This window comes from Alnus glutinosa, chromosome 13 (genome assembly GCF_958979055.1).
Source record: "Alnus glutinosa chromosome 13, dhAlnGlut1.1, whole genome shotgun sequence".
In the NCBI taxonomy this organism is placed as follows: Eukaryota; Viridiplantae; Streptophyta; class Magnoliopsida; order Fagales; family Betulaceae; genus Alnus; species Alnus glutinosa.
In genome coordinates, this window is record NC_084898.1 from 19187973 (window position 1) to 19259752 (window position 71780).

Below are 71780 nucleotides of genomic sequence, written 5' to 3' on the forward strand. Positions count from 1 at the left end.
TTAAATTATTAATTTTAAAAGTTAAATCAATTATAAAAGAACTCAAAAAATATATAAATCATCTTGTAGCAATGTAGCATTACTCTGGTTGGAGTCGGTCATTTGTTGAACTAAAATTTGTTCAAGTTGAATTTTGTTCTGCCCTAGCACAAATTCTAATTAAATAAAAATAATAAAATATTGAAGCCAAAAGTGTCCCAATGAACTGAGGAAAAAACATACGAGGGGGCCTTTTATTTTCTATTTGGTTTATGAAATTTTTCTTACAAAAACAATCCACAAACATTGTATACACATGCAGTTCCACCTTGATATATTAATTACACTCAATTTATAAACTTTTTGTATAAATTGTTTATATAATTTTATGGAAAAATTGTACTATTGGTCTATTTAGTTGACCTAAATTGTAAATCGCTCTCTCTGGTATTAAAATTAATTTAGAGATCAATGTAGTTGACGTAATTTACAAATCACTCATTTGAGTCAAATTTCGTTAAAAATTTTGGTAGATTCTGTTAGGCTCTACGTGAGCGACAATAAGATGACGACACGTGTCGATCATAATAAAAAAATGTATAAAAATTTAAATAAATAATACTTAAAACATATATAAGAAATTTGAAGAGAGAAAATGGGTGACTATCGGTTGAGTAGCCGGCTCTTTTTATTTTTTTTAACAGAATAATTTTTTAAGCATTATCTATTTATATTTTTAGTATATTTAAATTTTCTGTTAAGATTAATACGTATCATCATTTTATTAACAATGATGTGACGTTTAATGAAATCTGTCAAAATTTTTAATGTAATTTAATTTTAAAAAATAAATTTATAATTTAAGCTAACTTTTGAGATCAATAATGTAATTTTCTCAAATTTTACTCCTTCAGACAGGTCGGATCTTGGGGTTTCGTGACCTGAAAGGTAAGTCATGTTATTCTCCTTAGAAAAAAAAAAAAGAAAAAAAAAAAAAAGAAAAAAAAAAAAGAAAAAGAAAAAGAAAAGGTATTTTCCAATCTTTTGAGTTTTGAGGGAGGAGTAGATCTAGGCCCTTAAACAATTAAAGTTGATTGGATGGATGACAGCTTAGAAGCAACCCAAGTGGAAGTGCACCTAACAAGTCGTTGACGTGCATATATACTGACAACTTTACTGGGTCCCACACCTACTTATCACCGTCAATCACGTGGTCCAGTTCGTAGGTGTACTACCGTCACCAATCCCAGAACGGACGAGTCGCCATCTGCCACGTATTCAAGCTCGGCGGGTACCGGACACATGGGCAAAACGCTCGAAAATGTGGTAGATGCACGACCTAAAGATGTACAATATTTACACTCATACTACACAACAATGACACAACACTAAGGTACAATAAAGTGGGGTCCATGTGTAGGCTCCAAGGTACAATAAAGTGGGGTCCATGTGTAGGTCCCACTCCATTGTGCCTGAGTGTTGTTTTATTGTTGTGTAGTGTGAATGTTTTAATCATTTCTCTAAGATATATCGATGAGACCAATACATATGGATCTCGTACAGCAGTGACCCAGTAACCAATGAAAAATTGCTACTTTAATAAATTTTATTTGCATTATATCGAGTTTGAGTCGTATTGATATATAAATTTGAATATAAAATTATATAAGTAAATTTTAATTCAACTAACTTAATTGAATATGTCAGATCTAACTTTAACTCGTTAATTTTGTCGATTAAACTTTAAATTAATTCAACGACCAATTTAATTGTCGGTCCTCATGTCGAGTGTCGAGTTTTGATCAGGTTGAAACATGTGTATAAAATTATATAGATCAATTATTACTCGACTCATTTAATTAAACAGACGAGACCACTCTAACGATTTTGTACTAAATTCAATGATTATGTCGAAAATTGCTATCATAAGTGTACGAGGGAGAGGAGGAATTTCCTGACTTCCTTTGAAACATGTGCATGTGAGCTTGCTCCACTTTTCGTTCGAGTTAGCACGAAAATAAACTAATTTTCCGACAAAAGAATTATAAGAACATCTTCCAATCATAAGTTTAGCAAAAATATGTATTCATGTTTGGGTAAATTTTAATTTTTCAAATAACAAATTTTATTCAGATTTTATCTAATTTTTTATAATTTTATCTTAAGTTTTTTAAATCATTTAAACATAATTTTAAAAATAAATTTTCTTGATATTTGAAATTTTTTAAAAAATTGCACACCCAAAAAGCTAGTAATTAGATGAATGTAATTATTAATCATTAATCTTAATCATCTTAACTAGAAAATGTTATTGAATTTAATTAAGTTTTGTGTTAATTACATATTATTTAAATTATATGTATATATATATATTATATAAATATAATATTTAGTAGTGTGGAAAGAGTGAATCTACCAATTAAACCTGTACATTATTTTCTACTATTTATTTAGTCCCCCTTATTCAATAAATTTATTCATAAAGTCCCATAAATATTCATCTTAGCGTGTCAGGCTTGTCAGCAAACCTAACTGAAATTTGGATTTATTAGCATTTTTTTTCCCTCTTCACTTGACTTGTTAAAAAAGTTACCAAAATAAAAACATGGTGGGTATCTTTTTTGGAATACGATCCTCTTAATTTTATTTAGTAAAATTGGTGCATCTAACGGTTTATATGAAGTTAATATTGACACGTTTTTTCAAAAATTTAAATAATATGAAATCATGTACATCATTAAATTCAATTAATTTTAAATTCTAACCATAAAAAGGTCTTTTTTTTTTTTGGGTAACAAGGGAAGCCTCTTGCAAAACATATATATATATATATATATATATATAGTACTTGAATACTAGGCTTGTACAAACGTAGTGGTTATAATCGCTTTGCAATTGCTTATAATTGTTGACTGCTAACTGTATAACCGCATAACCGCTTTTAAAAGCGGTTATAAATAACCGTTAACCGCTTAGGCAGAGACGGTTTTAGGGGTAGACGAAGACGGTTAGTAGTTACTAACCGCCTACTTATATATATATATATATATATAAGGAATTCTCTCGAATTTGAAAGATTTCGAGTAAATAATTGTGAGAGACTACTTATGAGATCCAATCGTTTAAATAAAAATTAGGCATTTGAATCACTTATCTAGTCAAATAAATTTTATAAGTGGTCTCTCACAATCATTTGTCTAAATTTAAATAAATAATTTGAGCGGATTCACCTTAAAGTAGCTCAAAATGATTGTCACCCACATATGTGAGAACGCATAAAGCGATAAGATTCGTTGCGGGCTCTCACGTTACAAATTGGCATGCTATTTGGGTCGGGTCTAACCACAAACCCGATACAATGCCCACGTAAATTAACTGGGTGATTCGTCCGAAGCGAATGTGTGTCGGCCCTTTGGCTCTCTGCTCCAGGTCTTTCACTGTCAATAGTTTGAGCGCTTTCGCGTGTGTATATATATATATATAAAGCACTTCCTCCTTGTAGAAGTCACTACCCATTATTTCCCTTCATTGGTTTCAGTCTCTACAATCGTAGAATTGGGTTTTGCATTCTTTTAGTGAGCTCTAGTGAACTGGGTTTCCCTCACATTCTTTCAAAACAAGCTGGTTAAGATTTCCCCCCGTTTTCTACTTCAGGTACTGGTTGTGATTCTCATAATAAATACTATTTTCTTGATCGTTGGGTTCATAAATTTGGAATCTTTTTCTTTTTTTCTTTTTTTTAAAGAGTTAATATTATTCTGAAAAAAGGAAAGAAAGGTTTTTCAATATGGTATCGTGGATTTTTCTTCTTTTGGTTTTGGATGTTAAATGAAGTTGGTAATCTTCATTTTGTGATTATATATGTGTATAATGGGGAAATGATGGGCTGGCTGGCTGTTGTATTAATTTATCTTCAGATGTATGGGGATATTTATTTTGGCTATTTCCATTGAAGGAAGCAACAGTACTGGTTAAGATGCATTTGGAGTTTTTTCTTTTTGTCAGAGAAACTCATCAAGTTGCTTTAGCTTATTGAAGTGATTGATTTCTGAATTATAATCATGAAATATGATACATCACTGATTGCAAATATTAGGCAGGGACAAATTATGAGCAGTTGAATTGCATGAGTGCCAATTTAATCTATTATTTTATTAGAGATAACAATGGCTTGCGTGCTATCTTCTGCTTTCCTTTTTGTACATATAATTTGTTTATTATATATATATATATATATATATATATTTTTTTTTTTTTGTTTTCTGTCTTTTTTCATTTTTTTCTTAAAAAAATCGATTGATGTAAGTGTGGAAAAAGGTGAAAAAAAGTTCTCTGCTCATTGATCTGGGAGAGTTTCTGTCCTCCATTCCAAATTCATCCATCCCAACTTTGTAGGGTAATTTTTTTTGCAGGGTAATATTTTGTCGGCACACTATGATATAACTAGCATTTAGAAGGAAAGTTTGAATATAAAATACAAGAAACTTTATCATGAACACTGATCAATACAAAAGGCTAGATTTTATTAGTTGAGGTGAATTGTGGACCTTTTTGTTAGATTTGATGAAGGAAGTGGCACATGAAGCTGTAATGACACCTTTGTCTTTATTTCAAACAGCACACTAGAATAATGAGCGGATGAGTGTATTTATAGAAGAGTTACAAAAGATGGACAAAACGTTACAATTCTTACAAGAAACGTTAAAGAGTAAATTACGTTAAAGTAAATGCTAACGTTACTCATTGTTGTCTTTTGAGGATCCACAATAGAATCTACTTGTTTATCAATTTTCTTCAATATCTTTTGTCTTTTGATCTGTTTTTCCTCTGTTTTGTCTAAATTTTGTTCAATATTTTTTGTCTTTTGCATCACTAAAATTTTATACATGCAGAATGGCCAGTGCAAGATTAATCCAATCGTTAAATCTTCTATTATGTGCACTGCTATTGCTCAAAACAGAAGGCGTTAATGTAGGAATTACTTATGTCCAGGATGCAGTAGCAAAAGGAGCTGGTGAGAATACTTTTTCCAGAAAAAAAAAAAAATGATTGAAAATTGAGCCTTTCATCTTCTTCCTTTCAGATTTCAGTTCTTCCCATAAATAATAAACTCTTCCAAATATTCGTTTCATTGTGTTCTGAAATTTGACCTATTCTGCAGTTTGTTTGGATGGAAGTCCGCCAGCTTACCACTGGGATAAGGGATTTGGTGCAGGAATTAATAATTGGTTGGTTCATATTGAGGTTTGTCCTTTTGTCACGCCCTATTCAACAATTTCTTTACTAATTAAAGAACAAATGGCATAATGCTTGGACAGATTGCCAAAAGAAAGAAGAAAACAGGAAAAATGCTGAGATACTGAAGCAACTTTTCTAATGCCAAATTGTAAAATAATTCCAATTCTTCTGTTCTTATTATCAATAAAAGGAGTAGAGAAAGCTCAGTATTGAATTTTGATAAAATATTATGACACTTGAATGTTACAATTTTCTTTCAAATCTAGTTCTCAAAGGCTTTAATAGTTTTGGTTAGTTATAAAAAAAATGGAAAAAATGTTAATTTTCTAATATCTATCTATTATCTATATATTTCTTCTGTAATCATCTGGTCTTTTGCTGTTGGTTCATAGGGAGGTGGATGGTGCAACAATGTCACCGTTTGCCTTGCTCGCAAGAGCACTCGTTTGGGTTCATCTAAGCTAATGGCCAAGGACATTGCTTTCTCTGGCCTTTTGAGTCAATTTCAAAAGTTTAATCCTGGTATGACTTAATAGTTATTGATCTAGTTATATTTTTCCAGCTTGTATAACCCCCATGCTCCTGAGCTGTGCCTTTTAACGATATTAATAGAATCTGTTTTAATATGCAGACTTTTACAACTGGAACAGAATCAAGGTTAGGTACTGTGATGGGGCATCATTTACAGGCGATGTGGAAGCAGTCAATCCAGTAAGTTATTTGAAATTATGAGAGAATTTCAAGTTTTAGTTTTGTGGCAGAACCGGGTTCCACTGTAATTTTTGTTTATTGTTTTGGTTGGGTTTTAATTAGATTATAATTTGATCAGGCTACTAATCTTCACTTCAGAGGAGCAAGGGTTTGGCTTGCTGTCATTGAGGATCTATTATCAAAAGGAATGAGAAATGCTGAAAATGTATATCCTATAATCATTTATCAACTTTAATCATCTGCTACTCGTTCCTATAACTCGATAGGACTTTTGCCTACAGGCTGTTCTCTCTGGTTGTTCGGCTGGTGGATTGACTTCTATTTTGCATTGTGATAGCTTCCGAGCTCTCGTTCCTATTGGTACTAAGGTTAAATGCCTGGCAGATGCTGGTTACTTTATTAACGCGTAAGCTCATATACTTTACCTTCTATCTTTACTTTATATTCTAAACGGTGCGAGAAGTTACACATTCATGTAATTTGACTCTGAGACATTGCATAACAGGAGGGATGTTTCTGGAGCACAACACATTGAAGCATTCTATAGTGAAGTGGTTGCAACGCATGTATTGATGCTCTCTCTCTTTCTCTCTCCCTCTCTATAACTTCTATGTTGCAATTTTATGATTTTAGCTTTGTATACTGCTTTGAATAGGCAATTTACCTTTCAGTTCCTTCTACCATTTCCTACCGTATATATATAAAAAAAATCTTGTTACAGTCACTCACTTATTCAAGTGTTTCTCTTTTTTATGTCTAGCAAGGAAATGTTACCTATTCTTTCCTTGTCTCTCTTTCAACAAAAGGAGAGCTCCTTTTTGTTTTTCAAGCTTTTGTACAATTCAAAAGGCAATACCTGATTCTTAATGTAAATCTCTCTCTGTAGAATTCAGCAAAGAATTTGCCTCTATCTTGCACTTCAAAATTGAGACCGGGGCTGGTAAGCGCGTCTATTTTGGTTAGTTTCATATATCACCATTTCCTCTTCAATGTCACCAATACTTTTCAACTATATTGTAGTGTTTCTTTCCCCAATACGTTGCACAGCAAATCCAAACACCGATATTTTTGGTAAATGCAGCCTATGATTCATGGCAGGTAACCTCATTCTTATTGTGATAAAGATAACTACTTTTAGAAATTCTTTCCGATTTTATGTGTTGCATATGCCCTTCTTCCTCTGGTTCTAGTTTCTTGCTTTGATTTTTTTTTTTTTTTTTTTTGTAATTTTCATGAAATGGATACACATGATAGATCCTTTGCCTTGGTGATGAAATTAAGGAGTAAACTGAAAATTTGAAAATCTGCCAAATTAGCTTGTTATAGGAAGTATGAACATCTTCGACACATAGCGTCTCACTTGTTATTGAATTATGTACATTGAGACCAGTTCATTTCTGATCCCCCAATATTTAAAAGGGGGGATAATATTGGTGTGAATATCCATTTTAGAGGATGTAAACTTCTTAAGCAACATTGCTGATATAATTTAAACTTTTGAGGAAGCCAACTTCTATGCCACCTGAGCCAACCCTTGGAGCCTCTAGTAATATATCCTCTTTCCCTAGAAACGTTTATCTTTGTTGTGCATTTTGAAATTTGATCTGGTTAGACCTTTGGTGGTGGAAAGTCAACTTTGCGTTCTGTTATGGAATGCAACCCCGAGGCGTGGAGTCAAGGCAGGTAGTTCAATGTTGGCAGATCTAATTGTTTAAAATTTGGAAGAGTTTATTTCTTTTTAACATCTTAAAAACAGGATCATCTAAGCTTTGAAGATGGGTTGCCTACCTTCTGTTGCCTGATTCGATTGTGTTTTTAGCATTTTCTGTCACCTTAAATACTGATGATAAATAGTAACACATTTTATAAATGGAGTTTTTAGGTTCTTGCGTATTTATTTAGAGTAATCCACTTTTCATTCTTCTAATACCTGAACTCATTATTTTCTTCCAGATAAAAAACATTTTGGCACCAGGTGTTGCTGATCCCCATGGCCACTGGCATAGCTGCAAACTTGATATAAACAACTGCTCGCCCAGTCAAATCCAAACCATGCAAGGTGAATACCAGTAGCCTCTTTTATATCCTTAAACAATTCTTCAAGGAGGCAAGCATAGAATCCTTTTTTTCTTTTTCTTTTGGTAAGTATAAGGATTTTAGTCATCATCTGAGAATTGGGTCAAATTATCAGCAAAAAGAATTGCCTCTTTCTGGCTGGCCCTTTCTGCCATTTATACAAAAGCTTTCAGGGAGCAAACTAGAATAGAATTTTCTACATCATAAGGTCAGCATTGATGATAAGAACTGGGTTCCAAAAATTTTACTTGTAATCTTTATGTTTATTTTGCAGATTTCAGGCTGCAATTCTTAAGTGCATTGAATGGACTAGGCACCTCTTCATCTAGAGGATTATTCATAGACTCTTGCTATGCCCACTGCCAAACCGAAACACAGGAGACATGGTTAAGGACTGATTCTCCAGTGCTGGGTAGAACAGTAAGATGCACCTTTCTCTTCATCACCTGTTCTTCATTTTTTTTTTTTTTTTGGTCATTATTTATGATAACATTTTTCTTAATCTTCTTATTTTGTTTCTGTTTTTCCCTTGTTGCTCTGCAGAAACTAATCCCATTTTTATTTGAAAATATTCTGCAGACAATTGCAAAGGCAGTTGGAGACTGGTTTTATGACCGGAGTCCCTTCCAAAAGATAGATTGCCCTTACCCTTGCAACCCCACTTGCCATAACCGTGTTTTCGAGCCAAAAGAACACCCAGAATTATAGATTTATTATATATATATATATGAATGATAGTTATTGGTAAAATGAGCTTAAAGAATTAAAAAGAAAAGACGATTGTTGATTGATCAAGTCTTCGAAATAATCAAAGGCGCCACTTCACCAAACTTGTGTGCTGGGAGTCTTCCATCATTGTTTATGTATTAACTTATTACTCTCACTATAATAAATGCATTCACTGTTGCTCTTACTCTGAGCATCTATATGGTCAAAACAATGTTTGAGGGTGATCTTTTATATTTTGTGAATTCTGGTAAAAGGATTTTTTATATAAGCGCCTAGTCACCTTATCCCGATGTGGTTTTATCTTGTTGTGGAGATTTTTGTAATCGGAGTTTATTCCTCTTGGACGGCTTCTGATTGGAAATCAGTGCCTCTTCAATAACAACTTTTCGGCAGTTGTTGCAGTGTTCAAGCAGGTCAAATTCTTGGCTTGCTTCATATACCGCCTTATGCGGTCCATATTTTGGCTTTTTGCCCAAGACACAAACACAAAGGATTGGGTTGTTTATTATTCCTTTGAGATCATTATGGACCAATTTATTATTTATTGTTCTTATTTTCGACATTGTAATTTCGTATGGTATGTTGTTTGGGAGTCTATCCCCCTTGAGTTTTTTGTTCTCATGTATACATTTTTCCCATATTGATTAAAAAAAAAAAAATTGCCTTTAGCTTTAGCCTTTATAAGGTGGTGGGATTGCAGGAGCATGTAAAAGTACAGGTAATTTGTGAAATAAACTCTACATGGCATATCGGTTTTACCTATTGAGTGGCTATGTCAAAGCACTGGAATGTATCCTCATGACTCAGTGTTGTACGAGCGGTGGTAGTTAGCGGTTATTGTCTCTAATCGCTAAACGCACTGCCTTAGGTGGTTAGTAGTTTTAATTAATATTTGGTTAGCGATTATTTATGTTCAAACCACACTATGGTAACCGCATGTCAAGTATGAGCCTTTTGGATCTATTTTGGTATTTTGAGCCTATTGGGCATGTTTTAAACTGTTTTGATCATTTTTAATGTTTTGGCATGAAACTGTATGTCAAAATGACTTTGTTTTGCTATACTATATATATATATATATATATATATATAGGTGGTTAGCAGTTAACCGTCTTTGACTATTTTACGATCGCTAACCGTACTATCCTAAGTGGTTAGCGGTTATTAATGGTTAATAATAGCCCTTATGTATAGTCATACTCATGAGAAATGAGGAAACAACATTGGCGTGACTTCTGTTTTTTTAAAATGTTATCTCCAATTCAGGTTATGAGAAGAAGAAAAAATGAATATAGAGATGGATATTCATCAAGTAGTCTCTTTCAAGTTCATTTATTTTTAAGTTGGAATAAGATAAAAAATCTCGAGAGCTTCGTCTCTCTCTCTCTCTCTCTTCTACATAGGTTCATCTCTCTTTTCTCCTCTAATTTTTCATACCACATGAAAGCCTTGTGGAGTTCCCTTGTTGTTGTTTGGGGAGGGGGGAGGAACCAACTCCTCCCTTGTTTATAGGTTTTTTTTTTTTTTTTTTTTTTGCGCACTTTATTCCTCCTACTTTTGTTTTACTTATAACCGAACAATACCTTGGAATATGCTGGTTCACACGCAGTGGTAATGTAACCTAGCGTAGAGGTTCAACCATGATCTACATATTAATCCTTGGCCCTATTCCCAATACCACTTTAGGAATGAGGCCTTGAATTACGGGCAATGCCTGAGTGGCTGGCCCTAAAAGGAAGTAGCACCCATCATAACTCGAACCTAGGATCATAATGGAGAAATGCCCTATTGTCCCAGGTCCTAACCATCTGAGCCAGGGCTATTCCTCTTACTTTTTCTTTCATTTTTTATGCAACTAATGTTCAGCCCTTCTCCTCCACGCACGCTCCCCATCAACCTACTCTCTCATGTCTTCTACTCCTCCCCAGTTACGCTGCCTTTGAGTTGTTAGCCATGGGCCACCACCAATCCTACAGACATCAAGGTGGTGCATCACCCATGCAACTTAGTTCTAGCTAGTTTCAATGTGTTTTTCTGACTGTGGCTTTCAAGTTCGCTTGTTGTTGCAATTTTTGTTCCTACATGCATAAGCTTTCATGGACTGGGCATCAAACCCTTGAGTAGGGTGGCCTTTCTCTTGGCCAGTGAGCCATGATCCAAATGGACTGAGTCCTAGTCGCATTAAGAATCCTAATCGAATTAGGAGTTCCATTCATACTTGGACCTCAGAATCCTAATCCTATAATTAGGAGTCCTTATCTAACTATGATTAAGAGTCCCAATCATATTAGGATTTCTAACTATAAGTGGTTTACCAATCCTAATAGAAATCCAAGTTCATTAAATTAATTCAACTAAGTTTAGAAATCCTAATCATATTATGTTTCCAATTCTAATCACATTAGAATTCTTAGTTGTTTTAAGTTTACAAGTTTAATTGAATCAAAGTCCTACTCTCACTAAGAAACAAAAGATATCTTAACCACCTAAGAGAGGGAAAAGGGTAGTCTAGACCAATTAGGATTTATCACAAATCCTAATTCTCAAAGGATCGGTTTTCATACAATCAAAAACACCTTTTTGATTTGAAAAGGGCAACCACAAAGATCAAGGGAAAACAATTCAAACAATAACATCTTATACACTCAAACATTGTATGTGATTTAATAAAAAATTAAAGAACAAAACTTTGTTCAAGCAACCATGTTTGAATCAACAAAACCATATCATAAACATGCTTTAAACTGAATACATCATGCTGGAAACAAACTAAACATCATCCAAAAATTGTTAATCAATAAAAAAACAAAATTTCAATTATTTAATATCAACTAAAATAATTAAAGATGAAGAAACTTGTTGGAAAAAATTTCAAAAAGTTGTTCAGGCATGCAAAGATTGCATGGTGTGTTGTATGAATCGGTTTAATTTCCAGCAACTTCGAATTATCAAAACAACATCCTAACATGTCTCTAAACAAAAATCAAAGCCAAACAACATGCTAGGATTGCACATTTGCACACACACTTCTTAGAAAAAAAACAAAAATCAGCAAGCACAAACAAGAGCAAACCAATTTTTCATGTTGATCCTCATTGAAAAATCATGTAATACATCAAACTATGAAGCCCTACCCTAATACAAATTGTTAGAACACGATATCCAACTCATGCACATCACATGCAGCAAAAGAAATTATGAACAATTTCTAGTTAAACTGTAAAGTATTTTCTACTTTCTGAACTACTAAACTGTAAAAAAGACTAAGAAGATGGAATAGAATGAAATGGAAGAAGTAAATTGCAAGCTGGATCTTCGAGGGAATCCAGAACCTCTTGGCTTTATTAGAGAAAGCTTAAACTCCAAGTAACATTTTACAAAATCAAGAATCAAATGCTGAACACTCGTGGGCACTGGGTAATATACCAGCTACCCGTAACAACCCAACTACCCAGCCCACTCGCTTCAGCCTAACTATCACAACAGAACAATTGATTCTGGCCCAACGACTATGCATACAATTACACAAAACGACTACACTTTAAGAGTACAATTACATTTCATAAAACGACTACACTTTGAAGTAAAAGACTATTATCTCTTCTGCCGACACTTTTACCACACAGACTACTACTTGTCTTGTCCAACTCAACCTCGAGCCTCACACACTGACAAGCGACATCACAATTGCTCTGAACCCTTCTAGGATCTTCTAACTTCAACCCAGTCTTTCTTCTTTCTCCTTATCCTCTGGAAGACCCATGACAATCTCCCCCTCTTCACAGCACCTTGCCCACAAGGTGGGGATACAACTCACAAAGCTTCCAGTAATTCTCCCACGTATTCTCCTCCGAAGGCGCCCCTTTCCATTTAATCAAAACTTCAGTAAGTGATCTCTTGTTTCTCCTGATAATTCTGCGCTCAATAATCTGTTCTGGCTCTAGTTTTATCTCACCATTTACATCAACTGGTGGGAGTGTTGATAGAGGAGTTATTTGCTGACCCAATTTCTTCTTTAAGCAGGATACATGAAATACAGGATGGATCCGGGCTTCTGGAGGTAGATCCAACCGATAGGCGACAGAACCAATTTGCTGAAGAACTTTAAATGGCCCAAAGAACCTCAAAGACAACTTCAAATTCTTTCTCATGGCTATCGTTTTCTGGCAATAGGGCTGTAGCCGTAGGTAAACCCAGTCATTAACTAGGAACTCCCGCTCTGTTTTCAACTTATCAGCTTGATGTTTCATACAATTTTGAGCTAGATGCAAATGATCCCTTAACATATTTATTAATTGATTTCTGTCTTGTAAATGCACATCAACTGCAGAATTAGTAGCCATACCCGGCACATAGGAAATCAGATTAGGAGGAGTGACCCCATATAAGGCCTCAAAAGGTGTCATCCCAGTAGAAGAATGATGGTTGGTGTTGTACCACCATTCTGCTAGGGGAAGCCAAAAACTCCACTCCTTTGGTTTGCCTCCAGTATAGCATCTAAGATAGCCCTCGAGGCACTTATTTAAGGCTTTAGTTTGCCCATCGGATTGAGGATGATAGGCAGAACTGTAAGCTAGAGTAATGCCTTGCAACTTAAAAAGTTCTTGCCAGAACGAACTGGTAAAAATGGGGTCTCTATCTGATACAATGGATTTAGGTAATCCATGTAACTTTAAAACATTAGCAAAGAATAGATGAGCTACAGTAGAAGCAGTATAAGGGTGTGATAAGGCAATAAAATGGCTATATTTGGTTAGTCTGTCAACAACTACCATAATCACAGTGAAACCCTTAGAAGTTGGCAACCCCTCAATAAAATTCATTGATATATCAGTCCATACCTGCAATGGAACTGGCAATGGCTGCAGTAAACCGAGAGGGTGGATCAGCTCATTTTTATTTTCCTGGCACACTGAGCGTTCCCTGACCAACTTCTTGATATCCCTTCTCATTCCCTTCCAAAAGAAATCAGCTTTGGCCCTATGGACAGTTTTATGATAGCCCGAATGCCCTGCACTAGGATTAGAATGAATGTATTGTAAGACTTGAGATTTAAAATCTGAGTCTTTGACAGTGTACAATCATCCATTATACATGATTAATCCTTGCCGAAGGGAGTAGCCTTTTGGAACCCCACTGTTCTGTTGAAGTAAAGATAATAGATTCTGAGTATGAACATCACTCCCATAGCTGGCCTTTAACTCATCCACCCAAGTGGGAGTGGGAAATGAAATTAGGGAAATACTGAGATTAGGCTCCTCATGTAAATCCTCAAACCTCCTTGAAAGTGCATCAACCACTTTATTGTCCTTTCCTTTCTTATATTCAATGCTGAAATCATAACCCAGCAGCTTTGTAATCCACCTCTGTTGAGAAACCGTGCCAACTTTCTACTCTAACAGAAATTTTAAAGACTGATGATCAGTCCTTACTTTAAAAGCTTGCCCTAACAAATAAGGCCTCCACCTCTGCACTGCAGTTACCAAGGATAAGAGTTCCTTTTCATATGTGGAATAAAAAATAGCCCTCCCCTTCAAAGCCTCGCTGAAAAATGCTATTAGCTGACCCTCCTGCATCAAAACTGCCCCCAATCCTGTACCACTAGCATCACATTCTATGATAAATGGGATATTAAAATTTGGCAACCGCAACACTGGTGGATTGGTCACAGCCTGCTTAAGCTTAGTAAAAGCCTCAATTGCTTGATCAGTCCACTGAAAAGAGTTCTTATTTAATAAATCTGTTAAAGGAGCTGCAATCATTCCATACCGTCGAATGAACTTTCGATTATACCCCGTTAAGCCAAGAAACCCCCTCAGTGACTTAATGGTTGAAGGTATTGACCATTTGAGAATTGATTCAATCTTCTTAGGATCAGCCTTAACCCCATCCTGCGAGATTAAATGACCAAGATAATCAATTTTAGCAACTCCAAACCTGCACTTGGATTGCTTAGCATACAACTGATGGAATTTTAGAGTCTCCAAAACCTCCCTCAAATGCCCTAAATGCTCAGCCATATCCCGGCTATAGACTAAAATATCATCAAAGAAGACTAGGACAAATCTTCTTAAAAATGATTTAAAAACTGAATTCATCAAACCCTGAAAATTTGATGGAGCGTTGGTAAGGCCAAATGGCATCACAAGGAACTCATAATGACCCTCGTGAGTCCTAAATGTTGTTTTAGGAATATCTTCTGTTCTGACCCGAATCTGATGGTAATCGAACCTTAAGTCCAGTTTGGAAAACACCTTAGCACCATATAACTCGTCTAGAAGCTCATCAATGACTGGTATTGGAAACTTGTCTTTGATGGTTTCTTGGTTTAGGGACCTATAGTCCATACACATACGCCAACTCCTGTCGAATTTTTTGACTAGTAATACTAGTGAAGAAAAAGGACTCTAGTTGTGCTTAATAACCCCAGACTGCAACAAATCCTTTACTATTTTTTCAATCTCAGTCTTTTGATAATACTGGTAGCGATATGGTCTTACACAAATATGCTTAGTACCTTCTTTGAGCAAAATTTGATGATCATGAGATAGCTGAGGTGGTAGTCCTTTAGGCTCTGCAAAGACCACTGCAAATTCATCAAGAAGGGCTTGCAAATCCTCATTGAGAGGAGTAGTAGACAGATTCTGTTCCTGAGGCAATAACTGCAACAATAACCCTTTTTTACTGCCGTGAGAAGCCTTAAAAAAATTAGACCCCTCCTCCATAGTTGAATCAGTAGAATTAAAACCTTTCAAAATAATGGTTTTGCCCAAGAAACTAAATTGCATAGTTAATTGCAGGAAATCCCAAATAATTGGACCCAAAGTCCTCAACCATTGCACTCCCAACACCATATCACAGCCGCCTAACGTTAGAATGTAAAATTCTGTAGTTAGAATTACCCCTTGCACTTTCAATGATACCCCACTGCACTGTACTTCACTCTGGATAGAGTCTCCATTTGCAACTCGAACTTGGATGCGATTATAGGACAAAATTGGCAGCTGAGTCTTCTTGACCACTGAAGGATACATGAAATTGTGAGTGCTGCCCGAATCAATGAGAATCACCACCTAGAAATGGCATGTAAAGAGATTTCTGGTAAATGCTCCAATAATTCATGTTCTATTTTTTCCTCCTGTACACAATGCTCCTCTTCCATATTCTGCTCATCCGGTTTCCACTCCATACCATGGATCAAGTAAATCTTAGGAGAGTGACATTTATGGCCTTGACGATACTTCTCATCACAATATTAACATAGCCCTTTGTCTCTCCGTTCTTTCATCTGAGCCTGTGTCATGCGCTGAGTAGGTAGAGTTCGGCTTTGACCAGAATTGTTGTTGTTATTCTGAGTCTCTGACCCTCTACCACTGTACCACCCCCAGATGAATTCTCCAAACTTGACGGTTTGCTATACCCAAAAGAATTCCCTACATTCTTATAAGGTCTCCTAATGGAGTTCATAAACTCCTCCTGAATCTTAGCTAGAGCAAAAGCTGTATTAAGACCATCAGGATTTAGCATTCTTACTGGCAACCATATTTCATCCTTTAACCCACTTAAGAAACAACTGAGTTTATTTCTTGCAGAAACTCCTCCTCTCAACCGATTTGATAAAGACTCAAATTGAGTCTTATAAACTACTACAGTTGAGGTTTGTTTAAGTCTCATCATAGACTCCATTGGGTCATCATAGGTTGATGGCCCAAATCGAATTTGTAATTCTTTGCAAACGCATCCCAACAAGGAAACATTCCACAATCCTCCCCATCTTGGAACCATATTAACGCATCCCCCTTCGTTTGAAAAGAGTCTAAACGAACCCTCTGATTTTCAGAAATTTGATAATAGTCAAAGAATTGGTTTGCTTTATAAATCCAGTTCGAAGGATTTTCACCATCAAAACTGTGCAAATCCAATCTCATTTGACGAGGTTGGGGATTTCTACCACCCCCACCTGAAGATTCAGGTACCCAAGACTCCACATTATCCCTACTAAAATCATTATCAAGAATAGGGCTTTTAAATTTTACCAGTTTCTTCATATCTTCTGCAAAATCTTTGAACTGTAATTGCATATCCTCTATTGCCCGTGACTGGGAATCTTGCAAATGTTTCTGCATTTCCAAATTAGATTTTTGAGCTTCTTGAAATTGCATGTGATTAGCCTTCATGGACTCTTGCGTCACTCTCATTGGCTCATGCGTCGCCTTAATGGACTCTTGGACAAATTTCTGGAACTCTTTATGATTTTCTTGCACTGCTTTCACTGTTTCCGCCAATTGAGAAACTCTAGTGTCGTCCGACATTATCCCCAAGCTCGGTGACTTCTGATACCACTTGTAAAGTATTTTCTACTTTCTGAACTACTAAACTGTAAAAAAGACTAAGAAGATGGAATAGAATGAAATGGAAGAAGTAAATTGCAAGCTGGATCTTCGAGGGAATCCAGAACCTCCTGGCTTTATTAGAGAAAGCTTAAACTCCAAGTAACATTTTACAAAATCAAGAATCAGATGCTGAACACTCGTGGGCACTGGGTAATATACCAGCTACCCGTAACAACCCAACTACCCAGCCCACTCGCTTCAGCCTAACTATCACAACAGAACAATTGATTCTGGCCCAACGACTATGCATACAATTACACAAAACGACTACACTTTAAGAGTACAATAAAATTTCATAAAAAGACTACACTTTGAAGTAAAAGACTATTATCTCTTCTGCCGACACTTTTACCACACAGACCACTACTTGTCTTGTCCAACTCAACCTCGAGCCTCACACACCGACAAGCGACATCACAATTGCTCTGAACCCTTCTAGGATCTTCTAACTTAAACCCAGTCTTTCTTCTTCCTCCTCATCCTTTGGAAGACCCATGACATAAACATAAATTACAATTTTAAAAAATAATAAAGATAACTTGAAGAATAAGTAATAAATCACTTACCTTTTTGTTGGCAAATTCAAAAATTGATTTTGTTGCTATTGAAACACCACAAGGCTTATTCTTAATGACTATCATTTAGCCAATAGTGTAGGGTCTCAATCTCATCACACTAACCTCTCTATAAATAGATGTGCTTAACCCCTACTATAGTCTAAAACTCAGATAACAAGTCTTAGAGTCCATGTGTTAAGAGATACAATCGTAGTGCAATTAGGATCCCAATAGGTAAATAATAGTTGTAGTTGCACTCTAGTGTTTATTTAATTATACAAGAGCTCCATTGATTTCTTATAATTGAATTTGATCTATCCATAAAATATTTATAGTGAAATAAAGTTATATTAAATTTACTATCACTTTATTTTTGGTGTCTCTTTATTCTTTGAGTTATTGATTTAATCTCTTGATTATTCTTACTCTTATAATCGAATTCTTTAATATATTTATTTTAATAAATCTTTACTAAAATGCTCAATTCTCACTAAATATATCTCAAGGGGATATTTTATCTCAGGAAAATATTATGGATTCCATCTTGAAAAGTAGTGTTTCCACAATGTTATATGTGATCATTCAACACAATGAGGTATTGTCTATGCAAGATCTCACTTCTATATATATTAAAGCAACCTACGATTTACATTTGAGCTCACTTTCCTCTAATGATTTATGCTAAATGATAAAAGCAGTCGTGAGTTTAACTTATTCAGTTGACATTAGTTTATAGAAGAACAACTCATTGTTGTCTAATTCAATGTATTCCAAATAAACCAACATATCAATCAAAAGTATTTACTTCCATGACCAAGATGATCATCATGATTGATATTTTATAGTCTTGTCAGATAAAATGTCCAATTTCATCACCAACTAAGAATTAGGGTTTATAAGTCGCAAGGAATCATGATTTACAGCTTTTATGTATCAATATCATTTACATGCATAAACCACATACAATATGTGTGTTGGGGATAAATCTCACTCAACCCGATCCAAAGAGGAGATTCGAAAGTCAAATAAGGTCCAAACAGATAAGAATAATGATCATATCAGAAGTCTAAGAAGATATCAGATCAGAAGTCTAAGAATATATCAGATTAGAAGTCTAATAAAGGATCAGAGTCCAATTAGAACTTTGATATCAATTCTAGATCTCGATTAGAACTCTGATAGCAGTTCTATATCGACAAGGAGCAGGAGTTCTAATCCAGCTTTGACTCCACCTCTTTGCCTATAAATAGGCCCATACCCCAGGTACAAACTAAGACTCAGTTTTTATGCACAGAGTATTATTTTCTTGTAGAAGCTAATTTAGGCATCGGAGAGGACCCCCAGAAGGGTCCCTTAGTTTTTGTTGTTTTGCAAAATTATTGAGGAGCGTGAGGAACATCAAAGGAACGTGCAGATTCACATCATACCGAAAACTGTATCAACAGTTTGGCGCCGTCTGTGGGAACGATTATTCGTTCCTCATAAAAGAAAAATAAGATCCAACATGGTGATGAACACACGTTCCGGAAGCCAGACCAACCGAGAGCCCATAGCCCGAATAGAGCCAGTTATTCAGAATAATTTGCAACCTCCACCGAACCCTCCCCCGGGGGGAGATCAAGATCGCATAGCAGCATTCGAAGCCCAGATTGAATCCTTAACACAGCGGAATGCCGAGTTGCTGCGAAGGAGGCCGGAACAGCCCAATCCCGAGATGAACAGGGATGAGCGTGAGGAAGAAGATCACAACAGCAACATTAATCCTCGGAGGGAGGATGACCGCCAAGGAGATCTGAGCAGAGTTATTGCCGAGCTGGAGAGAAGGTGCACGTACATGGAGATGGAAAGAAAGGACAAAAACAGTCCGTAATGGTGGACAAGCTCCTAATGGGTATAGACTCACCCTTCACCAGACGAGTGGCAGACTATCAGCTTCCCGATAAGTTTAAGGTACCCCAAATTCTAAGTTATGCAGGAGACAGAGATCCCTTGGATCACCTAGAGAATTTCAAAGCTCATCTAGACCTTCACGGGACACCCGATGAAGTAGCATGTCGGGCCTTCCCTCTTACTCTTTCGGGGAATGCCCGAGACTGGTTCAGAAAGTTGCCCCCGAATTCTGTTGATCAGTTCAAGGAATTGTCCAAGATATTCCTAACGGGGTTCTTGGCTTTCCGGACAAGGAAGAAGCCTTCGGGATATTTGCTATCATTGCACCAGCAGGGCAATGAGAGTCTTAAGGAGTTTATGGCTCGGTTCAACCGAGAGAAGGCTACGGTCGAAGATCTGACCGAGGATATGATCTTTGCTGCCATTTATCAGGGAATTTCATCCGAAGAGCCTTTGATGAAGAAGTTGATCCGGAAGCAACCGAGTACCTTGCAGGGCCTCATGGATAAGGTAGAAGAATTCATTAATCAGGAAGAGACGCTGAAGTCTATAGCCAGTTCTAGACTACCCCGAGAGACAGCCCCAGAAAAGAAAAGGAAAGAATTCAAGAAAGCTGATGGGGAAGAGCAGAGGCAGGTAAAGTAGTTCAAAGATTACAACTTTACACCTCTCAATGCCGAGATATCAGAAGTCCTCATGGAGATCAAGAGAGATCCGGCGTTTCAAGAACCGCAAAAGATACCAGGTAATCCTCCTTATAGGAATGCAGGGAAGTATTGTGATTTCCATAAACAAGCAGGTCATTACACCGATGGGTGTGTAACCCTAAGGTTGTTAATAGAAGAATTCATAAAGAATGGCAAGCTAGTTCGGTTCTTGGGAGAGCGACGGAACCATCCAGGAAATAACAGGCCTCAGAATCATCAGGACTATCAGCCCTGAGATCAACAGCCACGGGATTACTATCCCCGAGACCATCCTCAGCTATACGAGAGGCATCAAGAGAATGCTCCCCGAGATGACATAGAAAGAAGAGAGGACCAAAGAAGCAGAAGTCCACAACATAGAGAGCCGAGGCAACAACAGTATCTGCCCGTGATCCCATAAAAAGGACTCTCGGGAATTTCAGGCTTGCTTTTATTTTTTAGCATTTATATTTGCAAAGAACTAGACTTTTATTTTTAATTCAGACTAGACAGAAAATTTCCCAGATTTTGGGAATAAGTATTTTCAGAATAAATGAATAAAGCTGACTTAAGCATCGGAGTGTTCCCGGTCTAGGGACCGGGAACCCGTTGATGCCGCTTATTTTGTAGGTAAAATCTCTCGGATCAGTCCTAGCCGAGAGTCTCGGATCAGTCCTAGCCGAGTATAAGAAAAAACTTCTCGGATCAGTCCTAGCCTAGAAGGAGCCTCTCAGATCAGTCCTAGCCGAGAAGGAGCCTCTCGGATCAATCCTAGCCGAAAGCAAGAAGAAAAAATCTCGGATCAGTCCTAGCCAAGAGTCTTGGATCAGTCCTTGCCGAGAGCAACAAGAAAGCATTCTCGGATCAATCATTGCCGAGAGAGAGAAATAAAGAGAGCCAGGGGGGTCGGATTTAACCTCGGGTTTTGCAGGTTTTTCAAGAGACAGGGAGAAAACCCTAAGGAAAAACAAGAAGGTAATGGGGAGTAAGATTTAACCCTCAGGTTTTGCAGGTTACCAGGTTTTCAGAAGGAGACAAAGCTCGGGTTTCCTTAGACATGGAATTCCCATTATTCAAGCAAGCTTCGGATAAGGGAATTGGGGGGTAACTGTTGGGGATAAATCCCACTCTACCCGATCCAAAGAGGAGATTCGAAAGTCAAATAAGGTCCAAACAGATAAGAATAATGATCATATCAGAAGTCTAAGAATATATCAGATCAGAAGTCTAAGAATATATCAGATTAGAAGTCTAATAAAGGATCAGAGTCCAATTAGAACTTTGATATCAATTCTAGATCTCGATTAGAACTCTGACAGCAGTTCTAGATCGACAAGGAGCAGGAGTTCTAATCCAGCTTTGACTCCACCTCTTTGCCTATAAATAGGCCCATACTCCAGGTACAAACTAAGACTCGGTTTTTATGCACAGAGCATTATTTTCTTATAGAAGCTAATTTAGGTATCGGAGAGGACCCCCGGAAGGGTCCCTTAGTTTTTGTTGTTTTGAAGAATTATTGAGGAGCGTGAGGAACATCAAAGGAACGTGCAGATTCACATCATACCGGAAACTGTACCAACAATGTGCATGACTTATGAGGCTGCATTCATCAATTGAATGTGCAATGCCCAATGTTCTTATTCATCTCATAAAATAGACAGACAACTTTATTAATAACTAGAACATCATACAAAACAAATTGGATTTTTAGGGCATTACTCCCTAACACCTATTGCCGACAAAAGAAAACTTGTTGATCAAGCGAAGGATAGTTCATGAATCTTCTTGTCCTATTTTTAGGTCAGATGTGGAGATTACTTCTCATATTTTATGGAGGTACCCATCAGCAGGGGATTTTTTTTGGAGTGTTTGATAAAAAAAAAAAAAAATCAAAAAATTTAAAGGGGGAGATTGAATTTAGCCTCTCAAGCTACCACAATTTATCTGGATGACCCCCCAAATTACTAAGGTTTACACTCTGGTCATCCAAACTACCAAAACCTTTGAAAAAGATTATTTTTGGCGAAATATTCCCATAATACCGCTGACGCGTGTCATTTTTCAATTAAAAAAAAAAAATCTTCAAGAGTGGATGAGTAGCCCCTCAGGTGTTTACAAATCAGGTATGGAAAGTCCCTCCTCCATTAGTGTAGCAAAGGTGCATTTGAATGAAGTAGTTGATATTAAGAAAAAAGAAGACGGGCATTGGAGAGATAGTAAGAGATCCGTTGGGTGGTTCTTCAAATTAATGTGGGGAAATATTGTGCATCAATGCATAAGTAATTTATGATTATCAGTTGCTTCATTTTGGAGGTTGTTGCAGTGTTCAAGTAGGTCAAATTCTTGGCTTGCTTCAGATACCGCCTTATGCGGTTCATTTTTTTTGCTTTTTGCTCAAGACACAATGGATTGGGTCGTATATGGTTTCTTTTGGATCGTTATGGACCCATTTATTATTTATTGTTCTTATTTTTGGCATCGTAATTTCGTATGGGTATGTTGTTTGGGAGCCCACCCCCTTTGAGGTTTTTGTTCCTATCCATTTTTCCCATATTGATTAGAAAAAAAAAAAGAAAAAGAAAAAAAATGCCTCTTACTTTATCCTTTATAAGGTAGTGGGTTTGAAGGAGCATGTAAAAGTACAGTTAATTTGTGAAATAAACTCTACATGGCATATCGGTTTTACCTATTGAGTGGATATGTCAAAGCACTAGTGTATCCTCATGAGTAGTGTTGTACAAGCGGTGGTGGTTTGTGGTTATTGTCTCTAATCGCTAACCACACTGTCTTAGGTGGTTAGTTGGTAGCCAACTCAACTACGTGGATTTTAAATTTATAAGTTTTACCACTTCGTAATAGTACAAATCAATTGTACTATAGTAAGAGTTATCGAACCACAGAGATTGGGGGATTGTTTTGCGTAACGGGATATTCAAAGAGCGTATTCAATCTAACTTTGGAAATAAACACAAAGCAAAGTTGTGGAATTGAAGCTACAACGAGTAAAGTGAAGAAAAGTGGAAAATGAAATCAAACATAAGAGAAACTTAGGGTAATTATCTCATCCAATCCTCAACCAATGAAATGCTTTAATTCTCTACAGATCTTCCTAATATGCATGATATGAGCGCGTAATGGGCGTCAACCATTACGATGACCTCGACATGAAAACACTTTCGTTAAGATGTAATAATAAAGCACCTAGTTTCACATTAAACAACTCCACGTAAAGATTAATCTATAATTGAAAAACGTTTACACTACCAAAGGTGTGAAGTGATTAATGCTCACTAGCTTACTACTTTATAAAACATCATAATAAGCATACATAATACGTGAAAACCTTAATTAGGCCACAATGATAAAGTATCTAGTTTCACACCGATCCATTTCACGTAAAAGTTACACTACAATTGAAAAATATTTTAGACTATCAAAGGTGTGAAACGACCGGTGCTCCCTAGCATACCCTATAAGGTGACTCTAATAAGTAAACATTCATCATGTCAAATAGCATCATTGCAAAAGACATCATTCTCTTTCAAGAACGTTGATTTTACTCAATAAATCTAAGAAAACTCATAGACAAGTTTAATTATTTTTCATGAATAAATGGATTGGAATCTTGAAGACAAAACCTTTTAGTATGGGTTTTGCAATCCTTTAGCCCTTCACAATCATCAAACACATCTAGAAAACCCTAAGAACATCAAGAACATCCCATGGTTTTGGAGAAGATTTTGATAAAACCCTAAGAAAGAGTTTAGCTATGCATAATTGAATATAATCTAAACATGAAAATTAATAAAAACAATAAAGAATAAGCTAGAAAATTGAAGAACAACAACTATATTGAACTTCTAAAATTCGGATTATAATAAGAGAAAGGAGAAGAAAAACAAACTAAGCTAAGAACATGAAATTTAAAGAAGAAATACAAAGGAATTAAACTCTTTGGATTTTGGCCCAGAGAGTTGCATCAAAGTAAACTAAAACACAAGAAAATTAAGTGATACACTTGAGAAAATCCGAAACCCCTAAAGATGCATAAACTAAACCTAAATCCTAATTCCATATATATAGGAAATTGGATATACAAAAAGACTACAAGAGTTAATTCTAGTCAAGTATTCAGAGCTGGTCGCCGTTCATTTCTGTCTATAGAACTCAACTTTTGATTTGGATCGCACAAAGATTTGGAAATATCTGGAACTTCTAGAAGATGCGAAGTTGATCGATCGAATGGTCAACTGAAAGTCGATTGATCGAATTATTGACTGTACAAATAATCAATCGATCGAAATGCCTTGGACGATTTTCATCTTTTCATGATCAACCTTGAACTCTGGAAATGATCAAATTGCCCTTGATGTATTTTCAGGTCTAATTCAAGTGTTTTGAACTAGATTTCAACTAAGACCTAAAAACAAGACATAACACAAAACAACAACAAAACGTTATATATACAACACAAACTAGGTTTAACAAATGTAAATTAAGGGGTCTTGAATCGAATAATTCAAGACTTATCATTAGTAGTTTTAATTAATATTCGGTTAGCGATTATTTATGTCCAAACCACATTGTGGTAACCACATGTCAATTATGAGCTTTTTGGATCTATTTTGGTGTTTTGAGGCTGTAGTGCATGTTTTAGACTGTTTTGGTCATTTTAGTGTTTTGGCATGAAACCCTATATTAAAACAACCTCGTTTTGCTATACTATATATATATATGTAGGTGGTTAGCGATTACTAATCGTCTGTTTTTTTTTTTTTTTTTTTAAATGCATTTAGCCATGTGGCTAAAAGTCACGTCTCTAAATAACCATGTATATAAAAATGCCACGTCTCTAAGTGGCATTTAGTGACATCCTGATTAGCCGCAGTTAGCCACGTGGATGTGGTACATCCACGTGGTTAACTGTAGGTGGCTAAAAGCCATGTTTTTTGTATCTAGGGCGTGAGAAATAACCCTTCACATCTGACTAACATTCACCCTATAGATCGTCCATGAGGGTAAATCTAAAGAAACACACAAGCAAAACCATTGAAATTAGGCTTAAGATACATCCATGAAAACTGAAGAGTATCAAGTGGATCGAGCCCCCAACACTGCCACTCGATCACTACAGAAACAGAAGGCGATCAAGCACCATAATATGTAGATAGCGATCGAGCGCCCAAAGCTGTGGATTGATCGCCCTCGTTCTGGAGACAACAAATGACGAAAAGTTGATAAATTAATCAAAGATTGCGGCTTAGTAGGCGATTGTAGGCCCCGACTTATCACTTCAGAGATATCCCAGTCAACTTGACTAAAGATCTTCCATTTCCTTATCTTGTAATAATAATCCACACTCCTTTTTCCTATAAAAGAGAACATCCGAGAGAGCGAGGGAGAGTTTTTTTAGTTAATTCTACAACTTTGTTTTCATATCTTAGTGTTCTGGCAGAAGGAGGAGCACGACCCATAGCTCAATTAAACTTTGGGAAATGGTTTTATCTTATTCAATAGAGATTCCCAAATCCTTCATGAGTAACTAAACCTTTTATAGAGTTTTGATGTAATTATTTCCAAGTGTCATGGTTGGATTGTGTTTCTCTTAGGATTTTCTGCATATGTATAATGATTGTATAGCCTAGAGGATTGTAATTGCAAAACATTTGTAAATCGTTCTTAAAGCTTATATTCATTCATGAAGAAACGTTTATCTTGTCTATAATAAATCTTTTTGTCTTTAATGAATTCAAACGTTTCAATTTTTTGTGATTATGAGAACGATGGCTATGCAATGATTCTTTTTGACATAAATTCATGTGAGCTTGATGAGCCATGCTAGGGAACACGAATCAATCCACATCTTAGTGTAGTATAGTATAGGTCGAAGATTAGTTCGAAACTAAGATGACTTATGTTTTTTTCTTGAAATATGTGTGCTTATTAAGAGATTTTATAGGCCGTGCTAGGGAACATGAATCGTTTCACAATTAGATGTTAGGTGGACGATTAGTACGAAACTAAGATGAGTTTTCATTATCTTTTAACAAAAGTATTTGCGTATTGAGGTCATCGTATGGTTGACAACCATTACGTGCTCATATTATGCATATAATGAGAATCCATGTTAGACACAATCCGCCATTAGCATGAGGTTTGGGTGAAATCAATTCCATATACTTTTCCTTCTACCTTTATCTTCATTTTATTTGTCATTAGTTTATACTTACTTTAGTTTTAAATTCAAAACAAAACAATACAATATCTTTTATGAGTTGAGTTAGACGAAGTTTTAAATATTTCACAAGCAAGCAATCACTATAGTTCTTGAACTTCGACACCCTCTTTATAGTTTTATTCTGTAAATATTCGTCCTATTGCAAGTGGTTATAAATTTATCATTAAAATCCCACATATCAATATTTTCGCTATACATTACATTATTCAATCTTTCACTAATTGGATAGCTCGTAAAGTTAACTAAAGTGCAAATTTTTGTGCCAATTATGTAACAATTTGGGTTCCACCCAGAATGTTTTCTGGTTACATTCTCATAATTTTTCGTTTATCTAATTCTTTTCCTTTCTGTACTGAAAAAAATTCTCCATCTTTCTTTCATGTTCCTTAGCTTTTGTTTTTTCACTGTACTTATAATTTATTTTTATTTTTTATTTAAAAAAAAAAAGAAAGAAAGAAGAAGAAAAGGCGGAATTAAATTCACATTGGATGAGAGGTTAACACAAAAAAATGGAAAGATGCGAGCTGTGATGGCAACCTCGAGCAGTGATATCCGTGGGGTGGGGGATAGGTGTGAGACCAGCGTCCGCACCAGTCCTACGTGGCACCTTTATTCTTTTATTTTTTATTTTTAAAAAAAACAAAAATTAAAACAGATGAAAATTGAAAAAGAGAAAGAAAAGAGAGCTTGTAAGTCGATGGCTTCTCGAGGAGAGAGAAGCTCCCGATTTTTTTTCCAGTTTAGAGAGGGGCTTTCTTTGAGGTTGTTTTTGCTGGGAGAGGGAGGCTTCACGTCTCCCTCTCCAGGTGGTGGTGGCTCCTAGCTTAGGCCTTTGGAGCGTTTTTGTTCCCCCCGTTTTTTTTTGTTTCGGTGGGGGTTGATGTTTCACCTTGCTTTGTGGGCTATGGTGAGTTTCTTTTTCTTTGGCTCAGGCAGAAGGTTCTACTCTCGTCTGGTCAGGTTGGGGGAGTGGCTGGTTTTTGTGTCGTCGGAGGAGTGTTGTTTGGCCGGTTTTTTATTTTATTTTTTATTTTTTTTATTTTTTTTAGATGTTTGAAGCCAAATCTACGCTCGTTCGCTGATTTCTGCTAGACACGCGCCCTTTGGCCGAGTTCTCTGTCGCCGTCCGCTTCTGCTGCCGGTCGTACAGGTCACGCCGGTCGCAGGAGTTCGAAGCGTGGCCTGCACGCGCCAGAGGGGTTTTTGCTCTTTGGCGCGCATGACGGTCACGTTCCGCCATTTTCTAGTCTTGCACGGTGGGGAGGGGGCTTACGACGGTTATTCTTCGGCTGGGTGGTACTGGGGTCGGCATGTGTTTCCCACGCGCCGCCGGTATTGGCGAAATCCGCCTGTCTCTTCTGCCGGCTCTGGGTTGTAGTCTTTGTTTGTGTCTTCTGTTTCAGTCTACCTTTGTAATTTTTAGACATTTTGGGATTGTTTGATGGCTTTCATGCTAGATCTGTCTCTCTTTTATGTGCGAAGTTGTGCTTTATTGTTCAAATGGGCTTAAAGTCTGTTCTTTGTAATGTTTATTTATTATTTGGGTAGCTGTTGTTTTTGTATATTATGGATCTTTTCATAGTCTACATTTGGTAGCTGCTTTAAGTCGGGTTTTTCTTGACTTAGTGGGTGAAGTTTCTTTATCTCTGGTCACAAATGGCCTACGGGCAGTAGTGTTTGCCTTCGGGCATGTATGAACTTCTCTTGTATTTGTATTGGCCTTTTGGTCAAGTGTAATCCCCTCTTGAGCTTATATTCAGTAATGAAGTTCTCTGTTTAAAAAAAAAAAAAATTGAAAAAGAGAAAACATTCTCCTATTGGGCAGAGAACACATCTTCTCCCGCGAAGTTTCAAAACCCCAAACCTCATCCCTCCATCTCCATCTCCACCGTCCCCCTCCCTCACCTACCGCGCTGCCGCCCATGAGCACCGTCGATCGCCACTACTGCCGACCAAGAGCACCAACGCCGACCACCGCCGCTCTCTCTGCAAGACTGCTATTGCTCTCTCTCTCTCTATGGTCAGTCTCTCTCTCTGATTTATTCATGGTTTTTTTTTTTTTTTTTTTGGGGTATGGGTAGGTAAGAAATGGGTTTGTCTAAGGTTATTGATGCTTGGGATTTGGTTTTTTTCTTGAAAGTTTGATTTTTTTACCACCTTTTCTCTAAAATTCGTGCTTTTTTTTTTGCCCATTTAGTCACTGTTCAGAATGGGTGTTTGAGAGGAGTGATTTTGTTCAATTTATTGTTTGGGATTTTTTTATTTTTTTAAAAAAGAAATCTATTTCATACATTATATATATTGCACACAGTGTTCTATTTGGTTGGTTTACAGGGTTGTTTGAGTAAAATATGAGTAAAGTTTGATTTTTTTCTCAGTTGGTTTACGAGGTTTATTTTTTAGAACATACGGAAATTGGTTGGGTTGGTGATTGGGGACGAAGACAAACGATTAGCCGAGGCTGGCTGGACCGTTAGGTGGCGCTGTCCACCGACTCCTGTGCATATATAGAATATGGGTTACTTGCTTCAGTACCACTCCCACTCCACTCGATCTCTATCTCTTGCTCTTAGGTACTAGAAGTTTCTTGAAGTGTCTCTCTGATTCGTTCTCTTTTTTGGTTTTGGATTTTACAGTGCTATCAATGACTAATCCGAACAAATCCTTTGAGGTACAGATTGTGATTTGTGGCTTTTGTTTTAATTTTTTCTGCTTTTTCTTTGATTCTCGAGCTTAATTGCATGATTAAAATCCAGATTATGTGGCTGAATGTTATGCCTTTGCTATTGTATCTGAATCTCATCCCTAGTCTCTATATTTCTACGATTCTCGAACTTAAATTCAGTTGTAACTGAAGATATTAACTGATCCTTTTGATGCTTGTTCTCCACTACAAATTGGTGTTCAATACAATGGCAAATTTGGTTTACTGTGAGTCCCAATGATTATTTAGACTTGCTGTTATTGTAGTCTCAATGTAGAAGGGAAAAATATAATTTGTATTGATCCATGCCATTCGCTTTGATTGATTCCCTTTGCTTTGACTTCTCTTTTTCCTCTTCCTTAATTTAACCCAGTTCATTGGCAAATGTATAAGAGTTCTTTCTTGAGGGATATTTGACTACAGATCGTGAACCAGATATTCTGTTGATTGATTTTAAGTGAGTAGTCTAGTGTTTTGTTGAAGTGTAATGTTTCTTTCAGGTTTAAGAAGTCTGTATGCTAATATATGTAGAATGGTTCCAAGTTCCACAGTTTATAATTTCTGGCGGAATCGAAATGGGATTAAGCATGATAATCACCCCAAAACATCGGAGCAGATTTTGCAGAAGATCTTTTGGAAGGTGAAGACAATTTAAAAAGACTCTTGAGAATATAGTAATCTGTCATAATTGGAGTATAAAAGCATAGGTGTTGGTTTAAGCTTCTAGTTGGTGATGCAGTTTAGTTGGTTTATGCAGAATTGCACAGTAAATTGCGAAAATTGTCTGTTTGTGTTGTTATTTTGTAATTTTGTTTGGGTGGTGTTTGAGGTTTAGTGGAGATTGTGTATAGAATAAATAACATATTCTTGTTATTTGCTTTCACAACATTCAAAGGTTGGGTTATGAAACTTTGGTTTGATGTGGTTTTTGTAATTGGCTTTTTACAGAGAATTGGATGATGAGTTGAAAGAGTCACTTTATGAATTCTTGCCTTCTTGGAAGCAAAAGCTGCAAAGGGATGAGTTGCAAGAGTCACAACATTCAAAAAAATATAATTTTGTTGTTCAAAGGCAATCTTGTTGCCCGTAAAACATTACAAGCAATAACCATTTTGAACATAGCCAGACATCAAAGCATAGCAACATCAATACTACCTGTTTTTGCATACCCATATCTCGTATTTGCCCAACCAACCGCATCCTGTTTTGGCATCTGATTAAACAAATGATAGGCATCTCAAGAGAAGTCTCCAGCAGGCATTCTCTCAAATAAATCACATTCAACATTAAGCCCATCTTTGATTGCCCACTCCCACTTTGGCATTCTATCAAACACTTGCCTAGTAAATTGAACAAACCGACACCTCAAATACACGCCAATCACAGAATTCTGCAAAAACCCATATCTACGATGGTAGAGTATTACAGGCCCTGCAAGCAGAAAACGTGAAAAACATAAGACTTCACCGACTATCCAAGGGTATCATAACGTGGGTGGGAATATTGGGGCAAAGGCTTCACCTCAAATTAAAAAGAGTTTCAAAGAATAGAACAATCAAAAAGAACAAAAAACAAAGTCTTCATGAAACAAAAACCAGAAAAAAAAAAATGATGCAAAAACCCAATAGGATATCAAAAACCAGAAAGAAAAAAAAAATGATGCAACAATCAAAATGAGGAGACAGGAACCTGTAGAGGCCTGGCCTTGTGCTACATATGATCGTTAGCAACGCAGTTTTAAGGTACATGAATGAATGTCATCACCACATAATGCAGAATTTATGTTAAACAATTGAACTTTCAGCAACTATTCCCTTTCTATTGTAAATCCATCAAAGAACTGAAAAATTTTCAATCGCCATACTGAGGAATGTAAATTTGAAGTGAAAATTGCAGTCTTGAAATATACTCACAAGCTATATCAAAGTTTAGGTCCAAACAAAAGCAACACTCAAAACGACATATTTTTATTCAAATTGCTCCACAAATTGCTACATAAGAGGTCCAAACGTTTGTTGTATAGAATATCAAAATTACTTATAAGCGGTAAGTCATAGCTAAAATCACAATTCAGCTTAGCAAATCTTAAAGCATCTTTCCATGAATATCCCTAAAATTAAGAAAACAAACAAGCTCATATCCACATTATCCTTGGCCATTTATCATTCACACCAAGATCTTCAAGAAACAATATTTATAGAGAGTACAACTAAGACAGGTGAAACCAAGAGTTGTACAAACCAATTTCCGTATGTTCTAAAAAAAAAAAACCTCGAAACCAACCTCGAAAAAAATTTCAAAAAAAAAAAATCCCAAACACCAAATTAAACAAAATCACTCCTCTCAAACACCCATTCTGAACAGTGACTAAATGGGCAAAAAAAAAAGAAGCACGAATTTTAGAGAAAAGGGGATAAAAAAAATCAAACAAGAAAAAAACCAAATCCCAAGCATCAATAACCTTAAACAAACCCATTTCTTACCTACCCATACCGAAAAAAAAAAAAAAAAAATCCATGAATAAATCAGAGAGAGAGACTGACCGTAGAGAGAGAGAGAGAGAGAGAGAGAGAGAGCAATAGCAGTCTTGTAGAGAGAGCGGCGGTGGTCGGCGTTGGTGCTCTTGGTCGGCAGTGGTGGCGATCGGCGGTGCTCGTGGGCGGCAGCGCGGTAGGTGGGGGACGGGGGCGGTGGAGTCGTGGAGATGGAGATGGAGGGATGAGGAGAATGTTTTCTCTTTTTCAATTTTCATCTGTTTTAATTTTTGTGGGACAGTCCTCACCTCCTCTTTTTTTTAAAAAAAATAAAAAATAAAAAAATAAATATTTTTTAATTAAAAAGTGTCCTTTAATATGATAAATATATTTTTTATTAAAAAATATTGATTTAATAAAAAGAATGGGCGGGAGACAGTTTCTTGTTCTCTGTGTATCAGGGCTCGCTTTTGTCAGTTCCTTCCCATCGTCAAGCGACAAGTACACAACTCCAAGACACATTAGGGTAAAGCACATTAGGGTGAAGTACACACATGTGGATCTCCCAATGTACCTTAGAGTTATACACTTATAATGCACTTGTTGTAAATTTGTAATTCTAACATTTCTTTCTTTTCTTTAGACAAGTTATGGGCATCTGCATTTCCTCCACATTTACTCATCAACATAATTTATCCAATTCAATTCTGGATTGTTTTTGGCACTTTACAATGAATTTGGCTTCTTGCCTTGTCGGTTGGAGGATTAAAATATTATTTTAAATAATATTCATTTTTTTTTTTAGTCTTTTTAAAATTATTATTAAATTAGTGATAAATTATTTTTAAATTTTAATCAAATATTAATTTTAAAATTTAAATCAATTTTAAAATGACTTAAAAGAATAAGGATCATCTTATAGCATTACTCTGGTTGGAGAAACTCTTTTTGGCCTTTGGATATTCTGGCTATACAAATCTATGCAATGGTGCAATGGTGCAATATTATTCTGCATCTGGAGAAAATAGGGATCCTTTATCTGATATTCATTTATTCCAACTTTTTGCCACTGAAGCTTGTGATCAAATTTGGATGGCTAGGAATAAAGCTCTTCATGAAGATATTGTTCCAAATGCTCTGGTAATCTCTTCTACTATAAATCGAATTGTTAAGCTTTATCATTCGTCGTGGTCCAATAAGCTTGCTCCAGAGCTTACAGAATGGGAGAAGCCTTATAGCTCTTGTTTCAAAATTAATTATGATGTTGCAATCAGTCCAGATTTTTCAGCACATACAGCAGTTTGTAGGGATTCTTTTGGAACTATTATTGGTTGCTCTACTATTATCAATCCACCATGTGCCTCTGTCTACGGTAAAGCTAAATCAGCCTTTCTTCCCTGTCAGTTGGCCTTATCTTCAAGTCTATCACAATTCATTTTTGAAAGTGACTCTCTTATTATGGCGTTATCTCTTCAGAAGCCTTCTCTAACGCAAGACTGGAAAATCTCTTCTACTATCTTCCAGATTCTATTAGTCATTCCATCAACTACTAGCTGGTCGGCTAATCATTTTAACCGAAGTGCAAACTTTTGTGCCGATCATGTGGCAAATTAGGCCGTAACTAGGTTTTATCTAGCTGCATTCCCAATTTAACCTTTTGCTTTGGATCCTTTCCTCCCTGTTTTGGAAGGAAATTAATTTCTTCTTCTTTTTGTGCACTAGGTCTTTTTTGGCATTTCCTCTGTTGTAATTGTTTAATTTGAATTTTGTTCTGCCCTAGGCCCCTAGCACAAATACTAATTAAATAAAATAATAACATAGTTGAAGCCAAAAGTGTCCCAATGAGCTGAGGAAAAAACATGTGAGGGGGCTTTTCATATTCTATTTGGTTTAAGAAATTTTAAAGTTAAATAGCAGAGGTAGTTGTGGTTAGGCCCTAAATTAAATCGCCATCTTAGTTTCAAAAGCATCACAGGTGGTACTTATCAAAGAATTTAATAATATAGTAGTGAAAGTTAGTCATTAAATTTGCATTTGTAAAAAAAATTAAGTAAATGCGAATTTTTACTGCCACGTCGTCAAGTTATATGACAGTTTATAATAGTTTAATAAATAACATTACTCATTTGGTTTAATCTTCGTAAATAAAAAATAAACAATAAAGAAAGAAATAAATAAATGTTACATGCACTCTCAACTAGGGGCGTACATGTGAATGCGGCTATTTGTAATATCCGCACCCGCATCCACAAAATGCAAATATCACTTTTAGATCACCACATCTCTATCGTATTTTTATTATCCGCATCTGCATTAAATGTAATTATTATCCGCTATCCGCAAATAAGTAGTGTGCTTATTAAGTTATTGTAATGGCACTTTAGAGCATTTCCAACAATAATAGTCAAAGTAATTATTTAAAAAGTACAACTCTCTATTTTAGCTACCTTTTTTTTTTTATTTTATTTTTTTTTTTATTTTTTATATTCTCTCCAGCAAATTATGTTTTTTACTCTTTATTTTCTTTAAATATTATTTTGTGTAGAAGAGAGTGTGAAAGAAGAGAGAGAGAGAGAGAGAGAGAGAGAGAATGACAGGAAGTGAGAGAAAACAATAAAAAATAGTTTGTAATGTGAATAGTGAGGATCAGGATCCCCTCAAATTCTTTGCCCGAATTTGATACAATTCGGGCAGGTTGTTGTGAGTAAGCATTTATGAGATTCACCTGACCGGATAAGCAGTTGGGCAGCCCAACTTTTATTTGGTCAGGTGGGTTTCATAAATGCTCACTCACAACTACCTGCCTGAATTCTATCAAATTCGGGCAAAAAATTTGAGGGGATCTTAATTCGAATAGTGAATAGGCTCTTCTGCTGGCCTATTTAAAGCATCTCCAGCAGAATAAGCAAATTGCTCATAATAGTTAAATTTGACTATTATGAACCATTTTTCATCTCCTGCAGAATAGACAGAACAAATTTTTTTTATCCTAATGTAAATAGTAAATAGGCAGAAGAACCTATTTAGTTTAAGGTTTAGAAGTAGTCAAGAATATATAGAATTTCATAGGAATCGTGAATGGATACTTTGAGGTTTGATAATTAATTAGATTTTCAGAAATAGGTATGCATGGTTCCTTTGTGGGCTTCTGATTGGTTTAGTGGTGTTCCCTCGCAAAAAAAAAACTCTGATATCAAGAATCAAGATTGGTTTTAATTCTTGTAATTTTAAGTAAATTACACTTTTATCATTTAGATTATTGTAATTGCATAACATATCATATATATGAATACATTATTATGATTGGAAATTTATTTTATGTTTTATTTTTCTGTTTAATATTGTTTTTAGGACATGTTAACAATGAAAAAAAAAAATTCAAAAGACTTTTTATTTACTTTTGAAAAGACGTTTTTTTTTTTTACTAAATGAAAATATAATTTTTTCTCAAATCTTTTATACGACATAAAAAAGTGTAAGAAAAAAACATACCGCATAAAATAGCACCGGTTGCAACACCAAGCAAAGTTGAGAACCACGCCAAAGAGGGGTACTAGCAGTGTGGCTGGACTTGAGCCGTTGAATAGGAGCACCACCGCGATGTCCAGTGTTAGAGGTACCCGACGATGTAGGCTTAATGGCCACTGCGCGCATATCAATTGCAATCAAATATGGGGTTTTTCATAGTTAAAAAAGTAGATACCAGATACCAGATACCACCTATGGAGATCAAAGAATGGAGGATAGAGGAAGTCGTGGATATACCACATGAACAAGAAAGGAGGAGTGGTGGGGCGTGAGTTACACGTGTTGGAGCGGAGGGTACTGATGGATGGATGCAATGGAGGCTTGTGACGATGGTGGGGTGGGCCAGGCCCATGGAGAAAGGGAGGCACGGTACGTCTGGCGTTTGCATTGTAGACAAAAGAGGAGGAAGAAAAAAGAAAAAATAAATGAGAAAATGACAAATGGTGGAGGGGTCCTCCCGGGTCGGCAGTCACTAGAGAAGGTTGACTCAAGGCAATCATAGAGATGGAATAATTTGTTATTCATTATCAAATCCATAAACTTATGACCCAAGAGAAAAAATTAAAAAAAAAAAAAAAATCCATAATCCTATGTATTTTGTATAATTTTTAAATATAAAAAACTAAAACCTCAAATATTCAAATCATCTTCATATTTGGCCGGCCACCCTTATATATTTTTTTCAGTTTTTTTTTTTTTAGTTTTTGTAATTTAATTATTTTTTTATTGAAAAATGACACGTGATAGGGTAATTATAGGCATATTTCGACAAAATGGGTCTTTTTGAAACTTTTTGGTAGTTTGGAGGGTCAGAGTCCAAGGGTTGGTAGTTTGAAATACTACTTCCAAAACGGCTGGTAGTTTAAATGACTTAAATATAATTTTTTTAAAATATAAAAATATACAAAACTACTTTCATCTTTATGTTGCATGAAAATATTTTTTCAAACAAAAACACCTAAAAAGCATTAACAAACTGAGCTATTTTTCAAATTTCTCTTTGTTGAATAATATTAATATGACATGGTCTTAACAATGCTCAATGTTAGTTGTTAATATTTCTTTTTCTTTTTTTTTTTTACTTGCTAAAAGAACCTCAAATTCCATTATTGCACCTCCGGGCCCCCAATTTTAACTCTAACACGTTAAAGAAAGAAAGAAAGAAATAATAATAATAATAATAATAAAACTAATTATCTATGAGATGGTTAAGAACTTGTTTTGTATAAGAAAAAAATCATGCAAAATTCTCTTACAAAAACAATCCATAAACATTGTCTACACATGCAGTTCCACCTCCATACATTATTAATTACACTCAATTTATAAACTTTTCCTATAAATTGACAAAATTGTTCATATAATTTTATGGAAAAATTGTACTATTAGTCTCTTTGTTAACCTAAATTATAAATCACTCCATCTTGGTATTAAAATTAATTCAGACATCAATATGGTTGGCTTAATTTACAAATCGCTCACTGAAATCAAAATACCGTTAAAAATTTTAACAGCTTTTGTTAAGTGCCATGTGAGCGTCAATGAGATGACGACACGTGTCGATCATAATAAAAAATATATAAAAATTTAAATAAATAATACTTAAAAAATTATTATTTTTATTTTTAATAAAAAAGATTTTTGAAGAGAGAAAAGGGGTGGCTGCCAGTTGGGCAGCCGACCCTTTTTTATTTATTTATTTTTTTTAACAAAATAATTTTTTTAAGTATTATTTATTTATATTTTTAATTTTTTTAATTTTTTTTATTAAGATTGACACATGTCGCCATTTTATTGGCGATGACGTGACGCTTAACAGAATCTGTCAAAATTTTTAACGAAATTTGATTCTAAAAAGCGATTTGTAATTTAGGCTAACTTCTGAGTCCAGTAATGTAATTTTTTCTAATTTTATTCATTCAGACGGGTCGGATCTACCTGAAAGGTAACTCATGTTATTCTCCATCTCACTTTGGACGAGTCGCCATCTGCCACGTATTCAAGCTCAGGCAGGCACCGGACAAATCATGGGCAAAACACTCCCCATGCAGCAGTGACGCAGTGACCAATGGAGAAATGCTATCATAGTAAATTTCATTTGCATGTAGGTCGAGTTTGAATGTATTAATTAATATATAGATATGAATATATAATTATATAAGTCAATTTTAATTCAATCAATTTAATTAAATATGTCAGATCCAACTTTAACTCGTTAATTTTGTCGGTCAAATTTTAACTTAATTCGACCAATTTAATTGCCGGTAGCGTGTCGAGTTCTGATTGGATCGAGACATGAGTATAAAATTATATAGGCCAATTATAACTCTCTTCATTTAATTAAACAGATCAAACCCTTCCATTAGTTTTGTATTAAATTTAAATTCCTATCATAACATTACGAGGGAGAGGAGGGATTTCCTAACTTCCTTTGAAACGTGTGCATGTGAGTTGGCTCCACTTTTAGCTCGAGTTCGCACGAAAATAAACTAATTTTCCGACAAAAGAATTATAAGAACATCTTAAAACAATCATAAGTTTAGCAAAAATATGTTATTGGCATGTTTGGATAAATTGTAATTTTTTAAAAACTGTTTTTTAAATATCAAATTTTATTCAGATTTTATCTAACTTTTTCTAATTTTGTTTTAAGTTTTCTAAACCATTTAAACAGAATTTTAAAAACAAATTCTCTCAATATTTATAATATTTTAAAAAATCGCACACCCAAACAAGCAAGTAGTTTAGTGAATGTAAATTCGTCAATGAAGATTGGAAGCTAGTTTTTCTTTCCCAACGTTTTAGCTGAATTTGATCATTAATCTTAATCATCTTAACTAGAAAATATTATTGAATTTAATTAAGTTTTGTGTTAATTATATATTATTTAAATTATATGTATATATTATATAAATATAATATTTAGTAATGTGGAAAGAGTGAATCTACCAATTAAACCTGTACATTATTTTCTACTATTTGTTTAGTCCCCTTATTCAAGAAATTTATTCATAAAGTTTCACAAATATTCATCTTAGCACGCCAGCAAACCAAGCTGAAATTTGGATTTATTACCATTTTTTCCCTCCTCACTTCACTTGTTAAAAAATTTGCCAAAATAAAAACATGGTGGGTATCTTTTTTTGAAATAGGATCATCTTCATTTCATTTAGTGAAATTGGTGCATCTAACGGTCTATATGAAATCAATGTTGACACGTCTTTTAAAAATTTAAATAATGTGAAATCATGTACAACATTAGATGCATCAACTTTAAATCCTTACTATAAAATAATCTTATTTCACAATTTTTTTTTTTTGGGGTAACGGGGGAAGCCTCATGCAAAACCTATCAATTGAATTGCTTTTGACCTAATTGTTTAGGCAAAATATTTAATTAAAATAAGAGGTAAACGACATAAACAAAATTTTTTAACTTGCATGTAATATTTGTTTTAATACTATGTTAGATTATTAATTATCCCAAAATTTTAAGTTAACAGAAATTTAATATTTTAATCATTTAACTAATATTCTAAAATTTTGAACAATAATTTGAAGAGCATACCCATTTAACAAGTCTCAATTTTGGATTAGGATCTTCTTAAATTATTTGTCCGAATTTGAGAGAATTCAGGCATGTGATTGTGAAAGACTACTTATAAAACTCAATCGACCAAATAAAAATGAGTAATGCTAGAGCTCATTCTAGTGTCCTTCTATGATGACATGACACCCTATTTTTTTATTAAAAACATGAGAGAGAAATCAAGTTGTAGTTTTTTTTTTTTTTTATATATATATATTAAAAACAGGGTGCCATGTCAGTATAGAATGACTCTAGAAAGACACTAGAAGGAGTTCTAACATTTTTCAATAAAAATTAGACTTTTTAATTATTTATCTGGTCATATAAATCTTATAAGTGGTAGCTTACAATTATCTGTCTGAATTCCCTTAAATTTAAAAGAATAATTTGAGCAGATTCATCCTAAAGTAGCTCAAAATACTTGTCACTTGTTTATGTGAGAACGCGTAAAGCGAAAAAGATTCGTTGTGGGCTCTCACGTTACAATCGCATGCAATGTGGGTCGGGTCTAACCACAAACCCGATACAATGGCCACGTAAATAAACTGATTTTTTTTGGGTGATTCGTGCGAAGCCAATTTGTGTAGGCCCTTTGTCTCTCTGCTCCAGCTCTTTCACTGTAAATAGTTTGAGCGCTTTCGAGTGTGTGTATATATATATATATAGATAAAGCACTTCCTCCTTGTAGAAGCCACTACCCATTATTTCCCTTCATTGGTTTCAGTCTCTACAATCGTTAGAATTGGGTTTTGCATTCTTTTGGGAGCTCTAGTGAGCAATGCACTGAACTGGGTTTCTCTCACATTCTTTCAAAACAAGCTGGTTAAGATTTCCCCCCGTTTTCTATTTCGGGTACTGGTTGTGATTCTCATAATAAATACTATGTTTTTGTTCGTTTTGGTTCATAAATTTGGAATCTTTTTCTGTTGTTAAGATGCATTTGGAGTTTTTTCTTTTTGTAAGAGAAACTCATCAAGTTGCTTTAGCTAATTGAAGTGATTGATTTCTGAATTATAATCATGAAATATGATACATCACTGATTGCAAATATTAGGCAGGGACAAATTATGAGCAGTTGAATTGCATGAGTGCCAATTTAATCTATTATTTCATTAGAGATAACAATGGCTTGCATTCTATCTTCTGCTTTCCTTTTTGTACATAAAACTTGTTTATTAGATTTTTTTTTCTTGGAAAAATCGATTGATATAAGTGGAAAAAGGTGAAAAAAATATTCTCTGCTCATTGATCTGGGAGAGTTTCTGTCCTTCATCCCAAATTCATCTATCCCAACTTTGCAGGGTAATATTTTGACGGCACACTATGATATAACTAGCATTTAGAAGGAAAATTTGAATTTAAAATACAAGAAACTACTATAGAAGCTAACATTTACACCTTTGTGGTAAATGCTAACGTTACACATTGATGTCTTTTGAGGATCCACAATAGAAGCTACTTGTTTATCAATTTTCTTCAATATCTTTTGTCTTTTGATCTGTTTTTCCTCTGTTTTATCTAAATTTTGTTCATTATTTTTTGTCTTTTGTTTCACTAAAATTTTATACGTGCAGAATGGCCAGTGCAAGATTAATCCAATCGATAAATCTTCTATTATGTGCACTGCTATTGCTCAATTTGCTCAAAACAGAAGGCGTTAGCATAGGAATTACTTATGTCCAGAATGCAGTAGCAAAAGGAGCTGGTGAGAATACTTTTTCCAGAAAAAAAAAATGATTAAAAATTGAGCCTTTCATCTTCTTCCTTTCAGATTTCAGTTCTTCCCATAAAGAATAAACTCTTTCAAATATTCGTTTGATTGTGTTCTGATATTTGACCTATTCTGCAGTTTGTTTGGATGGAAGTCCGCCAGCTTACCACTGGGATAAGGGATTTGGTGCAGGAATTAATAATTGGTTGGTTCATATTGAGGTTTGTCCTTTTGTCACACCCTATTTAACAATTTCTTTACTAATTAATGAACAAATGGCATAATGCTTGGACAGATTGCCAAAAGAAAGAAGAACACAGGAAAATTGCTGATACTGAAGCAACTTTTCTAATGCCAAATTGTAAAATAATTCCAATTCTTCTGTTCTTATTATAAATAAAAGGAGTAGAGAAAGCTCAGTATTGAATTTTGATAAAATATTATGACACTTGAATGTTACAATTTTCTTTCAAATCTAGTTCTCAAAGGCTTTAATAGTTTTGGTTAGTTATAAAAAAATGGAAACATTTTTAATTATCTAGTATCTGTCTATTATCTGTATATTTCTTCTGTAATCATCCGGTCTTTTGCTCTGGTTCATAGGGAGGTGCATGGTGCAACAATGTCACCACTTGCCTTGCTCGCAAGAAAACTCGTTTGGGTTCATCTAAGCTAATGGCCAAGGACATTGCTTTCTCTGGCCTTTTGAGTCCATATCAAAAGTTTAATCCTGGTATGACTTAATAGTTATTGATCGAGTTATATTTTTCCAGCTTGTATCACCCCCATGCTCCTGAGCTGTGCCTTTCAACGATATTAATAGAATCTGTTTTAATATCCAGACTTTTACAACTGGAACAGAATCAAGGTTAGGTACTGTGATGGGGCATCATTTACAGGCGATGTGGAAGCAGTCAATCCAGTAAGTTATTTGAAATTCTGAGAGAATTTGAAGTTTTAGTTTTGCAGCAGAACCGGGTTCCACTGTAAGTTTTGTTTATTGTTTTGATCAGGCTACTAATCTTCACTTCAGAGGAGCAAGGGTTTGGCTTGCTGTCATTAAGGATCTATTATCAAAAGGAATGAGAAATGCTGAAAATGTATATCCTATAATCATTTGTCAACTTTAATCCTCTGCTACTCGTTCCTATAACTTGTTAGGACTTTTGCCTACAGGCTGTTCTCTCTGGTTGTTCAGCAGGTGGATTGACTTCTATTTTGCACTGTGATAGCTTCCGAGCTCTCGTTCCTACTTGTACTAAGGTTAAATGCCTGGCAGATGCTGGTTACTTTATTAACACGTAAGCCCATATTCTTTACCTTCTATCTTTACACATTCATGTAATTTGACTCTGAAACATTGCATAACAGGAGGGATATTTCTGGAGCACAACACATTGAAGCATTCTATAGTGAAGTGGTTGCAACACATGTATTGATGCTCTTTCTCTCCCTCTCTATATCTTCTATGTTGCAATTTTATGATTTTAGCTTTGTATACTGCTTTGAATAGGCAATTTACCTTACAGTTCTTTCTACTATTTCCTACAGTATAAAAAAAAAAAAAAAAATCGTGTTACAGTTGCTCACTTATTCAAGTGTTTCTCTTTTTTATATGTCTATCAAGAAAATGTTACCTATTCTTTCCTTGTGTCTCTCTTTCAACAAAAGGAGAGCTCCTTTTTGTTTTTCAAGCTTTTGTCCAATTCAAAAGGCAATACCTGATTCTTAATGTAAATCTCTCTCTGTAGAATTCAGCAAAGAATTTGCCTCTATCTTGCACTTCAAAATTGAGACCGGGGCTGGTAAGTGCGTCTATTTTGGTATTAGTTTCATATATCACCATTTCCTCTTCAATGTCACCAATACTTTTCAACTATATTGTAGTGTTTCTTTCCCCAATACGTTGCACAGCAAATCCAAACACCGATTTTTTTCGTAAATTCAGCCTATGATTCATGGCAGGTAACCTCATTCTAATCTTTCTGATTTCATGTGTTGCATATGCCCTTCTTCCTCTGGTACTAATTGATACACATGATATTAAGGAGTGAACTGAGAATTAGAAAACCTGCCAGATTAGCTTGTTATAGGAAGTATGAACATCTTCTACACTTAGCGTCTCACTTGTTATTGAATTATGTACATTGAGACCAGTTCATTTCTCATCCCCCAATATTTAAAAACAGGATTATCTAAGCTTTGAAGATGGGTTGCCTACCTTCAGTTGTCTGATTTGATTGTGTTCTTAGCATTATCTGTCACCTTAAATACTGATGATAAATAGTAACACATTTTATAAATGAAGTTTTTAGTTTTTTTAGTATTTATTTAGAGTAATTCACTTTTCATTGTTCTAATACCTGAATTCATTATTTTCTTCCAGATAGCAAATATTTTGGCACCAGGTGTTGCTGATCCCCATGGCCACTGGCATAGCTGCAAAATTGATATAAACAACTGCTCGCCCAGTCAAATCCAAACCGTGCAAGGTGAATACCAGTAGCCTCTTTTATATCCTTAAACAATTCTTCAAGGAGGCAAGCATACAGTCCTTCAGGAATACTATATCTTTCTTTTTCTTTTTTCTTTTTAGTGTAAAGAATTTAGTCATCATCTGAGAATCTGGTCAAATTAAATGCAAGAAAAATGGCCGAATTGGGTTTAAGCTTATAGGAATAACATTTCTACATGGTAAGGTACAGCATTGACAAAACAAACCAGCTTCCGGAAACTTTTACTTATTCTCTTGATGTTCATTTTCAGATTTCAGGCTGCATTTCTCGAGTCCATTGAATACCAGATTTTCTTTTTCTTTTTTAAAAATATCCTTAAACAATTCTTCAAAGAGGCAAGACAGAATCCTTTAAGAACAGTATCTCGTCTTAATCACATTTTATAGTTTATAGGGTCTTGTGAAACACTCTCTAAACCCTTCAGGAATTTAGTTTTTAATTAAATTTTATTTTTTTCCTTTTGGTAAGTATAAAGATTTTAGTCATCATCTGAGAATTGGATCAAATTATCAGCAAAAAGAATTGCCTCTTTCTAGCTGGCCCTTTCTGCCATTTATACAAAAGCTTTCAGGGAGCAAACTATAATAGAATTTCTACATCATAAGGTGCAGCATTGATGATAAGAACTGGGTTCCAAAAATTTTACTTGTTATTTTTATGTTTATTTTCAGATTTCAGGCTGCAATTCTTAAGTGCATTGAATGGTCTAGGCACCTCTTCATCTAGAGGATTATTCATAGACTCTTGCTATGCCCACTGCCAAACCGAAACACAGGAGAAATGGTTAGGGACTGATTCTCCATTGCTGGGTAGAACAGTAAGATGCACCTTTCTCTTCTCCATCCGTTCTTTTTTTTTTTTGGTCATTATTTATGTTAACATTTTTCTTAATCTTCTTACTTTGTTTCTCTGTTTTTCCCTTGTCGCTCTGCAGAAACTAATCCCATTTTTACATGAAAATATTCTGCAGACAATTGCAAAGGCAGTTGGAGATTGGTTTTATGACCGGAGGCCCTTCCAAAAGATAGATTGCCCTTACCCTTGCAACCCCACTTGCCATAAGGCCCATAACAGTGTTTTCGATCCACAAGAACACCCAGAATTATAGATTTATTATGTCAAGATATATATATTTTTATGAATGATAGTTATTGGTAAAATGAGCTTAAATAAGTAGAAATACAAGAAGATTGTTGATTGATCAAGTCTTCGAAATAAGCAAAGGCGCCACTTCACCAAACTTGTGTGCTGGGAGTCTTCCATCATTGTTTATGTATTAACTTATTACTCATTATAATAAATGTTTGAGGATGATCTTTTATATTCTGTGAATTAACTGGTAAAAGGATATTTTATATAAGTGCCTAGTCTCCTTGTCCCGATGTGGTTTTATCTTGTTGTGGAGATTTTTGTAATCGGAGTTCATTCCTCTTCGATGGCCCCTGATCGGAAATCAATGCCTCTTCGTTAATAGCTTCCTTCCGGCGATTGTTGCATTGTTCAAGCAGGTCAAATTCTTGGCTTGCTTCAGATACTGTGTCACAGTCATGACATGGCTGCATTGGTGGCAGCAAGTGGGATGCCTTGCACCCTTGCTGACCACCAAGCCCCAAGCATGAGGAAGGCAAGCTGTGGGTGAAAACTAAAGCTTGGCATGGTTGGATGATGATGGCCCAAGCACTGCCAAGGTGCTGGGTCCGGTTTGCTGGTGCTGAATGGGCCGTGGTGCAGCCCAGTCCCTAGTTCCTCTACTGATTGTTGTCCCTCCTGAGTTGCTGGAAGTAGGAGCCACGTTGTGGCACTGCCTTATCCCTTGGCTGAGCATATGATAAGCTGCAGTGGGCGAGTTCAAACAAAGCATGGCTTTTGAGAGTAGTCAGAAGCTGTCTGGATGAGCTAAGACAGGCTCTGACAGTGGCTCAGTGGCTGGTGGGCGAATTTGAATTGTACTGGTAACAGAGAGTGCAGGGCAGAAAGCTGGATACTGCACGTGTGCAAGTGATTTGAGGCTGCATCAGAGTGTGTGGGAGACTACCAGGTGTCTGCCCACACTGCCAGAGCTGAAGACTAGTTGCTGGGCTATTTAAGGGAGCTGCTGTTGCTCCTGGAAGTATGCTGGATGCTGTCTAAGTCTTGTGTGGAGCTGCTAGAGATAAAACATTGAGTACTGTGAGTGTATTCTATGTGTTTCATTGTAAAGCCTTGTTGGCTGAGTGAGACTTAAGTGCCATTGTGTTGTAAGGGCCCTTGTCATTCCTTTGTATATTTGGGGAGTTGAATTGTAAAGGTTGGGAGGTGTTGCTCCCGTAAAAAGTGGGTGTTGTGTGCTGTGATTGCTGCTGACTAACCTCTGAGAGGTGCTGCTGAGCTGCTTAGGCACTGTTGTGGGCTGTGTCTAAGGCTATCACGTGGCTGGAACTGGCTTGTTGCCTAGCAAAAAATTTAGCCGGTGACAACTGGTATCAGAGCAGAGTTGAGATCATGGCTGGTGGCGGTTCAACGCAAGACTTGAGAGAAAGGGTGGCGAAGTTGGAGGCGTTGCTGGGCGTTCCTGTCGAGGGATCGTCTGCCTCCCCTGTGTTCGAGCAGATAGCCACCATGCAGGATGCCATCGCATCCCTGCAAGCAACCCTCGATCAGCACACTGCTGAGTGCATGCAGCGGTTGGATGATAGAACCGAAGATCATGCTGCTTTTGCTGAAAGAATGGAAGGTATCTGTGAAGAGACGGAGGCCCAGCGTGAGGATGTCGAGGCCTTTTCAGAACGCATGGATGCCGAGCTGATGGTACTGAAAAGGGCCATTGGAGGAATGCCTATGAGTGGGGAGGTACCCAGCAAGGTAAAGGTTCCTAAGCCAAAACCCTTCACAGGTACTAGAAGTGCCAAGGAGCTGGAGAACTTCTTGTGGGACATGGAGCAGTATTTTAGAGCTGCTCGTATCCCTGATGATGAACGTGTTATGATTACCACCATGTATCTCACTGGTGATGCGAAGCTCTGGTGGCGGACTCGTGATGAGGAAGATTCAGCAAGGCCTAAGGTGCTGACTTGGGAAAGCATGCGAAAGGAGTTGAAGGATTAATTCCTCCCCTGCAACACTGCTTGGGTTGCTAGGGATTCTTTAAAGAAACTGAAGCACACTACTTCAGTTGTGAGTATGTGAAGCAATTCAGTTCCTTGATGCTGGATATCAAGGATATGTCAGAGGCCGACAAGTTATACAACTTTCTGTCTGGGTTGCAAGGTTGGGCTCAGTTGGAACTCAGAAGGCAGGGAGTTCGTGACCTCCCCACTGCAATGGCTGCTGCAGATGCGTTGGTGGACTTCCGCCAAAATAGAGACGATGGGGAAGAACGAAAGCCTAAGTCTAAGGACAAAGGCAAGAAGAAGGTATGGGAAGGGAAGAAGTCCTAACCCAAAGGCAAACTGAACAACAGCAAGGATAAGAACAATGGGGCAGAGAAGCAGCCCAATAGAAACAACAGTGGCTGTTTCATATTCAATGGACCTCATAGGGCAAAGGATTGCCCTAAGAAGGAGAAGCTGAGTGCCATGACCACTGCTGGGGTGGAACAGAAGGATGAAGATGCTGACACCCAGGTGAGGATGAATCCTCTCCAAGTTCGGTTGAATGCCATTAAGAGTGAAGCGACAAGTGAGTTGTTGTTTGTCCCCATACAAGCCAATTCACAGCATGCTTCAGCCATGCTAGACACTGGGGCCACTCACAATTTTGTGGCTACCCATATGGTGGAGGTGTTGGGGCTAAAGGTGAGCAGCTGCCCCAATCAATTGAAGGCAGTAAACTCGGAGGCACAACCTGTAGTCGGCGTAGCATATGCTGTCTCCCTAAAGGTTGGAGACTGGTCTGGAAAGGTAACCTTCCTAGTTGTTCCTCTTGATGATTTCGATATCATACTTGGAAATGCCTTTTTTGTGTTGGCTAAGGCAGTGCCTATGCCTTTTCTCGGTGGCTTGCTCATCATGGATGAGGAACAACCGTGCTTTGTGAAAGCAAGCAAGAAAGTAGTTGGCGAATGTAGCAAGAAGAGGGGTGTTATATCGGCTATGCAGCTGAAAGATGGCCTGAGAAGAGGGGAAGTGACCTACTTAGCGGCCTTGAGGGAAATTAAGGAGCAGGGTGCTACTGAAGTCCCTGGGGAAGTGGCTGAGCTGCTGGCAGAATTCGAAGATGTTATTCCTGCTGAATTGCCTAGGACCCTTTCGCCTAGACGAGCTGTGGATCACAAGATTGAGCTACTGCCTGGCTCCATTCCCCCTGCCCAAGCTCCATACCGGATGTCGCCAAAAGAGTTGGTGGAACTGCAGAAACAACTCACGGAGTTGCTGGATGCTGGCTTTATTTAGCCTTCCAAGGCACCTTATGGGGCCCCTGTGTTGTTCCAAAAGAAGAAAGATGGAGCCCTGCGTATGTGTGTGGACTACAGGGCCTTGAACAAGGTCACAGTGAAGAATAAGTATCCTGTGCCTCTAATCCAAGACTTGTTTGATCGACTCTGCAAGGCTGCCTATTTCTCCAAACTGGACTTGTGGTCGGGCTACTGGCAGGTGCGGATTGTAGAAGGAGATGAGCCCAAAACCACTTGTGTGACCCGGTATGGCTCCTTTGAATTTATGGTGATGCCTTTTGGGCTCACCAATGCTCTTGATACTTTTTGCAACTTGATGAATGATGTCTTCCATGATTATATTGATAAGTTTGTAGTAGTATATTTGGATGACATTATTGTGTATAGTGAGTCTTTTGAGGACCACTTGTGCCACTTGAAGTTGGTACTGTCTCGGTTGAACAACTCCCTATTTGTGAAAAGGGAGAAATGCGACTTTGCTCGCAATGAGATTATGTTTCTGGGCCACAGGATCAGTTTGAGAAAGATTTTGATGGATGATAGCAAGGTGAAAGCCATCCATGATTGGCCTGCACCAAAGACTGTGTCGGAGCTACGGTCTTTTATTGGCTTGGCCAATTACTATAGGAAGTTCATTGCTGCTTATGCTAAAAAGGCTGCCCCACTCACTGACCTGCTGAAGAAAGAAACGAAGTGGTGCTGGAGTGACCAGTGCCAGGCATCATTTGAGAAGCTTAAGCTGGCAGTTGCAAGTGAGCCAGTCCTACATTTGCCTAACTTCGAGCTGCCATTCGAGGTGCACACTGATGCCTCAGACAGGGCCATTGGCGGAGTACTAGTGCAGGAAGGCCACCCGGTGGCTTATGAAAGCAGGAAATTGAAGGAAGCCGAGCAAAGGTACTCTACCCATGAGAAGGAGATGCTGGCTGTAATACATTGCCTGCTGGTATGGAGAGTGTACCTGCTGGGGGCAAGGTTTGTGGTCCGCACCGACAATGCTTCCAACACCTCCTTCCATTCTCAGAAGAAATTGTCTCCAAAACAGGCTCGATGGCAAGAGTTCCTACAGGAGTACGATTTTGTGTGGGAGCACAAACCAGGGAAGCATAATCAGGTGGCCGATGCGCTGAGCCGCAAGCATGTAGATGTGTGGTAGCCGCACTGTCAAGGGTGGAGACTGATTTTCTTGACAGAATTTGTGAGCTGGCTAAGCATGACACTGCCTATGTGAAGATGGCAGATCTGGTGCAGCAGGGTGTGGTGCATTGTTATTGGTTGGAGGACGGCCTACTGTATGTGAAAGGTCGTCGGTTGTATATTCCTGCTGGTGCTGTGCGGCGGGAATTGCTGAGAGAGTCGCATGACTCACAATGGGCTGGGCACCCTGGTGGGGAGAGAATGCTAGCCCTCATGTCTCGATCATACTACTGGCCCCGTTTAAGAGAGGACGTTGAGCTATATGTGAAGACGTGTTTGATTTGCCAACAGGACAAAGGGAGCCAAAGGAAGGAAGCAGGCTTGTTGCAGCCCTTTCCAGTGCCGGATAAGCCATGGGCCTCGGTATCTATGGACTTTCTTGGGGGTTTCCCTAAGGTGGATGGGATGAAGTGATGGTGGTGGTTGATAGGCTTTCAAAGTATGCTGTGTTCATGGCAGTACCAAGCACTTACTCAGCTGAACTTGCTGCCAGGATGTTTTTGCCAATGTGGTGAAGATCTTTGGCTTGCCAGAGGATATTGTGTGTGATCGAGACCCCAAATTTACTGGTCGGTTCTGGATAGCCTTGTTCAATACCATGGGGTCAGAATTGAAATTTTCTACTGCTTATCACCCCCAAACAGATGGGCAGACCGAGAGGGTGAATGCGCTACTGGAGGATTACTTGAGACATTATGTCTCAGCTAGCCAGAAGAATTGGCTGGAGTTATTGGATGTTGCATAGTTTGCTTACAACATGCATAGATCCTCTGCCACGGGTATGAGTCCCTCAGAATTGGTGTTTGGCCAGCAACCTATTGCCCCTCATGAGATTGCTGCCCAAAAGTCTGGAGGAAAGTGCCCTGCTGCCTATCGATTCATCAGGGAGAGGCAGGAGTTGCTGCAACAGGCCAATGACAGTTTGGCTAAGGCTCAGCGACGAATGAAGAAATTTGTTGATACACGGAGGCGTCCGTTGGAATTTTTTGTAGGGGACAAAGTGATGCTGAAGCTACCTACCAAAGTCCTCAGGAAATTTCGTAGATGAGTCATCCACAAGGGGCTGATCCTGAAATATGATGGCCCATTTGAAGTGGTGAAACGAGTGGGCAAGGTAGCCTATAGATTGAAGCTGCTTGAAAGACTGAAGGTGCATCCCACCTTCCATGTGAGCCTCCTCAAGCCTCATCATGAAGATGCTGGGGAGCCTACTAGAAACAAACCACACAGAGCTCCACCTAACATTCAGAAGGAGTTTGAACTAAAGGTGGAAAATATATTGGACCACAAAAGGGAAGGCCATCACAAGAAGAATTGGATGAACTTTTTCCTAGTTCAATGGAAGGGCCTCCCCATTTCAGAAGCTACATGGGAAAGGGACACTACCCTATAGCAGTTTGAAGACGAGGTCCAAGAATACTTAGCTACCCACTCGACGAGGTCGTCGATTTCAAGAGGTGGGGGTGGTTTGTCATAGCCGTGACATGGCTGCATTGGTGGCAGCAAGTGGGATGCCTTGCACCCTTGCTGACCACCAAGCCCCAAGCATGAGGAAGGCATGCTGTGGGTGAAAACTAAAGCTTGGCATGGTTGGATGATGATGGCCCAAGCACTGCCAAGGTGCTGGGTCCGGTTTGCTGGTGCTGAATGGGCCGTGGTGCAGCCCAGTCCCTGGTTCCTCTACTGATTGCTGTCCCTCCTGAGTTGCTAGAAGTAGGAGCCACGTTGTGGCACTGCCTTATCCCTTGGCTGAGCATATGATAAGCTGCAGTGGGCGAGTTCAAACAAAGCATGGCTTTTGAGAGTAGTCAAAAGCTGTCTGGATGAGCTAAGACAGGCTCTGACAGTGACTCAGTGGATGGTGGGCGAATTTGAATTGTACTGGTAACAGAGAGTACAGGGCAGAAAGCTGGATATTGCAACATGACTGCAGAGGCAGGCATGTGGCAGTGTAGCTGCTGGTTCAAATTCAAAATGTGTCTGCTGCTGCAGGCGCATGTCAGAAGATGTTGGGGCTGATTGCTTGTGGGCATGTGCAAGTGATTTGAGGCTGCATCAGAGTGTGTGGGAGACTGCCAGGTGTCTGCCTACACTGCCAGAGCTGAAGACTAGTTGCTGGGCTATTTAAAGGAGCTGTTGTTGCTCCTGGAAGTATGCTGGATGCTGTCTAAGTCTTGTGTGGAGCTGCTAGAGAGAAAACACTGAGTGTTGTGAGTGTATTCTGTGTGTTTCATTGTAAAGCCTTGTTGGCTGAGTGAGACTTGGGTGCCATTGTGTTGTAAGGGCCCTTGTCATTCCTTTGTATATTCGGGGAGTTGAATTGTAAAGGTTGGGAGGTGTTGCTCCCGTAAAAAGTGGGTGTTGTGTGCTGTGATTGCTGCTGACTAACCTCTGAGAGGTGCTGCTGAGCTGCTTAGGCGCTGTTGTGGGCTGTGTCTAAGGCTATCACGTGGCTGGAATTGGGCTTGTTGCCTAGCCAAAAATTTAGCCGGTGACATACTGCCTCATGCGGTTTATTTTTTGGCTTTTTGCCTAAGACACGAAGGATTGTGTCGTATATGGTTCCTTTGAGATCATTATGGACCCAGTTATTATTTTTTGTTCTCATTTTCAGCATTATAATGTCGTATGTTATATTGTTTGAGAGTCGTCCTCTATGAGTTTTTTGTTCTCATGTATACATTTTTCCCATATTGATTAAAAAAAAAAAAAAAGGAAGGAAGAAGAAGAAAGCGCCTTTAGCTTATAAGGTAGTGGGTTTGCAGGAGCATGTAAAAGTGCAGGTAATTTGTGAAATAAACTCTAAATGGCATATCGGTTTGAGTAATGATTCATTGCCACCTTTTTATATAACTCTTCACCTCCTTACCTATGTGGCAAGGTGGTCTCTACTACTTTTTGAATTTTAAAAATAAAATCAAGTGGGGGATCACCTTGCCACATAGGCAAAGTGGTGAAAAGTTGTATAAAAAGGTGGCAATGAATCATTACTCTATCGGTTTTACCTATTGAGTGGCTATGTCAAAGCACCGGAGTGTATCCTCATGACTCAGTGTTGTAAAAGCGGTGATGGTTACTGGTTATTGTTTCTAACCACTAACCGCACTGCCTTAAGTGATTAGTAGTTTTAATTAATATTTAGTTAGCGATTATTTATGTCCAAACCACATCGTGGTAGCCGCATGTCAAGTATAAGCCTTTTGGATCTATTTTGGTGTTTTGAGCCTGTTGGACATGTTTTAGACAGTTTTGGTCATTTTTAGTGTTTTGGCATAAAACCCTATATCAAAATGACTTTGTTTTGCTATACTATATATATATATAAGTAGGTGGTTAGTGATTATTAACCATCTTATATATATATAGGTGGTTAGTGATTATTAACCATCTTTGACTATCCTACGATCGCTAACCGCACTGTCCTAGGCGGTTAGCGGCTATTAATGGTTAATGACCGCCCGTATGTGCAGTCATACTCATGATAAATGAGGAAACAACATGGTGTGACTTTTGTTTTTTAAAATTGTTATCTTCAATTCAGGTTATAAGAAAAAAAAAATGAATAGAGATTGATATTCATCAAGTAGTCTCTTTCAAGTTCTTTTATATTTAAGTTGGAATAAGATAAAAAAATCCCAAGAGCTTCGTCTCTCTCTCTCTCTCTTCTAGAGAGTTCCATCTCTCTTCTCTCCTCTAATTTTCCATACCACATGAAAGCCTTGCGGAAATTCCCTTCTTGTTTTTTTTTTTTTTTTTTTTTGGGGGGGGGGGGGGGGGGGGGGGGCTTTGTCTCTCTCTCTCTCTCTTCTAGAGAGTTCCATCTCTCTTTTCTCCTCTAATTTTCCATACCACATGAAAGCCTTGCGGAAATCCCCTTCTTGTTGTTTTGGGGGGGAGGGGGAACCAACTCCTCCCTTGTTTCTAGGGTTTTTTTTTTTTTTTTTTTTTTGCACTTTATTCCTCTTACTTTCTTTCTTTTTTACAAGGTATTCTGTTTCACCTATAATAGAACAGTACCTCAAAATATGCTGGTCCACACACAGTGTTAGCGTAGTCAAGCTTAGAGGCCCAACTAGGATCCACAGACTAATCCTTGGCCTTATCTTTAACACCATTTTAGGAATAATGCCTTGAATCACGGGCTATGCTCGGGTGGTTGGTCCCAAAAGGAGGTAGCACCTATCAGGTCTCGAACCTGGGATCAGAAGGGGAAAAATGCCCTACCGTCCCAGGTCCTGACCATCTGAGCCAGGGCTATTCCTCTTACTTTTTCTTTCATTTTGTCTACAACTAATGTACGACTCTTCTCCTCCACGTACGCTCCCTATCAACCTACTCTCTCATGTCTTCTACTCTCCCCACTTATTCCGCCTTTGCGTGTGTCAGCCACGCGCCACCACCAATCCTACAGTTTTGAGGTGCACGTGCATGGTCTTTGGCATCTTGGTTCTTCCCAAGTTGGATCTCCATAATTGAGTTGTTGTTTTTGGCTATGGTGATATCTAAAAATGGTTGCAGAATGTTTTGAGGTATCCTACAGATAGTCTATTTTTTTCATACAATCAAAAATACCTTTTTGATTTGAAAAAGGCAACCACAAAGATCAAGGGAAAACAATTCAAACAACAACATCTTATACAATCAAACATTGTGTGTGATTTAATAAAAAAATTAAAGAACAAAACTTTGTTCAAGCAACCATGTTTGAATCAACAAAACCATATCATAAACATGCTTTAAACTGAATACATCATGCTGGAAACAAACTAAACATCATCCAAAAACTGTTAATCAATAAAAAAACAAAATTTCAATTATTTAATATCAACTAAAATAATTAAAGATGAAGAAACTTGTTGGAAAAAATTTCAAAAAGTTGTTCATGCATGCAAGGATTGCATGGTGTGTTGTATGAATCGGTTTAATTTCCATCAACTTCGAATTATCAAAACAACATCCTAACATGTTTCTGAACAAGAATCAAAGCCAAACAACATGCTAGGATTGCACATTTCCACACACTTCTTAGAAGAAAAAAAAAAACAAAAATCAGCAATTTTTCATGTTGATGCTCAATGAAAAAAATCATGTAATACCAATTGTTAGAACACGATATGCAACTCATGCACATTACATGCAGCAAAAGAAATTAGGAACGAATTTCTAGTTAAACATGAATTACAATTTTTAAAAATAATAAAGATAGCTTGAAGAATAAGTAATAAATCGCTTACCTTTTTGTTGGCAAATTCAAAAAATGATTTTGTTGCTATTGAAATACCACAAGTCTTATTCTTAATGACTATCGTTTAGCCAAGAGTGTAGGGTCTCAATCTCATCACTAACCTCTCTATAAATAGATGTGCTTAAGCCCTATTATAGTCTAAAACTTAGATAACAAGTCTTGGAGTCCATGTGTTAAGAGATACAATCATAGTGCAATTAGGATCCCAATAGGTAAATAATAGTTGTAGTTGCACTCTAGTGTTTATTTAATTATATAAGGGCTACGTTGATTTCTTATAATTGAATTTGATCGTTCCATAAAATATCTATAGTGAAATAAAGTTATATTAAATTTACCATCACTTTATTTTCGATGTCTCTTTATTCTTTGAGTTATTGATTTAATCTCTTGATTATTCTTACTCTTATAATCGAATTCTTTAATATATTTATCTTAATAAATCCTTACTAAAATGCTCAATTCTCACTAAATATATCTCAAGGGGATGTATATTTTATCTCAAGAAAAAATTATGGATTCCATCTTGAAAAGTAGTGTTTCTGAAATGCTATATGTGATCACCTAACACAATTAGGTATTGTCTATGCAAGATCTCACTTCTATATATATTAAAGCAACCTACGATTTACACTTGAGCTCACTTTCTTCTAATGATTTATGCTAAATGATAAAAGCAGTCGTGAGTTTAAGTTATTTAGTTGACATTAGTTTATAGAAGAACAACTAACTCACTGTTGTCTAATTCAGTGTATTCCAAATAAACCAACATATCAATCAGAAGTCTTTACTTCCATGACTAAGATGATCATCATGATTGATATTTTATAGTCTTATTAGATAAAATGTCTAATTTCATCACCGACTACGAATTATGGTTTATAAGTCACTAAGGAATCGAGATTTACAGCTTTTATGTATCAATATCATTTACATACATAAACCACATACAATACGTGCATGACTTATTAGGCTACATTCATTAATTGAATGTCTCATAAAATAGATAGACAACTTTATTAATAACTAAAATTTCGTACAAAACAAATTGGATTTTTAGGGCACCAATCCTTAACACTTATTGCTAACAAAAGAAAACTTGCTGATCAAGCGAAGGATAGTTCAGGAACCTTTTTGTCCTATTTGCAGGTCAGATGTGGAGATTACTTCTCATATTTTATGGAGGTGCCCGTCAGCAGGGGATTTTTGAGGAAATTACACTTTTAGTCTCTGAAACCGTGATGGTGTGTTTGGCAATAGGGTTGAATCAAGATTCTTCTCTATTATTCTCTACTTTTTTCGAAAACAAATTATATTTTATTCAATTTTTTAAAATTTTATCTCACAAAATTAAATTTTGAAATTCGCACAATGAATTAAAATTAAATTCGAATTTCAGAAAATTCATTTTCCAAACCGACGGTAAAGCACTCTAAGTATTGTTTGAAATAAAAAATAATAATATTTAAATGACAGTCAGAAAGAGTAGAAAATCGAACGAAGTATTTGAACATTATTAGCTAAAAAAATTAATTAATTAATTAATTAGCTCTTTTATATCGAAAGGCGGAAAGGATAAAATACTGTTTTGACTCTTTTAAGTCGCTAAACCCCAACGCTGAAACCCCTCTCTGTCTCTCTCCGGCCGGCCGTCCCTCTCCGGCGTGTTCGTAACCATTTCCTCTCCTTGCGCTGGCTGTCACTCCGTCAAACAAATCTCACCGGTGTACACACTTTCCGGCGGTTTCTCTATCTCCGGCGGCGGAATCCATCTCCGGCGAGGTCTGTTTGTATTCTCGGTTAAGCATATTTATGGGTATCAAGATGTTGTATATTAAGTTCTCTTTGTACACACACACTCCCAAGCACACTGTGATTTGTTGTGGTTGTAAATCAGCGTTGCCTGAAGAGATAAACTACTCAAATATCTATTTTGGGCATGTCTAAAATTAAATTTTAAAACTAAAATAAAACCTGACATGAATCTCAAACTTAAGCCCTAACTCTTGCTTCGCCATTCTCTCTCTTGCATCGATTGGCGATCTGAGTTTGGTTCGTATTGAATCCTTCTCTCTGTGACTGTGTCTGTCTGTCTGTCTCAGTATTTGCTTCCTCCTCGAATGCGTCTGTCTCAGCAATCTCAGAATTTCTTTAGCTGTTTGATTTAGTCATCATTTCCAACATGCTATGATTGCACTGAGGTTCGTGTTTTCTGCTTTTGTCCCTCGTGCGGATTTCTGGGGTTTCCTTTGTATGTTAACTTAAGTTATTTTCTCTGGGCTCGCCAATGAATCGCCAAATAATTAATCTATGGAAGCTTTCATGTAATTATAAGCATTATTGATGTAATAGTTGTTGTTAGCTCTTTCTAATGTTGTTGTTGTTGTTTTTTTTTTTTTTTTTTTTTTCTCATTCTGATAAGAATTGGGTTTTTCATTTTTACTGTGACAAATAGGATAAAGACCATCAAATATTGTTGATTTTCTTTCCCTTCTGTTTATTTTGCATCCAAATAGAGCTACATGTGTGTGTGTGTGTGTGTGTATGTTACATTTCTTTCATGAAAAAATAGCATTAGGGTTTGACCCAAGAAGTTGAAATGAAATGTTTCGTGCCTTTGCAGTTGCTGATTAGGTGTAATGGATTGGGCTTTTGTACATAAAGTTTGGGATAAGTGGGCTTCTAACAATGTTGGGTCTTCGGGTGAGTACTGTCAAACTATCTTAAAGTCACATGCACACACAAATGCAAATATACATTTACTCGCTCTGTGTAAGGAAATTCGTGCTAAAGATTTGATAAATGATGTTTGCAGGTGAGCCATTGAAAGCTGCTTTGCTAATTAACTATGACCCAACTGGACCATCTCGCTTGCTGTCTATCATGTAAGAGAGGCTAAAACTTCTTATCCAGTTGGAATAAGTTTTGATTATCTGAAACTTTAATTGTATGCATTTGTAGACAACACTTTGTGCCTGTTTATTTTTAATAACTCTTTTGAAGAAAGCAGTTGTAGGGTTCAAATATCTATTCGAGGATTTTGCATGAATGTAAGCCATACAGTAGAGGTTTCATCCCATTAAATCCACTAATCAAATAATACTTTGGTGCTTATCTAGAATGTTTAAGTTTTGTAATAATTCATTCCCTAGCATTGTGCATTTAGCTTGGTCGTTGTTATGTGAAAAGACACAGATTGTGCTTGCTTTTATTGGCTGCTATAAGAATTTCAGTCTGATGTTTGAGAGTTCTCTCTAGTGTGAAATACGTGACATATCTTGCTTTATATAGGGATGGAAAGATATGAGATTCACTCATTCAGATAAGCAAGAGGGAAGGTGATGCGCTAACTGAAATGCGTATTTTGCAATTGAGCACCCCTAACTTCTCTTTCCCTAGAGATTAGGCGTAGGAAGGATGGACACTTCAAAAGGCCCTTTGCATTAGTGTATGATATGCATTGGACATGGCTAGTTACTTTTCACTGAATTGGAAAAATATTTTTAAAAGCATATACATTTGGGACATGGATGGAACAAATTTAGTTGGTATCAAAGCCCTAGGTTTGACTCGATCATGAGTTATGCGATCAAGATGGTACAACCATACAAGGACGAGGACAGGGGCAAAGGAAACCTAGAACTGAAGTTCAACTAGACCCACACGATGAGAAGATAGAAGCTTTACGCGAACAAGTAGAAGAGTTGACTCGACGGCTAGAACGTCAAGAAACCCTTGAGAATCCTGAGGGTAGTGATTCTCAGGATGAGGGAGGAGGGAGGGAGAGGTCTCTTGCCCATGAAAACCGATAGAAAACAGGCAAAAAGAAAAAAGAAAAAAAGAAGCTGACACGGGGGCAAAAGATTAGTGAGGTAGATGCATGCACAGCTGAGGGGCTGGATTTTGTAGTGTGATAGATGTTGTGTGGTGCGATAAAGATCAGCAGATGGAAATTTTGTAGTGCGATAGATGTGTGCATAGTTTTTGAAATTTTGTTCATCTTTTTCGCCCTAATAGGTGGTCTCTCTTGCTTACTTCTTGTGTACTAGGATTGTGCTCCTATGCACTTCTAATGACATTGATTTACTTATAAAAAAATGATCAGTAGATGGAGAAGGAAATCTTGCTTTGTGTGGTGTGACATGTGCTGTAGCGTGGGTCTTGATTTATAGGCTTTAATTATATATATATATATATAAAGTTTGATGTATTTACCATTTTATTCCATTCTTTTTTATATCCATTTTTAAAACCATATATTGATAATATATTTTTTTGTGTGTATATATATATACCAATTAATTAACTAAATGCATCCCCACAATATCTTCTCCTGATTTTTAAAAAATTGCCATATTTCCGTTATACTAATCTATCGTATTTGTGTTCTGTGTAATTATCGGTGCTTCCTAGGTTTAGGCTGTTTTGAGAATAGGTTGGACAAGATATTGGTAGATGTTCACTGGTGAGGTTTAGATAGCGGATAACTTGGTCTTTAGGAATTAGCAATTCCCAACTAATGTAATTTTGCAGGTTTATCAGCAGGAGGTTGACCATTGCTCTACATTGCCACTTATTTTCTTTCATATCCTTGCATATTTTTGGTATGCATGGTATGCAATGAGTGATGCCCAGCATTTTATGAGATGAGCCTTTTGATGTTTTGCATGTATTTCTGCATAAATGACTTATAGATTAAGAATTACATCCATTTTATTGTCAGAACTTGGAATTATTTTTTGCACTTCTAAATCTATTATGAATGTTTTTTTTTTTTGCATTGAACCTTTGTTTTCATTTGATTAACACATGGCATTTCTTTTTTATGTTTTTACCTGCGTGGTAACTAGATGGAAAAATCAAGTTTTCTTTTCATATTGCCTTGTGAATGCTTTATATAAGTCTCAGAAGTATGTTGACTAGGTGTTTGCAGTGCAGAACAAGAAGGGATACAAGCCAACCCCATTGAATTGAGCCAGTTTGTGGATTTCATCAAGCGTAACAAATTCCAAACAGAGACCTTCATTATTGGGGCAAATCAGTGTAAGCGATCCTTTGGTTGCAACCTTGAATCATTTTGTTTAAGAAAAACAAGTTCTTTTCAATACTTTTTGCTTACAGGTAATGGTTTATCAAAAAATTTCGTTACTAAATGTTAACGTTATAGTTAGAAGTGCATTATGTTCTGGAGTGGTTAGGAAGCTGCAAATTGCTAGTGTTGTACTGCACTAGCATTTTATGGTAAACCTTGTGGACCTACCTGGCAAATGGATCATATGTCAATTCATGTCTAATATTTCTATACATTTTACCTTTTGTGTATCATAAAGTTTTTTACATCTTAATTGTGATAATTGGTTTATTGTTTTAAAGTTTGTTGGATGGGATTTTGATGACAGACGTGGTCACGTCGATTCATGAGAATTGGTTCTGTGCAAGGTGCATGAACACGTCAAAACCTGCTGGTGAAGGTGCTATTGTGATGCAAACAACAGCATTCCTTTTGGTTGCATTGTAAGTATGTACAGATTTAATTTAGCATGTTCATTTATGCTTTCAGCATCTCTAGGTATTAGGATGGAAATGCAAACAACATAGATATAGGTTGGTGAACTGAAGGATATAACTTCTTCAGAAGTATTGTTACTTATTTTTCCTACTTTTTCACCCCTGTTTGGAAGGTATGATGGTTCCATCGGCTCTGCGTCTCGTGCTATGGCGGGTGTCGATCAGTTTGCTTGGCAATTAGGTCGAAGAAATCTTTAACCCTGGTTCCAACAAAAGTTGTTAGATTTGAAGAGGTCCATTTTGGCATTTGGCAGAGACAGAAGAGAATAGAAAAGGAGAGCAGAGACAATTAAACTCTACCTGTCTCACGTTTCTGGATATGTATTTGTAAGGGGTTGCAACAAAAAAGACGTAAATACCCTTATTGTGTAATAGTAAACCCTAACAACTCTCCTTCAAGTTGGTAAAAACATTGTCTCTCATTAGATTTTCGAATTGGAAGTCTTAACAGTAGCAGAGGGTACAAAATGAGAATTATGATCAATACTATCAGATGTAGAAGTGTTGGTATTCCGAGTGAGGGTAAATGCAAAAACTAGACAATTAAAGACTTTACGATGAGAATAGGTACAAGGAGAAGAGAACAAAAGCTCACAAGGAGATTTGTATGTAGTAAATATTGGTGTTTTCTTTCCAAGATGGAATTTTTTTGAGGAGTTTCGATACAACTAAGTTGATGTTATGTGAACACTGCAAAAATCATTCGCCACTTGTTTTTCCAAAATAAGTACTCTTTGGACAATAATTTTTAACTTGTTTTATTATAATGTATTAATATATGAACAAATCCCGACCAAATTAAAGTTTTCATCCCAATTGGGTTGAGTATAGTAATAAGTCGCCGCACTTGCCAGTCGATAAAGGTTGTTACATATGACGACTTTAATGTCACTGCTGATAATGTTTGAGATCGTTGCAGATACCTTAATAACCTAATCCGACAAGTTGTCACTGACGATAACATATCAGTGATGAAATAGGATATCATTGCATATAATTATATGTTATCAACAACAACAAAGAGACATCATCGTTATAGTATCAGCAACAATTTCCTATATATGCGTCATCGCTAGTAGTTAGTTAGTTATCAATGCCAAGCATTGCCTCAGTTGTACGTGTTGGGCTTAGCTGCCATGAACATTAAGTACTCCACAACAACAAGAAGAATCACCATTATGTCTATATATCCAAAGTTTTGAAATAATTAAACCAAATATATGTAATTTATTAATAGCCACCACTCACTGTATATGGCGGATAATTAAACACAAATATTACATATATTGTTTTTGAAAATAGGAAAACTTAAAAAAAAAATTAATAATTAGTTTATTTGTAAATGTGGACGAGCAGTTGTTGAGTTTCTAGAACATCAAGCACTCCACAAGAACAAGAAGTATCAATAACCGGAGCCGATTGGCAATTTTCTATAATCGGCTACGTACCCCGGATTCGATTACCGGTTTAGCCAATTACCGGGAATCGGCTCTTGGTTTTCACCTCTACAGTACGAGGCTTGTTCCAGGGGTAGCATAAATCAAACTTGTTGGTGTGGAAGTTTAATTGACATCCACCGTCAGCATTTATCTTCCAAAGACATTTACTGCAATGCTTATGGTCTCTACCAAAATTGTAGATGTCAAACCAGTGGACTTCATTTTTCAACCAAAATTTGCAGAAGTAGAGCGTTGTCCCCCAGAAGTTTGGTCGGAACTGGAAGGAGAAGGTTTTGTTAAAATGGATTAAACGGGCACCAACATCGATGTCCCGTGATTTACAATGAACATAAAGATCCATGCCATGACCTAAATCGTTACGAATTTCTACCTGCGCTTCTGTACGTTCCCCGAAACCCTGTTTTGCAAGTCCTGCAACAATATTAAACCCATATATAGACAATATTAGGAGCAACATTACATTCCTGCAGCTGAATGAGATCATGTTGTTTGTTTGCATACTCTATATATATATATATGAGAGAAATCTGAGTGACTTTCAAATGCTTTCATTGCACTGTATATATAGTGGTAAAAATTACTTAACAACCTAGTGAATATTGGTTAATTTACTTAACAAAAATTAGGTTTACACTTGCTAATTTTATACATGTCACAATATATAACAAATACACACTTATTAGCGTTAATAATTTTGTTGTAATTTGTTTCTTTTGGACCTTGGGTTAAACGTGCTCTTGATTCTTACATTTTTACCCATTTGAATTAATTTAAATGGATACGTGCTTTTTCTTTTCTTTTCTTTTTTTTCTTTTTTTTTTCTTTTTTTTTTTTTTGTCCTGAGGAGTGTTCCATTGGGCCTATTTAAGAAATCACATGTACTGGCCCATGATTATTTAATTTGCTAGTTTTGTTTAGCTGGATCAATTAGTATTAGTTATCCCTACTACTTGGAGGCCCAGTATATTGTTTATTTATGTGATTGAAAATAAGTCCACAACTATTAATGTTTACCACTTGCAAGCCCATAAGAAATCCTAAAGCCCACAAGGTTTTCGACTTACCACGCCGGTGGGTGGTACTTAGGGCATGTTTGGTTAACATTTTATTTTTTATTATTCTTCTAAAAAATAATAAAATATGATAAAAACAAATGTGTTATCCAAGCATACACTTATGGTCTATTTGGGTATTGAAATTTTGGAATCAGAATTGAATTCTTATTCTCTTTACGAATTTTTAGGCAAATAGAGTTTAGAGTTTTTTTTGAAATCGTGTTTAAGCGTTGAATTTTTGAGATTGAAAAGTATTGTTTTTTAATGGTAGGAAATAATTATAAATGATTGGAGGTATGAAAAGTTGTGTATAATGATTGGTGTTATGAAAAGTAGTGTGGAATTATGATTGAAATAAATGTAATAATTAAAAAATGACTATTAAAAGGAAAATTTCATACTTAATTAAAATTAATTATAAAATTTAAAAAATAATAAAATTGCCGTTGATTCCCTGTCCATTTCTTGGTTTCCCATTTTGCCCCTAATCATTTTGTATTTCCTGTTGGTCTAGGAGATCGATGCTCTATGGATTTATGCCCAAATAAAACTATTTTTGGTTTTAATTTTAAGTACATTGCTTTTTTTCAATCTAAAACTAATACCGCACTTTTCGTTTAAAAGAAATTCATTTACTTTTTAAAATCCAATAAACATACCTCTTTCTCTTCTATTTTTACTATAAATTAATTTTATTAAAATATCATTTAGAAACCAAAGTTAATGTCATTTAACTTAAATTAATTTGGGTAAGATAAATCTAAGACAAATGTACACATATAATAATGTAAAATAAAGACAGAAAAAAAACATACATAAATCTATGGACCAAAAAAAAAAACCATGCAGGTCAATTCCGAACAAAGCTTGGCAGCCAGTCAAATGCATAGCTCCATTACAGTTCACAAACGGTACTGAAAATAAAGCAGTTCAAGTAGCAATATCTATAAATATCCGACATATATTATACAATAAACTGAGTCCGATAGAAGCAACAGAGATGCATAATAAACAGTGGTTTCACATACCACCCGCAATACAAACAAAACCACTTCAGGCAAACATGACAACAACAAAAAAAAAAACAGTATCCCTAAGAAACACAAGACGCAAATCCCTGTAATACCACAACATCGCATAATGCCCCAGACGGTCCACAGCATGCCCGACGCACTACCAGGAGCACGTAAACCCACAGCGTCGTTATCATGTACCGCTTTTGGCAAATTTTGCATCAACTCATCTTCCCAATAAAAACCTCAAGGATGATTCTACAATAACACATTAAAATAGAATGAGACTGCCATTGTTAAATACAACAAATGTGTCAAGAATCAAAAGACATAAAAATGAGGCTTCAATTTGAGACCTGTGATTGCTTATGAGTTCATACCTTGCCTAAGGGACACTTGTAAAAACGTCTCATATAGTTTCTTTCTGTTCTTGAAATGAGGAGTGTCATGGGTCCAGCACCACATGTGCAATTCACCTTGACGTTCATATCTACTTGGTAATGCAGCATAAAACAACAAACTTCTCATGTATGGGTAGACAATTTGACATAACAAAATATGTAATTCAAATGACCCACACAAACAACATACATATCAGTCAATTTCACATATTTGTCTTACATTGAAAAGTCTTATCAACCATAAAACAAACTCAACCATAACAAAATGCACGGGCATTATAAAAAATATTACTTCAACATTAAAATTGCCATTTTTTTTAATTATCTCCATCTTCGTTTCCATGTGCATTATCCCACATTGTTTGTACAATGCCTTTTCTAAAATTGTTCATTTCAACGCCAGCTGCAGATGAGAAGTCATACTGTCCTGAATGTGAGGGGCCTGCCTCATCATTGTTGCCATATGCATAAGGCTGCTCACTCATCTCTGGTTCTGCTGCATCAGTGCCGTTGAATATTTGATCATTTGGATTACGTGTCCCGATGAAGTTGTGCAGTGTACAGCATGCCATCATAATGCCAGGTTGATGTGGCAATAAGTACTTAGGCATATCGTATAAAATACGCCATCTCCTCTTCAATCTGGAGAAGCAGTTCTCAATAGTCATTCGTAGTGAGGAGTGTCTAAAATTAAACAGTTCCTTGTACCCACGAGGCAGAGGCCTATTACGAAAATGGGAGAGATGATACCTATCCCTTTTATACGGAGGCAAGAAACCTCGCGTGCATGGGTATGCAGAATCAGCCACATAATAGTGCCCTTCATAAATAAAATACCCAAAGTTTATTCAAGAGCATGAAAATTTATGATAGATAGAAAATTACGCAATTGTATGCAACGTACTAACCATCTGTAGGCCACTCAAAGCCTTTGTCAGTTGTAACAGCATCCTTAAAAATGCGGCCATCGTTCGCGGTTCCCTCCCAGCCAACCTACACGAACGTGAATAACATATCAAAATCGCATATTGTCGTAATGTTATGTGTGCACTCATTTTTGCGGCCACGAAAGAGGCGTTGGTGCTCTGCCAGGATTTGTGCCTTTATGTGTGTGCCGTCGACTGCACCAATACAATCTTGTAATAATTTTCAAACAAAAATAAACTTAAAAATGTACATTATTTTACAAGTTTTGAATAGTAGCATTGATAGGGCCGATGTGTTATAAATGAACAACACTCACCTTGAACCAAGGATAATATTTAGGATTACCATGTACATGTGGGTGCACCCCAGTCCTGTGTCTCACTTTGATGTAGACCTTGGCTAGATGGCCCACTGCTCTCAACACCTTATTATAATGCCAGTTTATTGTCTCCATGGAATGTTGAAAGCGATCTGCAGCGATCCGATGCCCTTGGCAGTGCCCAGTAAGCAAAAGAAATATAGCAACACTTTCCTCAACATCAAGGTTCCTTATACTCTTTATGAACTTGCGCTCCCTCAACTCAAAACACAAAGCTATAAAATCCGGTGGCTCCATACGAAACATTTGAAAACACGGCACTGGGTGACCGTTCAACATGTATGTTATGTACATGGCCCCTCGTAATGGCAAGTTGCGTTGCGGCATTTTGGTGTTTTCATCGTCGTCTGATGAGTCAATTGCACTCAGTAAAAAGAAAATCTCGTCATCAAGTTCCTCATCTCTATCTTCATATGTGGGCATGAAAGGGAGGTTAGATCCGTCCATTCTACTAACAGAGACTTAGTTCAATACAGTTTAAAATAATTGGTGAATAATACCATCTAACACACATTCAACACTTAATTATTGTCACATATGCACGTAGTAAAACACATTGCACCAATTAAACTTGTCTCATAGCTAATAGCTAAAATACATTAAATTAACATAAAATAACTTGTCTCATAGCTAATAGTTAAAATACATTAAACTAACATAAAATAACACATTCCACCAATTAACTTAGATTGTCAATCCAGGGGCTTGACCTTTGATAGCCAAAGCAATCTGTGTTCTTTGTTCCAAAGGAGAAACAAGTTTTGAAATTTTTCATCTAGTAAGGCAATTGATGCAGCCACGTAAGTATTGAGTGTAATTTTAGCCTGCAACTCATTAAGCACGGTGATTGCCTAGTTTATTGGAGGTGCGAATTTGCCAGTGCTTAACTGTTGCTTCGAACTCAAGTCCTGCTGAGTTTGCTGCTGTATGGATTCTCTTCTTGCCTTCGCCAGCTCCCTCATCTCATCGTACATAGCCTGCTTCGAAAGATTTACCGTGGCTTTTGTTCCCTGGAGGATTTTTTACCTGAGGATCCATTCCCTGAAGATCCCATGCTAACGCCCAATCCGATACCACGTGCCGGGGCATTTCCCCTACCCCTTGTATCCTCCACCATTGGTTGTTTCCCACTACGGCGACCTCTAACAAACGAAGGTCCACCAATGTCCTCATCATGTTGACTGCCAAGGTCAACAAATGTGGGTGACGGATAACCTTCGGGTTGACCTCTACGACCTATCCCACCATCGTACACGTGTATGCCTTCTGTCTGCATACGGTGCATAAGATGTGCTTCCTCATCGGTGTCAGGCGGGGACTGTGTGGAGGACCGGCGGAAAATGCCAGTTGTTGTGGACCGATCGAATATGAGCCCGAGTTCCTCGTAGTTACGGCACCCTTTTGCTTTGAAGCGTGAAATTTTTGGATCCACCTACGAAAACCTGAAAAAATTATTATTCCCCAAATAATATATAAGAGTAATCATACCAAGCTAGTTTGGAATAGAGCATACCATCTTCACACGCTCCCATTGCGTTGGGGTCCCACAAACTGTGTTTAATATTGGATCCCAGCCAAAGCCAGTTTCATGATGTAACAGACCAGAAAAGTCATTGTGGTCTTTACTCGCCCTCGGATTCAAAGCATTGGCTAGCTGCACCCATAATGCTTTGTTCACGGTCCCTCGAATGATGGAACTGTTGTGCACAGATTCGACTAAAAGTTGGACGAAAAGGTCCTCATCCTCTGGTGGCCACTTCTCTGATTTTTCGCTTGACATTAAGTCTCGTTTTCTCTAGTATGGTAAGGAAAGTAGGGCTATTATAGAAGTATAGTAATGGCTTACGGAGAAAACTTCCACCGAAACCAACAAAAAAGTTCACATATTTTTACATAACCCCATCGACCTAACACCTCGTTTTCTATGTCTTTCAAACTATCAATTGTGTCAATCTCTTCATTAAACTACCAAAAAATGTCCCCACTAACGACAAAGTTATCCTTACTTTTATATATTTTAAAAACATATAAACTAACATGAACGTATTAAAACAATAATAAAAGTAATAAAAAAGAAAAGGAAAAAAGTAAAAAGAAATCCTAATAAAAGAAATCATATTAAAGGCACATCTCTTTAACATATAGCATAACATGAACGTATTAAAACAATAATAAAAGTAATAGAAAAGAAAAGGAAAAAAAGTGAAAAGGAATCCTAATAAAAGAAATCATATTAAAGGTACATGTCTTTAACATATAACCGAAATTTGTATTTTAATTAAAATAGGGAAGAAAAAAAACAATATTTTATATAAAATAGAAATTTGCACTTCATCCTTAAGTTTAGCTACTTATTACTGAAAATGTATATGTGGAAAATACTTTCTTTTTTTCATTTTTTATTAATAACTTGGAATTCTCCCTTACTCTATTAATTAAAAATATGAGTTTTTTTTTATTAATAACTTTGTATTTTAATAACTTGGAATACTTTTTTTTTTTTTTTTTTTTCATTTTTTAATAGAAAAGCATATGAGCTTTTTACTTTGAACAATTCCCAAATACTTATAAGTGAACAAGCATTTATATAAATCAGATAAAGAAAAAGGTTGTACGTAATACCTTTCGAATATGATAAGAACTAGTCGCTCCTAATAAATTGTGCTTCCCGTTTCTCGTTAGATAAGGCTGTGCACCATGTAAATTCAATTAGTCCAGCATTGTGACACATGAGTTCAATATTAAAATAATTTTTATTTAAAAAAAAAAAAACATCCCTAGGAAATTGCATTTGACTAAAGCCATTGATTTGAAAACGTACGAAACCGCATTTTAAAATTGGAGGTATGAAATGCTTATTTGAAAGCGCAAAATTGGATGAATAATATACCAGTACATAAATCTGTTTGAATTGGGCAAATTATAGTATATATATTCCATTTGTTTGATCAGTTTTGACCAATAAATATAACTAGTGTCAAAAAAACTATTCTGGCAAGCTAATAAAATTAATGAAAATTAATCTTCATCCTGGTAAAGCTTATTTTCATAATATAATAAAATTGAAAAAAAGTATATTTATAAAAGCATGTCTCTAATGTGATCAAAAATAAATATATTGCTTCTATTTTAAATTATAATAACTATGCCAGTTTATTATCTGCTACATACTAATGACACGTGGTATTCTACTCTCCACGAAGATGAGAATACACGGGATTGACTTCTGATTTTTTTTTTTTTTTTTTTTTCATTCAAAAACTAGTTTCATATTCTACATTTAATAGTATAATACATTATATATTTTTCAGATTTAATAAAAAAAACCAGTATTGTTTTTCAATAAAATTACAAAATTTTGTAAAACAATTTTGGGCAGATTGTTGTTGCATTTTCAAAACCTAAAAAAAGAGCAAATTTTTTCCTTTTCCCGTTCCCGTTTTTCATCTTCATGTGAAATATTTGTTATTAATAAATCGATCCAATTCTTTCTTCCATTAAAAATTGATAAGTAAAAATTATTTTGCAAAACCAACAGATTTATTATTAGCTGACAAAAAAAAAAAAAAAAAAAAACAAAAACATACTTAAAGAAAAAAGACAATACCACAGAAAGATCTGCGGGAACAACTCGATGAAAATGAGCTCAAGATAAATACATACATTACATTCAAACGGAAAGAACACCATTCAATACAACATTCAAACGAAAATTACAGAAAGGAAAAACATTCAAACGGAAATAATTGTAAAGGAATTAAATAGACCATGATAATAAAAACCCAATAACAGTCTGTTAAAACCCATTGGCAGTGTTCTTGGGCAACATTACAAACGACTAATAATAAAAAAAAAAGAACAACATACTAATCTCAAATTTATAAAACTAACCCTCCAAGATCGTGTTCTCGGACTGACCACGTGGATTGGCTTCACCGGAGGAACTAGGTACCACGAGGAGTTGGAACCACTAGATGAAGAAGGTGATTCCGAATGAAGAGCATTCTCCGATGTCATGGATGAGTTATGCCTTTCCAATGCTCGAAGTTATAGGCATAAGATGGCACTGTGCGAGGCCTCAAATCAACCACAAGTCAGCCTCAAATCAGCCTCAGGATACTCAGAACACACTACCCCAAAAACGGTACGTTGAAGTCAGTAATAAGAAGTAAAAGCCATTGAATAAAAAAACTTTAAAAAAATACATACCGATCAATCTCTTGTTCAAGATCTGATGGGGAAGATATGCAGAATATTGCGCTTTGTGAGGACAGCGGCCGTAAGGAGGTGATGGATGCCTGGAAAGAACCTAACACATTGGTACCTGGCAATGGCTTGTTGAGGAGAGTTGTCCTCGCACAGTGTAGATCTGTAGGAGTAAAATGAGGGAAATTGTTTTTAGGAAAACAGTATGAATGCATCAGTTTCGGGTGTAATGCACGGGTATTACACAAAAAAAAGAAGAAGTATGAATGGGCTATGGAAATCCAAGATTGATCTAACGGTTGAGAAGTTAGCTAAAAAATGTGGCCTATTGTGAACTAATCCAAGCCATAATATCTTATGCATCGGGGGTAGAAAAGCTGAAGACAAATGCATACACGTTTCCCTTTGAAATGGGGAGTTATAGGGTGTGGGCACATGGACGATGTTTGAATCCATTGGACAGCTCAGATGAAAAATCGTCTACAATTTACGCATCCAAAGGCTAATATTAAGTGAAACTATGAATATGGTGTACAAGTTTTACACTGTGAACTAATAAAAGCATAATGACGTCTGACGCATCGGGGTGGAAAAAGCTGAACATTTGACGTCTGACGCATGCAAAGGCTATTTGTTTTTCGTGGCATTTATGGCGTCAAAATTCGAGTTGAACATTTGAAAAGTAATGGAATTCAGGTTTTTATTCGGGTTTATTGCTGGTTGAATGCGAGTTTCCGGGTTTTGGAAAAAAACCCGAAAAGAATAAGATTTCTTCTCGGTATCCAAACAGACCATTAAAAACTCTATACTATAATTTTAAAAATACAGGATCACCTCCTTGGTCCTTTTTTGGGATTGGGGCGTGATTCCTCCCTCTCTCTCAATGATTGGAGGGTAAGGAAAGAGGTACATAGAGAGCCTTCGAAAGGAGTGGGAGATTAAATATTGATTTAATCCCACTTTACCAATAATTACTAGGTTAATCTCGATTAAATTTTTTACAAAGTATTAATAATTTTATTTGGCATGCTATAAATGCTAAATGCTCTATTTTTGTCTATAATATTTTCAATAAAAATGTTTGAAATAGGTTTAGCTTCAAATCCTGAGAATGTTTGAATAATAATAATAATTTACACTCTCAGGATTTATAATTCTTAATGAGTTTAGTTTTAACTTTTAAGCATTAGTAATTACTTAATAATAGAATTGTCATTGATGTGGGCTGTTATTATTTTTTATGAACCAAAATCTAATGAAAAGAATAATAGATTCCGATATCTACTACATGAATCAATTAAACAATTTATAAGTTTAATATTGGATGTAGGTCTCCATACTAATTGGTTTTATTGTTTTTCCTCATTCTTCTTCTTCTTCTTCTTCTTCTTCTTCTTCTTCTTTTAATGTATTAAGTATCTAAAATGGTAACATTCTTGTTATCATGCAAAAAACTTGGACCTTTGATGGATTATGTGGGATTGAATTCGTCCATACAAGATAATAAGAGTTTAAGAAGGGAATGATTATCGCATTTTATGTAATTCTTAGAACTAATGAATCTTAGGGGTTGGTAAATTCTTAGTTTGTCATAAATTTAATCACAATTTTTTTTTAAATGAAAAAATGGGCAAAATTCCTTTGAGAAATAATATTTTTACATCTCCTATACATCTCTTGTATATCTTATTTTTAAATCTACCGTTAGATTTGTGAGGTCCACATTGGGCCCCACAAATTTAATGGTAGATTTAAAACTTGGTGGCATGTAAATGTACAATAAATATATATGAGATATAAGTGTATCATTTCTCATTTATTTTTCACACAAAATCAACCTAATTCGCACACATACATTTATTAGTATGAAATTTCATCTAAATATACTTTTTCACACATAAATAGTCTACTTTAAGTCACTCATTTTATGTGATAAAAGCTTAAAACACAACATTCTCAGTGAGGAGGAAGTTTAGACTTGTCTCTATCTAGTGTTAATGTTGCTCAACGCCAGTCTGCTTCTCCTCCTTCCTTTGCTGGCCTTGGCAGAGGTTACTCCCCCAACTACCGTGGCCGTGGACGAGGCCCCTCATCTTCTGGTATTTTCAATACTGCATGTCCCACATGTCAAATCTATCAAAAGCTTGGGCATACTACCAGCCGTTGTTATAGTCGCTTTGATCACTCCTATCAGCATGCAGCCAGCTCCTAACTCCTCTTGGTATCATGATAGTGGTTCAACTCATCATCTCACTAATGATCTCTCCAACTTGAGCATGCGTGCAGAGGAATACGCGGGCAGCGATCAGATTCGTGTGGGTAATGGTCAAGGTTTGCAAATTCATCATACAAGCTCAACTTGTTTACCCTCTAAATTGCATAAATTCTTTTTACAATTTCTGCTTCATGTTCCACATATTCAAAAAAATCTCATTCCATTTATAAATTCACTAACGATAATCATGTCTTTGTTGAGTTTCATCCATCTTGTTTTTGTGTTAAGGACCTCCTCACACGAAAGTTACTCCTCCAAGGCCCGAGTAAAAATGGCCTCTACCTGTGGCCTTCTACTGTAGTCTCCTTGTCATCATCCTCTCAAGCTTTTCTTGGTGAAAGAGTCTTTGTGGATCAGTGGCAAACTCGGTTGGGCCACCCTGCATTACGAGTTGTTCGTGCGGTTCTTTCTAAATTCAGTCTTTCTATCACCACCAATAAAGCAACCCCTGGTTGCTCCTCCTGCCAACAAGGAAAACTACACAAGTTTCATTTTCCTGTCAATTTTAGTATTTCAACACATCCTTTGGATATGCTTTTTCTTGATATATGGGGCCCTGCTCCTCTTCTTTCATAAAATAATAAACATTATTTTCATTGCATTCTGGATGATTGTAGTCATTACTCTTGGGTACTTCCTATTTCATGCAAATCTGAAGTCATC

At 36.4% G+C, this 71780-nt stretch overlaps 3 protein-coding genes and 2 long non-coding RNA genes across 8 annotated transcripts; 4 read left to right on the plus strand and 1 right to left on the minus strand.

Annotated features, from left to right (window-relative positions):
• Positions 1 to 3432: 3432 nt before the first annotated feature.
• Positions 3433 to 8917, plus strand: LOC133854622 (pectin acetylesterase 8-like). 2 transcript variants are annotated; one of them, XM_062290860.1, is made up of 13 exons: positions 3446 to 3633; positions 4872 to 4993; positions 5141 to 5223; positions 5610 to 5739; positions 5849 to 5928; positions 6047 to 6133; positions 6210 to 6334; positions 6434 to 6494; positions 6815 to 6868; positions 6949 to 7026; positions 7882 to 7987; positions 8279 to 8424; positions 8584 to 8917. In XM_062290860.1, exons 2-13 carry the CDS (start codon positions 4873 to 4875, stop codon positions 8710 to 8712), a joined length of 1200 nt encoding a protein of 399 aa, XP_062146844.1. In that variant the 5' UTR covers positions 3446 to 3633; position 4872; the 3' UTR covers positions 8713 to 8917. The 2 variants fall into 2 exon arrangements, with proteins under 2 accessions (XP_062146843.1, XP_062146844.1); XM_062290859.1 differs by having other exon boundaries at positions 3433 to 3633; positions 8279 to 8917.
• A 19402-nt stretch (positions 8918 to 28319) lies between these two features.
• LOC133854634 (uncharacterized) lies at positions 28320 to 30369 on the plus strand. The gene is made up of 4 exons (XR_009896825.1): positions 28320 to 28517; positions 28901 to 29028; positions 29134 to 29168; positions 30150 to 30369. It is a non-coding gene; the product is annotated as an uncharacterized LOC133854634 (long non-coding RNA).
• Positions 30243 to 31946, minus strand: LOC133854635 (uncharacterized). The gene is made up of 2 exons (XR_009896826.1): positions 31745 to 31946; positions 30243 to 30632 (listed from the first exon to the last, which is right to left on the minus strand). It is a non-coding gene; the product is annotated as an uncharacterized LOC133854635 (long non-coding RNA).
• Positions 31947 to 39464: 7518 nt separating this feature from the next.
• LOC133854969 (pectin acetylesterase 8-like) lies at positions 39465 to 44318 on the plus strand. Its single transcript, XM_062291249.1, has 13 exons — positions 39465 to 39644; positions 40367 to 40497; positions 40642 to 40724; positions 41107 to 41236; positions 41346 to 41425; positions 41517 to 41603; positions 41680 to 41804; positions 41875 to 41935; positions 42255 to 42308; positions 42391 to 42468; positions 42890 to 42995; positions 43691 to 43836; positions 43990 to 44318. The coding sequence occupies exons 2-13, from the start codon at positions 40368 to 40370 to the stop codon at positions 44125 to 44127; spliced, it is 1218 nt and encodes a 405-aa protein (XP_062147233.1). The 5' UTR covers positions 39465 to 39644; position 40367; the 3' UTR covers positions 44128 to 44318.
• Positions 44319 to 55401: 11083 nt separating this feature from the next.
• LOC133854971 (uncharacterized) lies at positions 55402 to 59869 on the plus strand. Of its 3 annotated transcripts, none has more exons than XM_062291250.1 (6): positions 55402 to 55615; positions 56457 to 56536; positions 56649 to 56718; positions 58767 to 58876; positions 59233 to 59347; positions 59515 to 59869. In XM_062291250.1, exons 2-6 carry the CDS (start codon positions 56473 to 56475, stop codon positions 59597 to 59599), a joined length of 444 nt encoding a protein of 147 aa, XP_062147234.1. In that variant the 5' UTR covers positions 55402 to 55615; positions 56457 to 56472; the 3' UTR covers positions 59600 to 59869. The 3 variants fall into 3 exon arrangements, with proteins under 3 accessions (XP_062147234.1, XP_062147236.1, XP_062147235.1); XM_062291252.1 differs by lacking the exon at positions 55402 to 55615 and adding an exon at positions 55858 to 55885; XM_062291251.1 differs by lacking the exon at positions 55402 to 55615 and adding an exon at positions 55941 to 56034.
• Positions 59870 to 71780: the final 11911 nt, after the last annotated feature.

Bases quoted from the DNA above. Each gene is read 5' to 3' on its own strand.
- LOC133854622 (XM_062290859.1), top strand. From the start codon at position 4,873: ATGGCCAGTGCAAGATTAATCCAATCGTTAAATCTTCTATTATGTGCA. The intron at 4,994-5,140 runs GTGAGAATACTT...CCTATTCTGCAG, and splicing joins TGCAGTAGCAAAAGGAGCTG to TTTGTTTGGATGGAAGTCCG. The intron at 7,027-7,881 runs GTAACCTCATTC...ATTTTCTTCCAG, and splicing joins CAGCCTATGATTCATGGCAG to ATAAAAAACATTTTGGCACC.
- LOC133854969 (XM_062291249.1), top strand. From the start codon at position 40,368: ATGGCCAGTGCAAGATTAATCCAATCGATAAATCTTCTATTATGTGCA. The intron at 40,725-41,106 runs GTTTGTCCTTTT...TCTGGTTCATAG, and splicing joins ATTGGTTGGTTCATATTGAG to GGAGGTGCATGGTGCAACAA. The intron at 43,837-43,989 runs GTAAGATGCACC...AATATTCTGCAG, and splicing joins CTCCATTGCTGGGTAGAACA to ACAATTGCAAAGGCAGTTGG.
- LOC133854971 (XM_062291250.1), top strand. From the start codon at position 56,473: ATGGATTGGGCTTTTGTACATAAAGTTTGGGATAAGTGGGCTTCTAAC. The intron at 56,537-56,648 runs GTGAGTACTGTC...TGATGTTTGCAG, and splicing joins TAACAATGTTGGGTCTTCGG to GTGAGCCATTGAAAGCTGCT. The intron at 56,719-58,766 runs GTAAGAGAGGCT...AGGTGTTTGCAG, and splicing joins TCTCGCTTGCTGTCTATCAT to TGCAGAACAAGAAGGGATAC.